Raw genomic sequence first — 71355 nt, forward strand, 5'->3', positions numbered from 1 at the left:
TAACGAAGACATATGGCGTGTGCTGAATGGTTGTGCAGTCGAACATCCTTATCTTCTTATCTTTAAATGTCGGCAAGAGGGACAGCTGGAAGGTGGCAAATAATGGGAATCTGCTTTATCAAAAGCTGGTGCGTCTGTTGAGTGGTCACCGAAAGTGATTTGGCCATTTGTGAAGCTGGAAAGTTGACGGTAGACAAAAGTTGGCTAAATCATGATGCTTTGCTTTTACCTTTACTTTTGTCATGGAGTAATTTGTCGGCAATTATTTCTGTAACCGAATCCCAAATATCTCCGTAATTCGGGTCGTCATCTGGATCCTGAGATTCATCCGCCAAAACAGTAAAAGTATTATCTTCATCATATGGATCTGGTGTAGTTCTGTCTTCTTCGCTTTGGGTGTTGGATGTGGATTTCATGCTGGAGTCTTTACTGAACATGGATTGAAGAAATTGTTGTTTCATATAATCCATGCTTTTGATGACAAGTTCTGTTTCTGATAAATCTGGATATTTTTCCCTAAGCTCTTGCTGGATTTGAACAAAAGGATTTACTGGAGGAGCTGGGATGGATTTAGGAGAAGCATCCCAGCAAGCTTGTGTATGTTCCTTGATTTTCTGGAGTAATTCCTGCTTGGGTTTTGGATCATCCATTTTTATCCACCATTTATACAGGAAAACACGTTTTAATCTGGAGACCTTATTCTGGAAGTCACATTCAAAATTCCATTTCCATATCCATGGAATGGTAAATCGGATAATAAAATGAACAAAGCATTTGAACATAGAAATTTCTTTATTTACTGGAATGTGACTGAAAGCAACCTGTCATTCATTAAAGGCAAGGCGAACATGGTCTAGAAGGGCATCAAGCTGGATACCAAATTTGTCCCACCAAATGAGAAACCAATTGGGGAGATCATTTTTGAGGATGTCGGGGAGAACACGAAAAAACCAAGAATGGCTGCGTGGAGGATTCATATAATAAAATGCTTGGGAAAAAGCATCGATATAATCCCAATAGCTATATCTGGATTCTTTGGAACGGATATCGAGAGTTCTGGTAACATGGGGATGCATACCCCAGGCCTGGATAGGGACAATATTCTGGATAGTAGCCTTACTGTAATTAATAGGACTAGCAGTCCTATTTGGATCGGCTAAATGATGCTGGAATTGTACAGAGGCAAGTTCGGTAAGAATTTGCTCGTACACATATCTGTATTGGTCAAAACGCAGGGGAGCGTTCTGAGTGGCGAGATAACGGCGTTTGATCTCCCACGGATCAACCATCCATTGGATATCGGAAGAATCAATATAGAGGACAGTTTCCTCGTGGATGGTGTTCTGGATATAAGCAGTTTCTGGAGTAAGAAGGACATCTTTAGCAGACTTGCTAGAAGATTCCCCTGGATTACTGGAATGGCCAAATAATGGCGGAAATTCTGTATTATAGGGATTAGAACCCCGTCCACGGCCCCGACGGGCGGAGCCTCGGCTTCTACCCTGCATGTGATTTCTGCAAATATTCACGGGTGAGAAAATCGGGAAGGGAATTAGTTTCACCTTTAATATATTCAATGTCAAAATCAAAGACAGAAAGAGTGGCTTGCCAAGTAGCAAAAATTTGTTTTTGGGCTAAATTGGCAACATCTTTTTGAAATATTTGTTTGGCAGCAGAACAATCAACTCTAATTAAAAAATGTTGATTTAATAAATCATCCTGAAATTTTAAAACACATTTAATGATGACTAAACATTCTTTTTTGATTGTAGGATATCGTTTAGCAGCATCATGCCAAATGCCTGAATGAAATCGTAAAAGTTCTTCTTTATGAGTATTTGGATTAAATTGTTTTCATAAACCACCAAATCCTAAATCCGAGGCATCAGTTTCAACAATCTTTTTCCATTCTGGATGGGGTAAACATAAACAAGGTAGAGTTTGAACTCTAGCTTTTATTTTCTTAACAGCAGCAGTATGTTCTGGACTCCAAACAGGAGGATTTTTACGAAGGCGATTGTATAAGACGGCTGCATCAGTAGCAAGATTAGGGTAATAATCATGTATATAATTTAAACTACCCAAAAATCGTTGTAGTTGTGTTTTATCTTTTATTTCATCTGGAAATTTAGAAGCAAATTCCATACTTCGATTAATAGGAATAATAGTACCATTATGGATATTATGTCCTAGAAATCTGACTGTTGTCTGAAAGAGTTGCATTTTGGGAGCAGATACAACAAGACCATTTTTGGAAATAACATGTTTAAAAATATTAAGATGTTTCATATGTTGATCAATAGAGGATGAAAAAATTAAAACATCATCTATATAACATATAGCAAATTCTGTATAAGGATTAAAAATATCATTCATAATATGCTGGAATTCAGATGGTGCATTTTTTAATCCAAATGGCATGCCATTCCATTCGTAATGCCCAAAGGGTACTGTAAAAGCAGTTTTATAACGATCATTTTCTATAATTTGAACTTGCCAATATCCTGACTTCATATCAAATTTAGAAAATATCACTACGTCCTGTAATCTATCCAACAAATCTTTTTTGTTTGGTACCGGATACCTAATCCACTGTAAAACTTCATTTAAAGGTTTGTAATTAATTACTAACCTAGGAACACCACGTTCAATTTCTGCATTTTTATTGACATAGAAAGCAGTACAACTCCAAGGAGATCTACTGGGTCTAATCAATTTTTTCTGGAGAAGAGTATTAATTTCGTTTTTGCAAAGTTCCATATACTCTTTTTTCATTTGACTGGGACGAGCCTTTGTAGGAATTTTCTTTTCATTAAAAGTGGGCTCATAAGGCAACGAAACCATGTGTTTCTTGCGATCCCAAAAAACATTTGGAACATCACTGCAAATTTCTTCCTGGAATTCCTTTTCAAGTAGTTTAATCTTTTGTTGAAAAGAGGATTGTTGTAATCTTTGTTCTGTAGTTAAAAAACTAACTTCTTTTTGAAGAAAATTTATTTGGTTTTGTTTTGAAGAAACTAAATCAGTAATTTGATCTAATTCTTTTGTACAAGGAGAGGTGATAAATTCAAAAACAATGTTTTGATTATCAAGAGTTGTATGAATACCTATTGTGTCGATTTTGGTAATAGGCATTAAAAGATTCAGGAAAGGAGTACCAAGAATTATATTTTGTGCCATATTTTTAATTAAAACAAAAGAGGTTTTTAAACATAATCCTTGATTACAAATTAGAACTTCTGGAAGTTTGTAATCAATATACAAACTATTACCACTGGCACTGGTTAGTGACTGGCTAGTTTTCTGAAAATACTTGGTGGGGACCATGCCTTCTTGTATGCAATTCATATCTGCACCACTATCAACCAAAGCAATTGCATCGCGAATAATATAATCTGGTTGAATCATGAAAGTGATACGAATATACCATTTCTGAAATGTTACTCTATTTAATAACATTAAATAATCTGGATCTTGTACTTCATTTTTTGTTTTATCCTGTAATTGGTTATTGATCTGTTTGATCTGTGACTGAACCATGAGATTTGAAGTCTGTAGATGTTTTATTTCTACTTTTAATGCATTAATTTCCATTTTTAGTTCTTGAACTGTAATGGATTTTTCTGTACTGGAAGTTATTAATTGACTACGGTTAAAAACTTCTTTCATGCTACAATGCTTAGGAGGAAGCACTTCTTCTTTCTTCTGATTATAGCACATTTCAAGAAATTTTAGTTTGGTGGCTGGATCTTTGATGCTATCAGCAATCTCTAAAAGATTTTGCTCTGAATCAGTGAGGACATTAATACTGGGACCAATATTAAGTCCATTCATTTCAACTATAGCTTTCCAATAATTGGCTTCATCAGAAACTTGGTTTACTGAAGATTTACAAGGACAGAGTCTATCTTCTGGATTGTCATCAGATTCTGGATCTGAACTATCTGTATAAATGGCGGCTAGTTCATTATCAGAAGGACCTGATGATGAACTGGAATCAGATATTAACTGTAATATTTTTTGTTGTACATCATCATCTAATGCTAATTCATTAAGTTTAGATTGAATCTTAACTCGACATTTATTAGCATAGTGACCTATCTGTCCGCATTTATAGCATTTAATACTGGATTTGTCCTTCTGAAAAGACTTTCTTTTAGACTTAGATTTATATCTAGGTTTAGAAGTCTGAGGTTGTGACTGGATTCTAGTTTTAGAATACTTTCTATGTTTTTTATAAGGTTTGGAATAATTTTTGTGTTTTCGTTGCTTATGGGGATATTGGATTGGAGGATCATAAGCAAATTGTTCACAAAATTCTCTTAATTCTTTTCTTCCTGTAATATGCTGGTGTTTAAGTTGTTGCTGGAGTTTGAGGTCATTACAAAGTGCAAGACCTTCAGAAGTGACCAAACTGATGAGTTGGCCATAAGTATACTGGTAATAAGGGATATTGATAGAGCGATGATGATCTCGTAATTTCTTACGGACTCGTTCAGCAAAGAGGGTTGGAAGTCCATCGAGGAATTTAGCTTTCCAATGGTCAGCACTACCATCAGCTCTTTGCATAACTTTCATCAGGAAAACATCTTTATACCATCGAAAATGGGATAAAGATGGGCATCTGAGTTTCATTAATAGTTCCCTATTACGATCAGATATACTGGAAGCTTGGCCAATAAAATGGGTGATAATTGTATTGATAAGAGTATAAACAGCATCTTGTTCTTCTCTTTCAATTCGTGCAGAACATCAAATCATTCCTGGTGAGACCCACTGCCACATCATTAGTGATAGCACTAATTAGTCCTCTCACTCATTTTCCTTCCACATTACACGATTAGCTTGAGAAGTGATTTTTTAATAATTTTTTAAAATTTTAATTAAAATATGAGATAAATAAAATTATTATTTCAAGATTAATTTTTTTGGTTTTTACATAAAAAAAAATGTATAAAATTTAGGAAAAATGAAAAAGAATTTTTACTTTTTTTTAATTATATTTTTAACATTTTAATAATTTTTTAAAACTTTTTTACTATATGGCCTACTACTAAACAGGTTCTCAAACTTTGTTACGCTCATTACACCAGCGCTCATGTGGCTTCTATAGGCTAAAACAATTAGTTTTGTTATTAAAAAACAAAAAAACAAAAACATCATTTGGCATACACATTTGTTGTAAAATGAACTAATTTTAATTACATTTCTTGTAAAAAAAACTAATTTTAATTGCAAAAGTTGTTAAACTAAAAATTATTTTAGAAATTGACTATTTTAGTTAAAATACGTACAAAATAATAGAGAGAATGAATGATTTCTCTGCAATGACTTTTTGGATATTTTAATCTATTACCAAAATAATCTGGAGCATGAACGATTTTATTGGGACTTATTTTCAATATGATTTGATGGGAATTAAGTCAAACTATTAGAGTCTATTGATAATTTACCCTTTAAATTATACATTATTTTAGCAGTAGTGTTTGAAATGTATAAATCAAATTTATTTTAAATGTGTATGTGATTAAGTCACAATCATCCTGGTTAGTTTCATTTTAAAGAATTTTTCTATTGAATTGTTTGAAAAAATAGAAATTAGTTGACAAAAATAAAACCAAAAAAATATTTTCAAATTTTAAAAATAATTCACACTAAATTTAGAGAACATTATATAAAAATGATGAGTATTTTTTAATATTTCAATTTTTTCACTAAATAGGTTTTAAATTAAAAATCAAATTCTTAAAAGGAAACCAAAAATGAAATAAATTTAAGAGTAAATTATACTGACCATCCTTTGTTGTTCAAATTGTGAGACGTATTATCTTTTCTTCAAACTTTTGAAAAATCAATTTAATTTACTTTAAATTTAAATTTACACTATACGTTAAACTTTTTTGAACAATTACCGGGGCCGGCTTTGGCTCAAAGCGGGCAAAACCATTGCTTTGGGCCCCTAACAATTGAGTGAAAAAAAACTCTGATTTTTTTTTTTTTTTGGCTATTATATTAGTTCACAATTTTTTTTTTTATCTAAATTTGAAAAGTCCCAACAAAGTTTGGTGAAAATTCAAAACTAATAATTGATTGTTGTGGTGAATTATTTAAAACAAATGGATGATTGTTTTTATTGACAAAAACAAAAAAGTCGATTAATATGGTGAATTATTTTAAATTAATGGATGGTTATTTCTCAAACGTATAGATTGTGTATAGAACACGATTCATTATTATATCAGCTACATTTGTTTTTGGGAAAACAAACTTTTCAAATTTAAAATTGATTCAATTTTATTTTCGATTAACTATGTCACAAAAAAGAAAGGATGTATTAGCAATTTAAACCATTGGAAAAACAAACTTTTCAAATTTAAAATTGATTCAATTTTATTTTTCGATTAACAATGTCACAAAAAAGAAAGGATGTATTAGCAATTTAAACCATTGAAAATGATTTAGGTTGTTTGGTAAATATTTTGGACTAAAAAATCACAAAAGGACAAAAAAAAAAGTCAAAAAAATACAAAAAGACAAAATAAGCAAAGAGACAAAAAAAAAAAAAAAAACACAATTCCAAAGCTAAAAAGTCCAAAAAGCCAAACAATAATACCAAACGACTAAAAAAGTCAAAAAATCAAAAAGCCAACTAAAAAAATCATTGCCAAATGAGCACTTAATAAGTTGAATTATGAAAATTAGATTAGCATTTTTGTACAGTTTGTTTACTTTTTATTTAGTATTTTAGCTTGAATTATTTTATTTTTTTTGTTTATTGTAAATTTTGTTATATATTTAAATAAATTAAAAAAATTATATATATGATCAAAATTTAAATACATGATCATTTGATCAATTTTTTTTATAAAAATATATGAAAGATCTCATATTAAAAATTCACTTTCACCTGCAAGATGTCAAAGCTAGCCCTGACAATTACATGTGTAATATTTTTGGTAGAAGCATTCTTTTGTTAAAACATTACGTTATAGTACAATAATAATTTTTTTTGTATTTTTAGTTATGCATCAAATTTTGACTTTTATTTTAACATTATTTTAATTTAATCTAATCAATTACGTGTGTAATATTTTTGGTAGATAGCATTATTTTGTTGAAACATTACCTTATAGTACAATAGGGGACAAGTGTAATAAATTTTTCTGTATTTTTTGTTATTATTTTTCCTGTTACTTGAATTAAATTTGGACTTTTATTTTAACATTATTTTAATTTAATCCAATCAATTACGTGTGTAATATTTTTGGTAGATAGCATTATTTTGTTGAAACATTACCTTATAGTACAAGAGGGGACAAGTGTAATAAATTTTTCTGTATTGTTGTTGTTATTTTTTCTGTTACTTGTATTAAATTTTGACTTTTATTTTTAACATTATTTTAATTTAATCTAATCAATTACGTGTGAAATATTTTGGTAGATAGCATTCTTTTGTTAAAACATTACGTTATAGTACAAAAGGGGACAGGTGTAATATTTTTTTTTGTATTTTTTGTTATTATTTTTTCTGTTACTTGTATTAAATTTTGACTTTTATTTTTAACATTATTTTAATTTAATCTAATCAATTACGCGTGTAATATTTTTGGTAGATAGCATTCTTTTGTTAAAACATTACATTATAGTACAATAGGGGACAAGTGTAATGAATTTTTTTGTATTTTTTGTTATTATTTTTTCTGTTACTTGTATTAAATTTTAACTTTTGTTTTTAACATTATTTTAATTCAATCTAATCAATTACTGTGTAATATTTTTGGAAGATAGCATTCTTTTGTTAAAACATTACATTATAGTACAATAGGGGACAAGTGTAATAATTTTTTTTTGTATTTTTGTTATTATTTTTTCTGTTACTTGTATTAAATTTTCACTTTTATTTTTAACAATATTTTAATTTAATCTAATTAATAATATTTATTAAAATTAAATAAAAAATAAAAATAAAATGATCTATGCAAAATATATCATTTCAAATTAAAAGCAAATCTCTCCATCATTTTAAGAAAAATTAATAAATTATTTTGGCACTTAATTTTCAATCTAGGTATTAAGCATTATCAATTAGATTAAATTAATATATATTACATAAAGTTTAAAATAAAATTGATAAAATTAAAACTATAAAGTCTAAATTTACATTATACATTTAATTTTGAACAGTTTTCTATAGCATATCAGTTTTTTTTTGTTAATATATATATTAATACTAGGGGACAAGTCTAATAATTATTTTTGGCACTTTTTGCTCCTATTATTTCTGCTACTTGCCAACCCATCTCTCTCCCCCTCCCCCCCCCCCCCCTCTCTCTCTCTCTCTCTCTCTCTCTCTCTTATCAAAACAACTCTCAAATGTGATGAACAAATGTGGCATAGCATTCAACCAAAAAAAAAACTTAAATACTGCTCTCTTTTTTTTTTCCCCAGTTTTGTTTTATGGGTTTTTATTATTTAATCTTTTTGAGTGCAAATATTCATTAATAATGTGGGGAGTGCTTGACTCATTAAAATAAGGTTGGAATGAAATCTTCATTTTTTAATAATATTCATTATTCTTTTGCATAGTTCAATAAATAAAAATTAAATAAACTTATATTGAAAATATAATTACCATTCACCAATTTAGAATCATACATGTGTAAAATCATTATATCGAACAAAACACTACTTAAAACTACAAAATTTTAGATTTCAAATGCTTACTGTAATGAAAAATATTTTAAAAATAAATGAGACGATTAAAAATATTTTTAAAAAATATTCTCATGATCTTTACCTTAGCATTGTTTATCATTCAAATTGAAGTGAAAAATATTTTAGAAATGAGTAAAAATATTTAAATAATTTTAAAATTAGTAAAAAAATTTGTTAAACAAGACTTTTAAATACACAACTATCCAAAATTTGATATCCTAATTTAATCATTCTATGAATATGAACTCACCTTTCACTAGAAAGTGATTTCTGTAGTTTTTAATGTAGGCCCTAGTGTTTCAGATTTATTGGCCAAAAAAGCCACAACTTTTTCCGCCCCCATAATTTAAAAGAAAATACAAAGTTTCATTTCATAAAATCTTCCATTGTTCATTTGACATGAATTTATGTTTCTTCACCTGCCAATCTTTCAGTTTGAAAAAATTGATTATTGAAAAGTTAAAAATATATATTTTTTTAGTTTGTGCTTCTTATTTTTTGATAATTAATTTTTAAAATCATAAAAAAAATTGATTAAATATTCTCAAAGTATGGGAAAGTATTGTTTACATAGTAAATGTAACTTAACATAAAAAAATTTGTTACATAATTAGCTTGAAGCACTAAATAGACAATATTGCATGGTGCACAAAAATTTTGAAAAATCTCAAATGAGTGAGATAGTGGGGGAAAAAAAATCATTTTCATGAGGTGCAAATTTCTCATGTATGATGCAAGTCCTTTTCTGTGCAATTATACTTTTACAGTCCAATTGAAATACAATTGGCCTTAAAAAATTACACTAAACTAGCCCTTATTGCACTTTTGAGAGATTAATCCCAATAAAAAGTTACAACATTAAATTCACATGAAAAAAGCTTACATCATATAATTTTTTCCCAAGAACTGAAATTTACTATTATTGTGAATTGTATATACATATATAGATGTTTCTTTTTCTTTTGAGTGATTGCTCTGATTCTATACACAACTAGAAATAATATATTTAAATCTTTATTGTCTTCTCTTGCTTTTCCTAGCTTCAACTAGCAGCCCAGAAACACCTACTTAAATTTGCCCCCACCTCCTAGCTTTGGCATTCTCAACTCCAAGCCAAAGAGCCCAACTACTGGTTATGAGCTCTGTTTGGTTGCTCAGAAAACCAATCAAACTTGAGCAAAATCAACACCACTCTTCTAAAAAATCAATGATATAACTCACGTCCAAGTTCCAACATATTCTGGGATCTGATTGATTGGTGGGATTTCTTTCATGATTCTACTCACACACACATATATGTAGAGGGAGAGAGAGAGAGAGAGGAGGAGGAGGAGGAGGAGAGAGAGAGAATGGCTTCTGGGCACCATAATCAGTGGGGAGTGCCAGAAAACCTGAGAAAACAGCTTGCTTTTGCTGTTAGAAATATTCAGTGGAGCTATGCAGTATTCTGGTCCATTTCATCAAGGCATCCAGGGTATTCAACTTTTCTTCTCTTCTCTTCTGTAAATTTATTTTCTTGTGTTTTCTTTAATGTTCATCATTTTCAGACAAATTTTCCTTCTCTTTGTTTCTAAATTTATCTGCAATGGGTGATTTAAAAAAGTTTTAGCATTTTTTTCCTTTTTCTTTTTAGCTAATATCCCTAACTACATATAGGCTTAATTCATAGCAACTCTGTTTGGCTGTTTCCAAAAAAGCAAAAAATAAAAAATTTAAAACCAACTCGGTGAAAAGAAATGAGAAAATAGAACACTCATATTTTCATACCATTTTCTCTTTGTTGGTATGAAAATAATTTTTGAAATTTTAAGAATATCTATTTTGGTATTTATTTTCTGTCAAACTAGCTTCTTTTTTTTTTATATATATATATATATATAAAACAAAAAAGTTAGGAAAACTCAATCAAACAGAGCCGCCCCTGTTTGGAAATTTTTTTTTTGGGTGTGTTTTTGGAAGAAAAAACAAAAAAAAAAGGGTACGAAATCACCCCTTTTTTTTATTTTTATTTTTAGTTTTTTTATTCTTGTGTGAGAACAGTTTTTGAAAATTTGAGAAAACATTAAAATCTTCCGTAAAATTTCAAGAAAATTTTTTCCTCTGCTTATAGAATTTGGTGTATTGTTCTCTTACTCTTAATCTGCTGAGAGAATGCAATTCACCGTCAGGAGATTTTTCATGTTTGCAATGTTCTCTTCTCATAACTTAATTTATTTAATTGCTTTTAAGGTAGAATTAAGATTATTTTTATTTGTCACCATTCTTTCAAGTTTTGAATTTTTGAATATAAGCACAATTGCAGTCTCTCATACCCATCTTATTAGTATATTCTAGTTTCTTCTTGTTATTGACTGTAAATTGTTTTTGTAGGGTATTGGAATGGGGTGATGGGTACTACAATGGAGATATTAAGACCCGAAGAACCGTTCAAGCCCTAGAATTTAACGCGGACCGAATGGGGTTGCTGAGGAGTGACCAATTGAGAGAACTTTATGAGTCGCTTGCAGCAGATGAAAACTGGCCACAGGCCAGAAGGCCTTCAGCTGCATTATCCCCCGAAGACCTCACCGATACAGAGTGGTATTACTTGGTTTGCATGTCATTCATGTTCAATATCGGCCAATGGTAATTTCCCTTTTCGCTCGTTTTTAAAATTTTCAAGACAGTCTAAAGCTTCTCTAGAAAAACCCCTCCTCGTGTCGGTGCTGCACTAAGTGATCATTGGATTGGATGGACATGATAGGAGTTAGTTTACCCTCTTCATTTGGATCTATTTTGTTTGTTTATTATCTGACGTAGCACCAGCGTCAGAGCAAATGCCACCAAGGGCATATATGTAATTTCCGGCCAACAAGCTCGGAATTGCGTTAAATTTGGGGTTTTGTGGATCCAACTGCTATAGGAACTCTTCTACCCACCTATTCTACATCATTGTCATCTAGGATTTGCGCATAAACCATCCATGTTGCAAACATACAGGCTATGTTTGTTTTCAGAAGTAGAATAAAAGAGATTTATAGTGAGGGTATCGATAATAAAGGAGTTAAGTAAAATTGTGCTTGTTTTGATGATAGTTATTAGTGTAAGAATTGTTAAATTATTTTTATTAAAATAATAAAACAAATAAAAAAATATAAAAAATTAAATATTAATGTTTAAAAAAAATTCCCAATATGTATAAAATAAAAAAATTTCTAATCCCTTCATTATTTTTTTAATACCACCTCCACCTCCACCTCTACCTCCACCTCCTCCATCCCAATCCCCCTACCAACCTCCATCCTACTCCCTTCCCTAACTCTACAAACAACCACAACACTAAATAACCCTACCTCCATCCTAATCCCTTTCCATTCATTACGCCCCAAAATAAACGGGGCCATGACTCCTTCCTGCTGTACCAATGCAATTGCATGATTGGGGCTTGAGACTTTTAGTAACAATTTGTAGTTTTTAACTTTTGCAAAGTCTCATTTGGTTATTCTTGTGTGTTCACCCGTCTTTCCCCAGTTTGCCAGGAAGAACTTTGGCGAACAATCAACCCATCTGGCTATGTAACGCTCCTTTTGCAGATAGCAAAGTATTCTGTCGCTCTCTTCTGGCGATGGTAACTTCGTGTTTCTTGGCAGCCTTCTTTTAGAAAATGTTTTCCGCTCAAACAAACAGAATGTTAATTAAAATCTGAGAAAAGTTCCTTTTTCCATGGAATATCTAATCTATATAATGCTCAAACTAACTGCATAAACTGAATTGTTCTGTGTGTGTTTTCTGGTTCAACTGCTGGATTTTTGCGGACTATCCTAAGCAGAGTGCATCTATTCAGGTACCTTTTTTTGTTTTAATTTAATCTTGGGCCCAAACACAGTCTATTACTATGTGAACATACTGAGAAGACTCCATATTAGCGAATGTTCTGATGTACAAACATGAAATCATTAAGCAATACACCAATTTTACTAAAACTAAATTTCCATTTTACTCGATTTACCAAATGCAGGACACAAAACCCATGTATATACGAACACGTCTTTATGAAAACTAAATTTAATATTTTTCGATATCCTGTTTTTGACTTGCAGACTGTGGTATGCTTCCCATATTTGGGAGGTGTCATCGAGCTGGGCGTAACCGAGCTGGTAAATTGATTTTGTAGACTTCTCTTTAGTACTTTTTGCATCTAATTCCGAGCCATATTCCTCTGATGTAAATTTTTGTTTATTTATTTTTTTGAAGATTGTGGAAGACCCCAGTCTCATTCAGCACGTTTTAACGTCCTTCTTGAAGATTCCGTTCTCAGTTGTTTCCAAAACATCTAGGTCTGTTTCAGGAAATGCACAGTACAACAAAGACTGTGTCTACGCCAAGCTTGACCAGGAAATTCTTGGAGTAATGGAAGTTTGTTCTCCCAATAGTAGCTCAAACAGGACCAGACTTCATCAACAGGCCGAGGAATTATTTATGATTGAAGGTCTAAATGATGAAATCAGCAACTGTGCCAACAATTCCACGAGTTCCAGTGACTGTATATCTCAAACCTTGATTAACCCTGAAAAGGTCAGCCCTATTTTGAAGGAAAATGGTGATTGTTTGATCGAACGACACGAAGACAATCCAATGAAAATGAGTTCATCAGATATTCAAATCGATGAAATCCACTACCAAAGCATTGTTTCGACACTTCTGAAGAGCTCCCACCAGCTGATATTGGGACCGCACTTTCAAAACTACAATCAAGAATCAAGCTTTGTTAGCTGGAAGAAAGGAGGTTTCGCAGGTATTCAGATGCCTAAAATTGGAACTCCACAAAGATTGGTAAAGAAAATACTCTTTGAAGTTGCTCGAATGCATGGTGATTGTTTGCTTGATTCTAGAGAAGATAATGGGAGAGGAGATGGACTATGGATACCGCAGGTTGATGACATTAATTCAAGCCACGTATTGGCAGAGAGGAGACGAAGGGAAAAAATAAAGGAAAGATTTTTGGTTCTTGGATCGTTGGTCCCTTCTACTAACAAGGTAGTTCAGTCTATAGCCCCATCCCAACTATAGTTTTAAATAACAGTAGCGATACTGTCACATATTGGCCGATATTGATAAATATCAGTATCAGAAGTTCAAAATTCAGATACATATCAGCTTATATTTAAAAACCTGGTCCCAACATGTATTTGATTCAAGAAACATACCACTAGAGGTTTTGACTTTGATTATGCAGGTTGATAAAGTGTCCATACTCGACCACACAATAGAACACCTAGAAGAGCTCAAGAGAAGGGTTGAAGAGTTGGAATCTTGCATGGTGGCTAAGCGCCAAGACAGTGCAGAGTGGACATCGGATAACAATGGAAACGACCACATTGGTAACAGAAAGAAGGCCTCGAAGAACAAGAGGAAAGCTAGTGACATCAATGAAATGGAAACTGAGATCAACCGGGTGCTACTGAAAGATAAATTGACAGATAATGTTACTGTCAGTACGATTGAGAAGGATGTCGTGATTGAGATTAGATGTCCTTGGAGGGAGTTCGTGCTGCTAGAAATTGTGGATGCAATAAGCCGCCTTCACTTGGATTCTCACTCAGTTCAATCAACCAACATCGATGGGATTCTCTCCTTAACTATCAAATCTAAGGTTTGACCTCGTGATCGACTTCTTATTTCAACTTTCTATTTTTCTCTAACGCGCTTTGCTAGTAAGATAGAAAGGACTTTTCTTGCTTGTTTAGTAAAGTCAAGCTTTGGCGGTTGCCTTATTTTTCTTCTTTTTTGTTGTTTGAGAATATTATTATTCTTTTTTGTTTCTAGAAACACTTTTTAACTGTGACTTGTGTTCAAATTGCAGTTCAAGGGATCCAAAATTGTATCAACAGGAATGATCAGACAAACACTTCAGAGATTGGTTCAAAAGAATTGAAGATCATATTCTCAGACTGACAATCATGGTTTGTTTTGAGTTCTTTGAAACTGCTGCAACCAACAGCTTCAGTTATTGTAACAAAGCATTGCTATTCAAGATTAAAAATTAGACTCAATTTTCAAACCCAATGATGTGGCAATCAATTAGGATATTAAAGGCAATACTCTTTCTCATATCTTCTCTATTTATCAACTAATCATATCATTTATACATCATTGGGTCTAGAAAATTGATCTATATTATGGGCTTGTATATTATTTTCCATTGTGTTTGTAGCATAAATTTGATCATCTCTAATTTGTAGCATTAAGTACTATTCTTGTAGAGATCTTGACCATTCACTCCATCAGGCAAAATTTTCTGATAAATGGTTAACTGAGCCCCGTTATCGATTAATTTTTGTGCCAAAAAAATGTGTTTGAAAATTTGAAAGCAATTTTTTGGAGGTTTTCTTAGAAAGTGGTTTGTTAAAAGAAATTTATTTTAAAAACAGTTCGCTAAACAAGTTTGTATTTTTTAAAAAACGAAAACAGAAAATGATGGAACTTCAATAGCAAATCTGATATACATAAAAGGGTAATCTTTTTAGTCATTGATCAATTCAAAAACTAAATTGTATAGTTGTATTCTATGCTCCGCGCTGTTTGTTTTAGTGGAAATGTCTTTGGTATTTTTTACATTTGGTATGATTGGAAAAAAAAAGTTTTTTTTGTTGTTAATAGAAATTAAGTTAATTTGGATATAAAGTATTTTTCAGCCCATTTTTCACCTTAAGGTGAAAATCAAATTTTTTATTTTTTATTTTTTAAATAAAAATAAAATCTTACAAATGTAACCACTAAATAAGAAAAGCCAAACAAATTGTAAATGTAAGCAATTAATTAAAATTTTAGTTATGGAGATGCGATTAGACTTTGAAAATATTTTCACTTATTTATTTTGTTTATTTATTTATTTATTTTGATGTTTAATATGACGATTTATTTATTTATTTTTTTGTAATCAATAAAAAATATAGGGTGAATTACACAAACGGTCCTTATAATTTGGGGTTTGTGTCATTTTGGTCATTGATTTTTCAATTGTGACACATTTAACCATGAATTTTGAATCTTATTCCAAATAAAGACAATTGATGATACCATTGGATTTTTCAAGGGCAAAAATGTCAATTTGATAAAATATAAATTAATTTGACAAAAATAAATGTCAAAAAATATTTTTGACTTTTTAAAAATTATTTTTACCCATTAAAGATAAAATTATATAAAATTGATAAATCTTTTAGACATTTATTTATTTATTTATCTACCAAATTAATTTTTATTATGTGTTTGAATGATAATCATGTAATGGGTGATTGTTTTTATTTTCATTAAATTAGTTTTTATTTATCCAAAAATCAAATATGACAACTTTGATATCATTATTAAACCAATCCATTAAATCAAAAAAACCTAAAGCTAAAAATATTTCATATATTAAATATATTGATTATACATTAAAAGTTTAACAACTACCCATTACACGGTCAGTATCCAAACATATAATAAAAATTAATTTGGTAAAATAAATAAATAAATAAATGTCTAAAAGATTTATCAATTTTACACAATTTTATCTTTGGTAAGTAGAAATAATTTTTAAAAATTTAAAAATATTTTTTGATATTTATTTTTATCAAATTAGTTTATAGTTATCAAATTTATGATTTTACCCTTGAAATTAAGTAATGGTATCTTCAATTGTCCTTATTTAGAAACAAGATTTAAAATTCAGAGTCAAATATGTCACAATTGAAAAATTAGGAACCAATGTAACATGAATCCCAAACTATATGGACTATTAGTATAATTCGCCCAAAAATATATTTATTTGGGTAAAAAATAATTTTCACTTTTAAATAACAAAAAACATATTGTCAAATGTAAGCAATTAATTAAAATTTTAGTTATAGAGATTCGATTAGACTTTGAAAATATTTTCACTTATATGTTCTGTTTGTTACGGTTTTTGTATTTTCTAACATTTAATACTATAAATTTTTTTTTTCTAGTCAATAAAAAATATATTTATTTTGATAAAAAATAATTCTCACGTTTAAAAAATAAAAAACATATCCTAAACTAAAATTTTACCAATATTATTACCACACGATCGTCACCTCCTCCATCGTCTCATCACCACTATTAGTATTTAAGTTTAAAAAATGCAACAAAATATAGAAAAACTATTTTTTTGTAAAAAATATTTTCTCTTGAAAAAAGAAGATGAGCCATTTGGAATTTTTGGATCCAGTGTGAGAAAGGTTACCTAGCCTCCGTTTGGGAAGTGGGTTGGCTTTTTGGCTTTTTAGCTTTTTTGGCTATTTTAGCCTGGGCTTAAAAGCTTGGTTTGGGAAGGGTTTTTTGGCTTTTTGGCTTTTTTGAGTTTTTTTGTGAGAGAAGAATGTAATGATTATAAGTTGGATGTGATGTTTTGTTTGTTATGGCTAAAATAGCCTATTTTGTCTTTTATGGCTAAAATAGCCAAAAAAGCCCAAGAACCAACTTGCCAAACAGAGGCCTAATTTTTTATTCAAAAGGCAAGAATTAACTTTAACATTTTGAATCAATAGTCTCTCTTATATATAGCTATCATGTGTCCTGTTATATTGTTGATTAATTGAAATGAAATAAAGCATTTTTGTTTTATCGCTGTTACTTAAGATTTTCTTAGGTGGATCTCTCTTAGTGCTTATAATTATGAATGGATTAGGCTAATTGGTGCCCATTAACCTAACTCTTTGAATTTGAATTCAATTTGTTATGTTTTTAGTTTCATGTTCAATCAAAGCTCAAATTTTCTGGGAAAACCATTCATTTTCTAAGACTCCCTTTGATTAGAAAGAAAATTTGATAGAAAGTGGAAGTGAAAGTGAAAGAAAATGAAGTGAAATAGAAAGAAAAAAAAAAAAATTCTGCAAATATTTGATTAATTTGAAAATTTTATAAGAAAAAGATAGAAAAATTTAAAAATTTAATTATAGATAACTCACACATTTAATTTTTCTTGTATTTTTTTGAAAGAAATTAAAAATAAGATACAATGCTAATATATGTTATATAAGAAAATTAATTTAATTCTACTTTCCACTACTTTCAAATTAAACAAACTCATAAAAATTATTATTTTTTCTTTTTCCTTCATTTTCTATCTATTTTATCCTAAACCTAAGAAAATTATTTTGGGGCAAACTTTACTTTACCCCTATGGTTTAGGCCATGCGCGGATTATCCCATGACGTTCGAATATTACCACACAACTCCCTTGTGGTTGATGGAGTAAAGTACATAGTTAACTTTTCCATCTATTCTAACAAGCTGTGTAGTACACGTGAGTAATGTGCAATTGGGCATGAAAAGATGATTTTTCATTCAAATTAAATGACTAAAATGCCCTCATCTTCATCACTAATTTCCAAAGCAGCCTTTCTTCTTTTATTTTTCAAGACCCAGATCTGAAAACCTCTACCCAAAAGGGGGAAAAAAAAGAGTAAAATTACAAACTCAAGAGATCTAATCGAACAGGTTTGTTAAATCCTTTCTGCCAATATTCCTGTGTCAAACAATTACCTAAAATGAAAAGATGATAGATGATTTTTTTTAAAAAATAAAGTTTTTCAAGTGGTAGCCTCCTCCATCAGAGAGATGAACAAAGCAAACAAAACGAAGAGAAAAATAGCTCCTTCAATGTTTTAATTTCAACACAAACATTTTTATGTCTGAAAAGAAATCAATCAATCTAGAAAAATGACTGTATGAAGAAGAACACAAGTTTAAGATGAGTTTACCATAGATCGAAATCTCAAATCCAGTTCTACCACATCCCAGATCCAAATCCCAAAAATTAAACAATAAAAAAAAAATCCCAACAACGATTCCACCAAGTTAGAAGTCCAAATGCAAGACACAAAACCTCATTACATTACAACCATATGAGAGAGAGAGAGAGAGAGAGAGAGAGTAGTGGTAAAGATGGCCTTGTATTTCTGGTGCCGACACGGTGATTCAGTGCCGTCGCAGCTTCGTCGTCGGTGGTGGTGGTGGTCAAATCGGTAGATCGGCAGCGATGGAGGTCACAAACAGCGGTGACGAACGACAATGAACGCAGATAATGATGAAGAATCAGTGTTCGAATTCAAATAGATGATGGTGAAGAAACAGTGTCCGAATTCACAAATTTGTATGTAATATTTGTGTGTTAATTTAATTGGTTTGTTTGATTGATGAATTGATTAATTAATTGGTTTGTTTCAAATTACACCACTACACATATATTTATATATATATACATATATATTGGCAGAAACAATTTCGCAATTTATTGTGTAATACTCACTAAATTCCAACTAAAAAAAAAAGGTAAATAATTGGTTTCAACTTTAAATTTGAAGGCAAATTGAACGTTAATTAATTTTTGATAAAAATTATGTTGTTTAAATTAATTTGTTAAATCAAAATCCTAATTTAAAAGATTGAGACCCTAAGTTTTCTATCTTACTCTTCTTAAATGCACAACTGTTAAATGAGAAATGCTAAACAAAGATTATATATACAAGGAAAAAATAGTTTTTTTACTTCTGATGTTAACAGTGTTAACTGTGCACTTTACTCCATCAACCAGAAAGAAGTTATGTGGTGATATTCGAACGTCAGGAGAGTAATCCGTACATGGCCTAAACCAGAGGGGGTAAAGTGAAGTTTGCCTATTATTTTGATCAGGCAGGTGAAGCAACCACAACTAGAGACATTTTATCTACATTTTTTTTTTAAATATAAGGTGTGACCCAATTAAAAGCGAAAATTATTTCTTTATATCCAAATTTCTCTATTTAATTGTGTTTTTTGTTTTTCTTATTGTCTTTATTTTCAGAAAAAAACACAACTTATTTGATGAACTATTTTATAAGGAAAAAAAATCATTCAATAAATATTATATGTAGAATAATTTTTTATCAATATTTTTTTGGATTAATTACCAAAAAGTTCTGTCTACATATTTGTTGGTATCTTAGGTCCTGTCAAAAAGTTTTTGAATCAATAAGTCCTATTTATAGGTAAAAAGACGTTTTGCCCTTTAATCCCAAAACTGAGAATGTTCTCAATTTCAAAACTGAGAATGTTCTCAATTTTCAAAATTAAGAAATTTCTCAATTTTTTTCCTAGTATGAACTAAGAGGTATGTATTCTCTTCTTGCTTGATCACAATCTGTTTAGTTTCTGAGAAAAGTATGGGATTGAAAAGAAAGATAATTCTATGAACTTGACACATTAGATTGCTGAATTGAATTTTTTTTTTTCATAATTAAAATTGAGAATATTATAAACTGAAAATATTCTCAATTCTCAATTCCAATTTTATAATTAACACAAAATTTATTGAACGTATAGCTCTGACGAGTTATGTTTTTAATTTGTATTGGCCTCAATATGATACGAGACAGAAAGGGATTAGATACTACAAACTAGCCTTGCCCCAGCCCGCCCATTAGCATAGGAGAATCTCATTCTCCATTCACGCTATTCTATGTAATTTTCTATGTAAAGAAAGACTCGAGAGAGTATCTTTCTCTTAAATTTTATTATTTTCTTTAATAATTCAACAAGTTTTCCTCACCAACCAAACAACCAACCGTCCAAAAAGGAGGTGAAGAGAAAGTGGATGACTCAGGAAGATATTCCCGTTGTTTTGTGAAAGAGACGCATCCCCACAAAGAACAGAGCATCCAATCAAAGTGAACCCAAATCGGTCGCCCTTTCTTTTCCTTTCTGTTAACCGTTAACTCTTTCTCCTTCCCAACCACTCTCTCTCTCTCTCTCTCTCTCTCTCCAACCCACTTTATATATATCTTTGTACTCTTTTGGGGAATACTTTGCTCATCATACTCGAAATTGAAATCGAGGACCATCTGATTCCCAAATTGGTTTGGAAAGATAAATTGGTCTATTAAAAATTAATGGGACTTGAAGGAACAAATAATTTTATTTAAGACTTAATGAATTATAAGTTCACAAAATGGGACTTGTATGTAAATGACTATTTTTTTTTATACTACTAATGCAAATAATAAGTTTCACACATATTTATTAATGTGAGTCAACTATCCTTACATATAAACACATCATATTAAAAAAAATAATTAATTACAATAACCATCCCTTAAGGTTCGAAGAAAATGTAACAAGTCTCACAATTTTAATATAATTATCCAAGTGACCAAAATTAGTGTCGATGTTTTGAAAAGAAATAAATAAGAAATACATTTCATCAATATAAAAGATATGTCGCAATTTCATTTTTTTTTAATCTATGTAATTAACCAATTATGGACGAAAAGGGAGCTGAATATTGTATAAATTAAAACATTAAGAAATACATTTCATCAATATAAGCACTTGTTTTTTAAGGTTCTAATCTAGCAATATCTTTCACAATACTAGTTTCTAAAACTTACCTCCATTGTTATCCTCTCTGAACTTCAAACAATCCAAGCAAACAAGTGCTCTTTGATCCCTCAGTTTCCCACTTCTATCAAGCTATCTGGTGCCAAAATCATTGCCAGAAAGCCAGAGTGAGGATACTAAAAGCTCAATATGTTTAACTTTTTCAATTTCATATCTTGGTTGGCATAAAAATGGAGGATGCTTCCAACTTTTGTGTCAAAAATAATCATTCTCACCAGTCCGCAATCATTCCATCTTGACTTGTAACAGTCCTAAGGGAAACAACATGAGAATGTGTTGTTTGATCTCCTTGAACTCCAATAGATGGCAAAAACACCGCAAAAGCTTGCCATATAGAATCATAAATGCCAACATCCTTGATTGACTGAATAAAGATCTCATCCACCTGGCAGATATCAAAAAGAAAATAGAGTACTCATTAAGAATACAAAAGGATGAACCAAGATAGCCAAGAGTCATATTCCATGCACAAAAATTCCATCCACCTGGCGGAGGATTTCCAAGGCATAGTGACGTCACCCAAAACTCGTACTGCAAGGTCGAGCCAAGTGAAAGGGTGGCGTTTAAGAAATGTCGTAGGAACATCCAAAATCCTCCCCATTTCACAAACCTTTGAGAGAAAACAAAATAAAAAAGGAATCGACACAACAGTGAATCATAGAAAAGTATATATAAAGTTTGCAAAGAAATGTAAGCAAAAACCTCATCCTTAAATAAGAGTTTAAGTGGTTCAATGAGCTTCAATTTCATGTCATTTGGAAGGCCTCCAACATTGTGATGGCTCTTGATTGTGTGGGAGTGTGTTCTTCCACTTCCAGGGGTTGGGCAAGATTCAATCACATCTGGACATAAAGTTCCTTGGACCAAGTAAGCAGGTTTTCTTCCTAATTTATGCTCCAAATCTTGAGCAAAAGCATCAAAGATGCAGATGAACTCCTTTCCAATAATTTTCCTTTTCATCTCTGGATCTACCACACCTTTCAGCTTAGTAAGAAATTGCTCTGTGCATCAACAGAAGTAACGAGTAACTAAAGGTCCTGCTCAAAAGTTTCCATCATGTGCTCTCTTTCCTCGCACCTAGGGAAAATAAAGACTACAACCAGAATTCAAATGACAGAAACACAATTATGCTAAGGAAGTCTCAAACATGCATTAATATTTGACGAAGCACTATCATTTTCATTAAAAAAAAAAAATTGTATTTTTCGAGATATTAATAAAAAAAATCTAGCTTTCTAGGTCTTGCAATAGGGAAGTGGTTCCACTCTTACCTTAATAAACGATTGTCAACAAAAACGCAATGAAGCCCATCTCCAATTGCCTTATGAACAAGGGAGGCTGCAACTGTGGAATCCACACCCCCAGATAATACACAAATCACATGATCTTAAAGCCCGACCATGCCTTTGATAACTTCAATTTCTTCATTGAGTATATCTTCCAGCTTCCAGCCTACAGTTACTCCACAAACATAAAAGAGGAAATACTGCAGTGTTTCCATTCTTTTAGGTGAATGTGTCACCTAAACAAAATGGTTTTGGTATGGAAGTGTAGATATCAATACCAATATGCAATAGCCATCAAACACACCATAACAAACACCACATACTTGTGCATACCTCATTGGACCAAAGACAGTTCTTATCTACACAATCATTTTTGGATTTACTTATACTAGCAATGATGTTGACCAATAAGATTATCAACGCATACATATGTCAAGCTATTCCTAAAATTGAAAGATAACCGTAATTCACCTAGTTTGGCCATGAAATCATATTACATGCCTTCTGCCCATAAAACCCACTTCCCATTTGAGTGGGATTAAAGCTTATTTCTGAACACGTTTCCTCCAGCTTAACCGTATTTCCCTTTAAGTGTACATTTGTTGAAACATCCTCATACAACTTGTGTGTGCTATTTTCTGACCACACGGCCAAACAGGTACTCAGCTAGAGAACACCGGCAGAATAGATTGCGCCCGAACGACCTGTCACAGAAAGATAAGACTTCGGCGGTGATTCGTCCACCCGGGAGTACTCCGAAGATTAAGTCAGTACTCAATTATCTCTCAAAGATAGCAAATAGTACTTAATTCATTTGTCAGAATACAAAAAGCGTACCTTAGACCTGTGAGGGTGCGTTAGTTTTATAATCAACACTAACCTGATCCCTGTAGAAGCCTAGCTTCTCTTGGACTTTGGCCCAATGCTTATCCTGGACTCTCTAATAGATAAAGATGAACTCCCTAAGAGCTTTATTCTTACCCTAGCTAAGGTCCTCCTCCATTCTTGGACTCTTATAGCTTATCTGTTTATCTCGGATTCCGGCATCTTCGCAGATAACCTTGGCCTAGCCGAGACCACCTCAGTGCCATGACCAGGACACGTGGCACCTCGACTGGCACTTCGGTGCCACCTTGGCCACGTGTTGTTATTAAAAAAAGCATGCCCCACAACTGCCCCCTAGGTTCTATTACCTCGGCATCCTGAGGTGATGGAACCTATATTATTTGAACCTATAGCACGTCGGCTGAGTTTGCTTTATCATTCACTACTGAGGTCATCATTCGTCGGCTCCATACGCCCAAGACCTGTAGTCTGTTTTCATCAATGCCTTAGAACCAAGACCCAAGTTTTTTCCAAGTTCTTTAGCCAAGATCATCCCCATAGCCGAGGTCCCTGCTTCATTAAATCAAGAACTCAAAGAGTTTCTACACGCGTTGAGTTGCCACGCACAGTAACTCAATCATTTTCACCACGTGTCTCTTCCCTATTGAACCGTACCTGACACGCGCCATTAGGTCGCGCCGCTTCTGCTCGCGCTGCTTGACAAACACGTCATCTTAAGCACACTAATTGCGATTTTGTCGTTTTTTCGTGTTTTGATAAAAAAATACTTCTCTCTCTACGCCTTTTCATTTTTATATCTTCGTCTTCTCTCAAGCTTTCTCTCTCTAACACTTATCTCCCAAATCCTCCAGTGTTGCCTTCTTCAAGCTTCTTGTAACCACTCCATTCACCTCCTCCGGCGAAGCATTTGTTGCTCTTCTCCGCTCACTGCCACCATCTGACTAAGGCATACTCCACATCGACCTCATTTTCCTTGGTAAGTTACTATTCCCTTCCTTTTAGTTCTTTGACTTATTTCAAATTTTGTTAGCTTTTGTACACTGCTATTGCGAATCTATTCATGTTCTCAAATCCTCATCTGCGTTGTAAATTTTATTTTGCTTGCAATTTTGCCTCTATCCAATCTGTTTCTGGGTATACATACATACTCACATACTGTTCATACGCTTGATGTTCTTTGTAAATTGCCACTATCTCCAATTTGTGCACGTTTACATTTTATGCAATGTTCTTGAACCCCTTCTGATTTTCTTGAGTCTGAATTACTATTCTTCTCTATTTTCTTGTTTGTGTTTTCCAGATTCCTGCCTTCAATTCTTGTTTTCATAGTCTTAGGTTTTGGGATTTGTTTTAGAACTCCTATCCTTAGGAAAAATGGAAACGAATTCCTCTTAGATCTTGAAAACCCTTGCCCCAGTTTCTGTTTTGAGTTAGGCCGAGGTCCACTCAAACCTAGGCAAAACACTTCCTTCTGAAATCTAACACCTTGTCCCTCTTAGCCGACATCATGGGTATGCTTAGGTGGAGGGTAGACACTCCTGCTAAGCTAGAGCACTTTAGGCAAGAGTTCTCTATCCCTGCCAACGTTTATCTTAGGTTGGTTGGGGAGAAGGACTCCATCATACCTAAAGACAACTCCATGCCCTTCCTAGTAGTAGCCTTCATTGAGTGCAGGCTTAGGTTCCCCCTTGACATCCTCTGCCGCCAAGTCCTTTACTACTATAAGCTTAACCCGATGTAATTAGCCATTAACTCTTACAGAGTCATCAACGGTATCATAGCCTTAGCTAGCTGAGAAAACGCTAGGATAACCCTAGTCAATATCTAATACTGTTATACAATGTGTGGCCTGAAGTCAGAAAAGGGCTACATCTATTACCTTAAGCCGAGATCCACAGAATACAAACTCATCGCCGACCTCCCAGTCTCCAACAAGGGTGCTAGAGACGATTATTTCATCGTCTCGGGCAACTGGGAGTTCCCACCAAATGATGACCTTCACCTCTACCCTTTAAGCCGAATAGTGTTCAGAGAGGGAAATGGTAAGAGCCAAGTGTCACTTTACTTGCTTTCAAGTCTTTTACTATTTCTGATACTTTTGTATGTTCTAATGTCTGTTTCTTTATTTGCAGTCCTTCCTCATCCTCCCAAGGAATTTCGCAAGACATTCTTCCCCAACAAGGACTTCAAGAGGCTGTTTGACTTGTCTGTTAATCAGCACAAAGCTCCTCTGCTTCTGAACTACATTCCAACGTACAAATCCATCATTTCGACGTCCCGAAGAAAAGCAAGTCCCCTCATTCTGCTACGACTTCTCTTACAACTTTATTACCTTGGCCAGATCAAGGCTCCACATCTGATCCAGCAGAGCAGCCATCAACTTCTGTTCTACAACTAATTCCACCCTTTCAGCGTCAACACCGACGTTGAGCTCCACTACTTGCCCTCATAGGAAGAACTCATAGCCGAAGACGCCGAAACACTGAAGCGTCGGCTTACGATCCAGCCAACCCACCGACTGCATTTCCAGTGATCCACTTCAGCACTAAGGTCACTGTCGCCGTCGCCGTCACCGTCGCGGACGAGATGGGTCGTAAAAAGGCTGTTGCAGATGACCTTTTAGCCGACATCCCCAATGTCGTTACAGTCTAGTCTTCGCCATCACAGTCCCAACCAAAACCAAAGCCAAAGAGGCTGAAGAAAGCCCAAGCAAAAACAACGGTGACTTAGATCAATTCTGAGGACACTTTGCCGATTTCAAAAATGACCGAGGTAGAAAAGAGTGCCTCTGCCGCCGAGAAGAGGACCGCCGAGGGTGACCCCTCCAAATCAACAAAGTCAAAGAAGCCAAGGTCGCACTCTGCAGCCGCCTTGGGTTCTCTCAAATCTGACGACCCCTGGGCCCCCTCTATCACAATCGAGGATAAGCTAGTTAGAGCCAGTGACAGCGCTATTAACATCAAGATCGGCGTTGCCCTCTCTACTGCCTTGCTCCTTCCCAACGACCTCAACCGCAACGCAGAAGTCAGCGAATACGAGAATTTCGCTTTAATGCTACAGTACTCTGTACTGGTAAATCCTTAACACTTGTTTCTCTGTATTCCCTGTTTTTACACTTAATGAAAATACTTAACTTTGTTCTCTACACTTATTCTAGGTGATCCAGCATGCCCACTCCTTTACGATGCAAGCAAAGGAAATAAAGAAGGAGCTGGTCCAAAAGACCAAGGAGGCTGCTGGTTTGCTCAGGTCACTGAACAGAGCCGAGGCCAAAATGAAATCTTTGATAGATCAGGCCAAAGTGGCTAAACAAGCCCAAGAGGAAGTCGAAGAAAAGGCCAGTGCTGCAGAGGCTATTGTTGCGGTTTTCAAGGCAGAGAAAAAAGAGACCGAAGCAAAAATCGCCGAAGCCTAGGCTGAGCTCCTAGCTGCTTTGGCCACAAAAGATGCCAAGATCAAAGCGGCAGACGAGAAGGCCTATGTCGAGGGGGCAGCTGACGTCTGCGAGGACTACAAAAAATAAGTCAGAGAAGCATGCAACAAGGATTACACCCTTGGTTGGATAGCTGTTTTGAAGGAGTTGGCTGTCCCCGAGGACTCTCCTCTCAGAGATGTAGGTTGACTTGTGCTGCCATTCCTTCCCGCTTCAAGCCAATCCGAGGCTAAGGCTGGAGAGGAAGAAGAAGAAGGAGAGGAAGCCGAAGACGAAGAGGCCAAGATGGTTGATGTTGAAGTTCCTGCTGGGGCCAAGTCCCCAACTCTGAATGAGCAAGTCCTGGACTTGGCTCAGGATGAGGAGGATGAGGTTTTAAAAGGTGCCACCCCCCAGAAGACAACATCCGAGGCGCCGATCGCCGAGAAGAGCATCGATCAGACTCTACAAGAGATCGACACCGAGCTCGAGGCTGAGAAGGCATCCGAGAAGATTCCCCGGTTGTCTTTTGTGGCCGAGACACAGCCCACCACCGATTCTGAGTAGTCTGATTACAAATTTTTCTTTGTACTTAGTACTTTTCTAAACAATGTTTTTTAGTTTTCATATTTGGCCGATGTGTCACTTTTATAATCTGAACAAGTAATCCCTTTGTAGGCCAAAGTGCCCTTTTTCTTCTTTGAATGCAAGTACAACTTCTTCTTTCAAGTGTTTGTATGTTTGTCTTCTTTATTGTCTTGTATGATTTCATACTTAGAATAATTTGCATGTCTTCAGAGTACCTCTTAACTATGCAATCTCCTCGGGGTAAGATACCTCAGATATACCCGGTGACTGTTTATCTCGGCCTTGTCTTAACTCTTGAAAACATCTTGTAAAAAATATTTTCACAAGTGTTTATTTAAAACTTGCCACTTTCTCATTGTCTTCTATTAAGACTTCAGTCTTCCATACTTCAAGTTTTGGAAACCTGGTAATCTCGGCAAGTACACAGATACTTCTTGCAATATAACCTCTACTTAATTTCAACTTGTAAATTTTTCTGAAAATTTCAACAAGTGTTAAGCCAATTTTTAGGTTGTAAATTCTAACTCCCAAGCATCATTCTCTAGCTTTCTGCCCCCTATTGTGAACTTAAGTTTCACTTAGGTTCTCATTAAGCATGTGGCTATGACCTTTTTGCCGAAGTTAGACTCAAACAGAGACTAGCTGAGGTTCTCAACCTTGATTTCTCTATTAATCTTACTCAAATGCTCTTAATTTCAATCTATGTTTGACTCTACCGATATGGGAAATCTAAGTTAATCCAACTTAGTTCAACTCCACCATATGCAAGTATAATTTCTTCTCTGCCATATAATGAGTCTAAGTTATTCATCATGTTTCAATTAGAAACATCGCTAACTTAGTTCAACTCTATTATATGCAAGTATAATTCAACTCTGCCATATAATAAGTCTAAGTTGTTCATCATGTTTCCATCAGAAATATCGTCAACTTAGTTCAACTCTATTAGGCCAAGTTTGGGTACTTCCAAAAAAGTCAAAAAGCCAAAAAGTTACTCAAAAAGTTAAAAAGTTAACACTATTCACCAAAAGTTAACAATTACGGCTGCACAACTCCCAATTCAAATTTTTCCCTACAAATCAATTTTTACAATTTTTTATTACACATTTTTCAATAAAAAGTCAAAAAGTTAACCCAAACATCCATATTTTCAACCTCAATTTTTTAGTCCAAAAAGACAAAAAGTACACTTTTTTAGTCTTCCCAAACTTGGCCTTAAAATGCAAGTATAATTCAACTCTGCCATATAATAAGTCTAAGTTATTCGTCATGTTTCAATCAGAAACATCACCAACTTAGTTCAACTCTATTATATGTAAGTATAATTCAACTCTATCATATAATAAGTCTAAGTTATTCGTCATGTTTCAATCAGAAATATCGCCAAAGGACTAGTCAATCATTTTGCACAAGTTTGAAATTAAAAATCGAGCTAAAATTTTATTATTACTTCGGCTAATAAAAAAAGCTTAAAAAAAAAAAGAATCTAATGATAGAAAAACTTCAGGTTGCAAGTATTCCAGGGTCTTGGCAACTCTTTGCCTTCACTATTTTCAAGCCGATATGCCCATTGCCCAGGACTGAGATGATTCTATAAGGTCCTTCCCAATTTGGGTCAAGCTTGCCCTCTCTGGGGTCTTTCTTGTTGCCGACGACCTTTCTCAGGACGAGGTCACTAACTTGAAACTCTCATGGGTTGACCTTCTTATTGTAAGCCCTAGCAAGCTGCTACTAGTATGCCCCTTGCTGAATTACTGTTTTCTCCTTTCTTTCTTCCAACAGATCCAGATCTCGGGCCAAGAATGCCTCATTGGTCCAATTTTCTACTCCCTAGGTTCTGATCCCTAGGATGCCGACCTCCAGTGGAATAACTGCTTCTGTGCCATAAGCCATGGCAAATGGGGACTCCCCAGTTGATCTTCTCGGCATAGTCCGATATGCCTAGAGTATATTGGGCAACTCATCTACCCACTTTCCCTTTGCTGCTTCCAGCCTCTTCTTGATCCCATCCAAGATAACCTTATTGGATGCTTCTGCTTAACCATTACTTTGAGGGAAGCTTAGAGTAGAGTAATAATTCATAATTTTGTACTTTGCACATAAATTTTTGATCAGCTTGCTGTCAAATTATGTTCCATTTTCTACTATTATTTCCCTTGGGATCCTAAACCTGGTGATGATGTTCTTCCATATGAAGCTCTTCACATCAATATCTCGAATCTTTGCAAGGGGTTCAGCTTCCACCCACTTGGTGAAGTAATCTGTTGCCACTAGCAGGAACTTCCTTTATCCAGTTGCTTGAGACAGTTGTCCAACAAGATCCATGCCCTATTGGGCAAATGGCCAAGGGCTGGACACCGGGTTCAAATCTGCTGCTGGTTGGTGTATCAAATGTGCAAACCTCTGACATTTCTCACACTTTCTGACATAAGCTTCTGCGTCTTTCTGCATATAGGGCCACTAGTACCCCTGAGTAATGGGCCTATGAGCAAGTGACTTGCCCCCAGTGTAGCTTCTACATACTCCTTCATGTATTTCATATAGGAAGTCTTCAACTTGTGAAGGATGCACATACCCCAAAAGGGGTCCAGTAAAAGATCTTCTGGAGAGTTGTACTTCTGATGTTAGACTGAACCTTGTTGACTTTAGTCTGATCTTGTGTGTTTCTGTGTGATCATCTGGCAATTTCCCATCTCTAAGGAATACTATTATCTCATCCATCCAACTTGGTTCCATCTCCACACACATTACTTCATACTCTGTGTTCAGTGGTTCTACACTTGGACCTGACAGATAGTTAACTATTATTGTCCTTACCTCTCCAGGTTTCATTGTATTAGCTAGGTTGGCCAAGGCATTAGGATAGCTGTTGCCATCTCGGCTAACTTGCTGTAGTCGGCAATTCTGGAATAAGGCCACTAGTCTGCTTACCTCCTTTACATAGGCCATCATCCTTTTATCTCGGGCTGTGTATTCGTCTGTTGCTTGGTTGATAATAAGCTGGAAGTCATAAACGACCATCACCTCGTCGGCTTCCATTGCTACTACTAACTTCAATCCTGCGATCAGCGCTTCATACTCTGCTTCATTGTTTGAGGCCTTAAACCCCAAATGAATGGATTGTTTCAGCATCTGTCTATCCGGTGATACTAACACTATTCATGCCCCCGCTCCTTGTCGGTTTGAACTTCCATCAATAAACAGGCGGAAGGAGTCGCCGAAGTAAATATTGCTGGGCCTGAGTTTCTTTTTTTTCCTTTGTTCTACTGTCCCTAGCTGGGTTTCTCCTTGTTCACCTGGACATCGTATACCCCGGTTCAACGGAGCCCAATGTATAATAGCGCCTGGTGTGAACTCGGCCACGAAGTCGGCCAAAACCTGGCCTTTGATTGCTGTTCTGGGTCTGAATTTCAGGTCGTATTGGCCCAACACCTCTGCCCATCTGGCTATCTTGCTTGTCAGATCCCCTTGCTGCAACAATGATTTCAAAGGATGCTCAGTTAACACCATAATCTTGTGGGCTTAAAAGTAATGACTTAGCTTCTTGGAGGCCATTACTAAAGCCAGTGTCAGTTTCTCCAAGGGTAAGTACTTGGTCTTTGCATCTGCCAGGGTTTTACTCACGTAGTAAACTACCCTTTGTTCTCTATTTTCTTCTCTAATTACCACTGCACTTACTGCATGCTCTAAAACTGCCAAGTATAAGAACAACTCCTCTCCAGGTACTGGATTTGAGAAAACTGGAGCGGTGGTCAAGTATTTCTTCAAGTCGGCCAGGGCGACTTCGTACTCCTCTGCCCATAAGAAGTCTGTGGCTTTCTTTACTAAACTAAAGAAAGGTTTGTATTTGTTAGAACTTCTACTTATGAATCTATTTAAGGCTGCAGCCCTTCTAGTCAACATCTGCACTTGTTTTGTCGATGTTGGGCTTTTCAACTCTAAGATGGCTTTAATCTGATCCGGGCTTGCCTGAATGCCCTTTCTGGTGACCAAATATCCCAAGAACTTTCCGAACCCAACTCCAAATACGTACTTCGACACATTGAGTCGAAGCCGAAATGTCCTTAGGATATCGAAAACTGTCTTCAGGTTGGCCAGATGATCCCTAGGCTCCTTGGTCTTTACGACCATGTCATCAATGCATACCTCCATTGTTTTGCCTATTAGATGTCTAAACATCTTAGTCACCAATCTCTGGTAAGTTGCTCCTGCATTTTTCAATCCGAAAGGCATCACTTTGTAGCAATACAGCCCTTTCGGGGTGATAAATGCAGTATTCTCCTCATCTGGGGGGTATATGACTATTTGATGATACCCCCTATAGGTGTCTAGGAAGCTCATCCTTCCATGTCCTGAGGTGGCATCCACCAATTGGTCAATTTTGGGGAGTGAGAAACTGTCTTTGGGACAAGCCTTGTTCAGGCTGGTGAAGTCCACACAGACCCTCCACTTTTCATTCTTTTTCTTCACAACAACCGTGTTTGATAGCCATATTGGGTAGTTTACTTCTCGAATGGCTCTGGCCTCCAGAAGTTTATTTACTTCCTCTTCTATTGCCTCAACATCCTTCAATGTAGGCCTTCTTGCTCGCTGGGTGACAAGTTTGCCCGACCTGTTGACATTTAGTCTATGGCAAGTGACCTCGAGGTCAATGCCAGGTATTTCGTATGGTGTCCAGGCAAACACCTCAAGGTTTGCTCTCAAGAATGCCTCTAATTCCTTTTTCTCTTCCTCGGCCAAGAAAGAAGAAATGCTCTTCATCCCTTTGGTGGACTAAGATCTTCTTCAGGATTTCTTCACTTTTCTTGGCTGGTTCTTTGTTGATGTCCTCAAGGACCTCGATGTCCTCATCCTCAATTTCTACTGTTTCTGCTTCTCGTATGTTACAGGTGGATTTCATTGCTGCTATGGAATAATTCTTTGCCTGCACCTAATCCCCTCTAACCTCCTCAATTCCATGTTTTGTTGGGAACTGCAATAGCTGGTGCAATGTTGAGGGAACAACCCTCATTGCATGCAGCCATGGCCTTCCCAGGATAGCATTTTAAGGGAATGGGGTGTCAATTACTTCTTGGTGCCAGCCTACACTTCCAAACTTATTGCTCCCAAAGGCCACGTCGGTACTCCGTTGAACCCAACCATTGGACCATTGGATTGTTCCAGATCATCTTGGTGAAGGCCAAGCTCCTTGTAACACCTGACATACATGATGTCATAAGAGCTGCCCTAGTCGACTAGAATTCGCTTTATCTAGCATTCTCCAACCTGGAGGGATATTACTAAGGCATCGTTGTATGGATGCTGCACCATCTCTAGGTCATCTTCAGTAAAGGACACCATTGGTCCCTGGCACTCGTCTGCCCTAGGTCTCTTCTGTCGGACCTGATACACATATTGCATGTGTTTTACCTTCTGAGTTTCCCCACGTATCTCATTCTTATTCACCTTTGAGTGAATCACATTGATCACTCGAGGTCTGCCTGCCTGCGGTTGTGGTGCTGGCGGGGGTGGTGCTGCTGGAGCCTGATGCAGTCTCACTTGTTCCTCCCTCGTCTTGGCCTCATCTACTAGGTCCCTTAAATGACCTTGTCTTACCAGGTCTTCCAGATGTGTTTTTAGGGCTCTGCACCCTTGAGTTAGATGCCCATCCTCTTTATGGTAGGTGTAGTGCTTCCCCAGACTTCTTTCTATAAATTCGCCAGGAATTTTCTCTGGTGCTCTATAATAGGGCTGACTCCGGATTCTTTCTAAGACTTTGTAAACCGGAATTCAGAATATGGTTGTGACTGCTTGTGCAGCCCTCAGTCCTGTCTCTTGCTTGTTGTATCCAATGTTACCCCGGCCTCGCTTCGGCGAGTTGTTTTTCTTCTCTTGTTTTGACGCCTTTGTCCCCGGCGTGTCTTCCTCAGCTCTTGCATACTTCTCTATCCTGACCATTAGTTTCTCTATACTTTTTGGCAGTGTCTTTGCCAGTGATTTTCGAAGCAGACAATCATCGTTCAGGCATTCTTAAAAGACACGACCGTTACCTCTTGGTTGCATCTTGGTATTCGGCTGAATACCTCATAATACCTCTTGGCATAAGCCTTGAGGCTTTCATCCTTGCCAATTCTCAGAGCCATCAAGGAGTCCACCCTCAATGGCTGTAGTTTGTTTGTCACAAACCTGGCCACGAACATCTCAGCCAGGCCCTCCTAGCTTTTCATAATTCCTTTTAGCAACTTGTGAAACCAGTTTGATGCGATTTCCCCAAAGGATGAGGGAAACACTTTGCAGAGTAATGACTCGTTCCCGGTGCACAGGGCTATTAAGTTTAGGTACAAGCCGACGTGAAAGTTAGGGTCAGACTTACTGTCATATATTTGAAATCTCGGCATATGGAACCTTTTTCGGGCCTCAAATTTGTCCAATTCTACCAAAAATAGTGTTCTCGGCTTGACTGGGGAGGTTACCTCGGCATCTTGTCATTTCCTTTAGAGGTAATCTCTTAGATCATCCTTGGTCCGTCCAGGAGCTCGGCTATCAACGGATTTCAACCTTTTTGGTGTGCTACTCTCGGTGTCGTTATGAGTTCTCTTGGACCTCTCTCCATTAGTTGTGTCGAAACAGAGTTCCTTCCCTTGAACATGCCGATGTTCTTTGGGGTTAGCTTCTTTGGTACGATGTGTCCTTCAAGAATCTCCCTTCATTGACTCTCCTCGCCCGACTTCCCTTGAAGGCCGGTGAGAGTGTTCATTGGTCCTGGTGTGCTGGAGGACTGCAGGGACTGTTCTCTGCCCTATTTTCTGGGCATCGTTCTTGGCCGCTGGAATCGGCGTGTCTTGTAATGGAAACGGTGGCTGCATGACGTTGTTCTGCATTATGAAATTGACGACTGATTGTAAGTCTACCAATTTATTCGCCATTCCCTTCATCTCTCTGTCCCTCCGCGGGCATCTATCTTTCCACACCTGGAGGTTGTTCTCGTTATAATACCCGCCTCGATCTGACTTCTTTGGTACGTCGCCCTCCTGGCCGATGTCTTTCTCTTCGGGATTCTGATCCCGAGTTTCTTCGTTGCAATTATCCTCCTCTCTGTTATGGTCAATGTGTTTACCACTTTCAGTAGGGATGTTGTCCCCAATCTTCTCTTTCTGTCCGTCGTTGGCCATTTATCCTCCTTTCATTCTCACAGATGGTGCCAAATTGTGTGTGCTATTTTCTGACCACACTGCCAAATAGGTACTCAACTGGAGAACACCGACAGAATAGATTGTGCCCGAACGACCTGTCACAGAAAGATAAGACTCTGGCGGTAGTTCGTCCACCCAAGGGCACTTCGACGATCAAGTCAGTACTCAATTATCTCTCAAAGATAACAAATAGTATTTAATTCACTAGCCAGAATACAAAAAGTGTACCTTAGACCCATAAGGGTGTCTTACTTTTATAGTCAGCACTAACCTGATCCCTGTAGAAGCCTAGCTTCCCTTGGACTCTGGCCCAATGCTTATCCTGGACTCTTTAATAGATAAAGATGAACTCCCTAACAGCTTTATCCTTACCCTGGCTGAGGGCCTCCCCCATTCTTGGACTCTTATAGCTTATTCATTTTTCTCGAATTCTGACATTTTCCCAGATAACCTCGGCCTAGCCGAGATCACCTCGGTGCCATGACCAGGACACGTGGCACCTCGGCTGGCACTTTGGTGCCACCTTGACCACGTGTTGTTATTCAAAAAAACATGCCCCCACACAATTGCTATTTAACGTAATTAAAGACAAACATAAATGATAGAAAACAGAACTAACCAATGTACTAATTAACTAAACAATCTAGCATCAAACAGAGAGTGCTATTTGACACATATTTGAACACCATCTTTATTTCTCAGTTCACACCATTTTGTCTATTCGGATATCGCCTAACTACCAAACAAAAATTCATTGTTCAGATATCAATAAACAATGAACTTTTGTTCCATAATTGGAATCTAAAAAAAAAAAAATTGGTGTGAACTAAGAACTTTTGTGGTGTGCCAATAGAGGTTCCCGCATTCATCAACTCTTCCATCCAATTTGAAACAAAATGACAACAAGCAACCTTAATTTGAGTAGTGCCCTTGCCATAATCAAATAAGAGTAATGATAGGGATTATGAAAAAAAATATTATGAAAATTATAAAAAAAAATTCTACTATTAGATTACATATATAATAAAACATCACATACTAAAAATCTTTATGAAACATTTTATGATATTTTTTTTCATGATCCCTAATATTATTCATCTGATAATGGTGGTAAAAAAGCCATGTAATGATTCACACAATTATTATCTCTTCCTATCATTTCAAAACTTGGCCCCGTTTGAGAAATAAATTTTTTAGCCTTTTTTTGATTAAAATAATTAATAAAAATAAAATAGAATAAAATAATTAATAAGATAAAATATTATACTTAAATCATAATTTTAAATCAACTAAAAGAATCTAACTATTAACTCAAACATAACCTTTTTAATTAAATTAAAATAATTAAAAAACTAACTAAAATAATTAAGATAGTATTTAGTAGAGTTTTAGAATTATGATTTGAGAATAGAGTTATATTTTGAGTTTTTGAGTTTTGGAATTATAATTTGAGTGTGAAAAATTTGTTTGGTTATGAGTTTTGAAAAGAGTTTTAAATTGAGTTTGAATTGAGTGATGTGACATATGATATTTGATACAAAAACTTACAACTCATAACTAAACACACAACTCAAAATTCTATTCAAAACTCATAAAATAATTTTAAAGAAATTTCACAAATATATTTTTTTTGTAATATAAAAATAACAGGCCCAAAAAAAAAATGAATACTGTTCCGATCAACCGGCCGGACAACCGGTGAGACGCCTGGTGAGACGACCGGTTAGCCTAAATTTTTTTCCCTTGAAAAGAGTTTTCAAAAGTGAGTGTGGAATTAATTTTTGAAAACGCTAAACAAACAGCACACTCAAGAATAAATGTGGAACTATATTTTGAAAGTTACACCAAACGGAACCCAAATTTCCAAACGGGCCAATGTCATCAATAATCCGACAAGAAAATCAAAACTGCCTTTGTCGTGTTGAATACTATCAAGGACACAGAATGCCCATGATAACATTCACAAAAACCAACTAAGTAAAGACCAATCTTTCAAAAGAGCAAAAACACAAACCCAAACAAGGCACAACAAGCCCTCTCAAACCTCAATTTCCATCTTCCCATACTCCTGATTTTTCCCAAACCTAACCTCCCCACCAAGCCTCTGCACAACACGACGGCGCGTGGGGTGCGTGGACCGAGCGGGGGCCACATGAGAGGATGATGAGACGTAGGTTACATTCGCGATGGATTTGAGCAAGGTTTTGAAACCCGGAACGGACCGGCCGGTTCAACCGGTTGAACCAGTGACCGGGTGAGGTTCTGGTCCTTTGGCCCTCTTAAACCGGTCAAATATAAATACCGGTGTATTTATATAGAACCGGTGAAACCGGTGGTTTAACCGGTGAATCGGTTGAATCGGTACCGGGTTAATTGAACTGGGGCGGTTCACTTATATATATATATATATATAATAATAAAAAAAAATTCAGATCTATTTTTCTTTTTTCGTTGCTTATCTTCAGAGCAGCCATTTAGGGCTTCTTCACACAGGTTTCTTCTCTCTGTTAGAGCATCCGATCTATCTCTCTCTGTTTTTTTTTTTGCCATTAACGAATCAAATCAAGTTCTCAACTCAACTTACACACTGATTCACCACCACTGCTGCCAAGAATCTCAGCTACCAACAGCCTCCAGGTATTATTTTGATGAATCTTTGATCTCCTTCTTTGTTTTTCAAAAAAATTGGGTCTACTTACAACGGCACTGTTTTCGATTTTCCATTTCCTCTATTTTTTTTCTACAAAATGAAAAATATATAGAGATTTTTTATTCTTCTATTTTCTGTTTTTTTCTTCAGAATTTTTTCCCCCCTTTATAGATAGATACATAGAAAACATATTTTGAATTGAAATGGCGCACTAATTTTCCAATGTCAAACGACTACTGCTTCAATACTAGTTTTGTTTATGACAACACCTGCTCACCTTTCGATTCGAATGTCAAAAAGAAATAAAATAATATATATACTGTATTTGGCTTGTCCAAAATTAGTAAGCTATTTTTGTGAATGGAGGAGGAAAATTTTACGTAGATCTCAATATGAAGTAGAGCCTGGAGGATCATCATTGGATTCTCACAGAAAATTACGAAGAAAAAAAAAATTCCTCTACTAATTTGGGTTTATTTGATCTCCTTCTTGTTTAGCATTATATGAAAAAATCATCTATTGTCACTTGATATACTAAATTAATTGTTGCTGTAGATAGAATGCAAAATTATTTGTCCTGCTACTGATGTTGTTGCTATAGATAGAATAGAATGAAAAATTTTGTCACATGATACACTAAATTAATTGTTTGATTTCCTTTTTCCTGCTTTGGATACCCATGAATAATTGTGATTATTTTCCTTTTCTTATGACATATTTTACTGCATGCATCTAATAGTTAGAAGAAAATTAACTTTCAAATTTTGAACTACACTTAATTTAATTATTGTATTGAATCTGTTTTTTTTTTTTTTTTTTTTTTTTAAAGTCTTTGGCCAGAATAGGAGTAGTTTTTTATTATGATTATTGTATTGTATTGTAATGAATCCTACTTTCTGGAATATTAATTTGAACAGGAGTACTTTTTTTCTTTTTTCTTTTTTTCATTTGTTCTTATTCTACCTTATAGTTGTGAGAGATGTCATCTGGCCAGAATTCAACAGCTAATTCCACTCAAGCCACAAAGGGAAAATCTGATATTGCATGGGCACATGTTATCGAGGGACAAGATGCCAATGGAAAGAAGACTTACTCATGTATGAATTGTGGGAAAACTATTAAAGGTAAAGGGATTAATAGAATGAAGCAACATCTTGCAAAGAAGTTAGGTGAGGTTGGGCCATGTAAAAAAGTTAACCCAAATATTCAATATCAAATGCATGAGTCTTTGAAAGCATTTGAAGAAAAGAAGAAGCAAAGTGAAGAAAATTATGATCAATTAAATCCTTATGGTCCAGGTGGCTTTCAATTTGAGGGTGATGATGTTTATGTTAATGTTGATGATGAGGCTGATGAGGTAGTAGGAACAATTCCTCGGAACAATAAGGGCATTTCAATCAATGAAGGAGCTGAAAGTGGGAATAAGAGTAGAGCACCAATGATACAGAAAGGGAAGGGGAAGAGACATGAACCAACAAAAATCGGTGATTATTTTGCACCAAGGACCACTCCGGGTTCTCAACCAACTATCAAAAGTGCCCTCCAAACTAAAGAAGGCATACATAGAGCACATATGATTGTTGGCAAACTCTTTTATGATACTTGTATTCCAATCAATGCTGTGAACTCCATTTATTTTCAGCCCATGTTTGATGCCGCAATTGCCATTGGTCCAGGATATAAGGTTCCTACGTACCATCAACTTCGAGTTTCTTTATTGAGAGACTCAAAAAAAGAGCTTCAATTGTATGTTGACACTTTGAAGAGTTCGTGGGCTACTTGTGGATGTACTATTATGGGTGATGGTTGGACTGATGATAGACAAAGAAATCTAATAAATTTTCTTGTCTATAGCCCTATGGGAATTGCTTTTGTGAAACCAATTGATACATCTAATGCTGTCAAAGATGCTACTCTTCTTTCTAAATTGTTTCTAGAGGTTATTGAGTGGGTAGGAGTGTCGAATGTTGTTCATATGGTGACAGATAATGGAGCAAATTATAAAGCTGCTGAAGGACTTGTAAATGTTACTTACAAATCTATAAATTGGTCTCCATGTGCAGCTCATTGCTTGAACTTAATCTTAAGTGAAATTTCCAAGATGAATCATGTGCATGAGCTTGCTATTAAGGCATCAACGGTGACAAGGTACATATACAACCGTTCATGGTTGTTAGCTTGATTGAGAAAGAAGAAGAATTGGACTGAAATTGTGTACCCAGAAGCAACGCGCTTTGCCACTACTTTCCTTGCATTGCATAGTATTCATGAGTATATGCATGATTTGCAAGCTTTGGTGACAAGTAAGGAGTTTGCAAGTTCAAGATTTGCCAAAGAGAAAAAAGGAAATGATGCCATTGATATCATTTTAGATGAACAATTTTGGAAGGATTGCTTTATCACTGTTAAGATTGTTGAGCCACTTATGCGTCTCTTGCGTATTGTTGATGGAAATGAGAAACCGTCCATGGGATATGTTTATGAAGGCATGTATAGGGCAATCAAAGGTATTAAAGATATTTTTAAGAGAAATAAGAGGTTGTATAGGCCTTACACAACAATCATTAAAACTCGCTGGGATAATCAATTGCGGAAGAATATACATGCGGCTGCTTATTGGTTGAACCCAGCTTTTCAATATGATCAAGCTTCATTTTGCAAAAAGCCAGAGGTTATGAATAGTATTCTTGATGTCATTGAAACTAAAGCCACATCAAGTAAAACAAAACTCATGAATGAACTTAGATTGTTTCGAGATCGACAAGACAGTTTTGGAAGAGAGCTTGTCATTACTACATCAAAGAAAACACAACGTTGTAATCTCTCTCTCTTTTTTTAATAGTAATTATCATTATTATATGCTTTTGATTGGAATATTTTATCTCATTTATCTATTTCTTGTTTCTTTTTATTTTTTATTTTTTATAATATCTTTCTTTCTTTCTTGATAATAAGATGAATGGTAGAAGATGTTTGGACACAGTGCTCCAAATTTGCAAAAGTTAGCCATTCGAATTCTTAGTCAAACTAGCAGCTCTTCTGGGTGTGAAAGGAATTGGAGCGTCTTTGAACGCATACATACAAAGAAGCGGAATAGACTAGAACATCATAGGCTTAATGATCTTGTGTATGTTCATTACAACTTGCGATTGAAGAATAAGTAAATTAATCTTTCTCATATAGTAACTAATGGATTCTTTATTTTGTTTGTTTATTTAGTCTTACAATTGAATCAATATAGGAAGTATTAAAAAACAAGGAATTATGATCCCATTGACATTGAAAGCATTGACAAGACCGAGTTTTGGATTATTGAAGAAGAAAGACTAGAACAAGAGGAGCCTCCATTGTTTGATTATGATGAGCTCGAAAAAATGCTTTATGAAGAAGATGAGCCTCCATGATATAAGAAGCAATGTCATGGTCTACAAGATGGTTAGAAAATAATGTTTCATCATTATGCAACAATTTTTTTTTTTTTTTTTTTTTTTATCTATCATTATCAAATTGATAGTTTAATGATTTTATTTTAACTATTGAAGATGATGTTGAGAATGATATGGAGGTAGAACTTTTTGGAGATAGGCAAAAATCAAATATTGTTTGTGGTGTTATGTTGTGTTGTGTTGTGTTGAATTTTTTTCTTTTCTATATATATATTTTTTATTTTTAAGAATGATGTCATGTAGTAAACATCTTTTCACATTTGTTGCTTGAGATTTATGTTTTATGTCAGTAAACTTTGGACTTAGTTTTGTCTTTTTTGTGGCTTATGTTTTATGGATTACTTTAGTTGGATGCTTTCATAATTTTTATTACTATGATTGTTGTTTTTAATACTAAATTTCCATCGTTAATTTTATTTGTTGTTAGTATGTGAAATGTTATGGCTTATATTCAGGAAATTTTTTTTTTAAGTATAGAAAAACATCACTAAAAATATTTTAGATTTTTTAAAAAAAAATTGAAAATTTAATATTTAAATTATTAATTTATATTTAAAAAAAATTATTTATGACATAATTATGATGTCACGGTTCGATCCGGTTCAATCCACCAGTTGAACCAGTAACCCATCCATCCGATCATTTTTCCGGTTTGTTCACTGGTCCGATTTTTAAAACCTTGGATTTGAGAGGACGGAGAGAGGCTTCGAATTCGGCTGATGAGGTGGGTGTACTGAGAACCGAAGTCTAAAGGGTTTGGCAGTTGAGGGCAAAGAGAGAAGAGAAGGGTTTTGGGGTTTGATTTGATGGAGAAGAGTCCACAACAGAAAACTGGTCTTGAGGGGTTTTGCGTAAACCTAACTTTACAACCAAAAATCTAATTGGATTTGAATTAGGGTAAACAATAAGGTTTTAAGTTTATAAGAAAATTCATTCTTACTGTTTGCAGTATAATTGGAAGTTAAAATCATGGTAAATTATACTTTGTTTTCTAAAATTTGATTCAATTCCCTTGTTTTTTTTTTCTTTTTCTTTTGCTCAATTTTGTCCATAAAAAATTTTTAAGTTGCCGTTTGGCAAAAATTCTTTTTAGTTAGCTTTTTAGAGTTGAAATTTTTTAGTTTGAGACTAAAAAGTTTATTTGGTATTTTTTTTTTGATTTTTTCTACTTTTGTGAAAAAAAATGAAATAATTATTATTTAAATATGATATTTGTTTTATTAACTGATTTAACTAATTGTATCTTTTGTATTTTTTAGTTCCAACTGAAATGTCCAAACGAAGCCTAAGGGTGTGTTTGGTAACGTTTACGTTTTCAGTTTATATTTACAAAAATTTTATAAACTGGTTTTTGTTTATTTTTTGTTTATTTTTAGAAAAACATAAGCAACAAACGCGTTTGGTAATTGACAAAATGTTTTAAAAATTTTAAAAATATAAAAAAGAGTGAGAAATGGCAAGTGGTGGCAAGTGGCAACGGAAGACGGTGGTGGAAAGTGGTGACGGTGGGTAGTGAGTAGCTGGTGGTGGTAGGTGGTGGCCTGTGGGTGGGTGGTGGTGGGTGGGTGGGTGACGGTGGCGAGTGGTGGGTGGTAGCGAGTGGGTGGTGGTGGTGGTGGTGGTGGTGGCGGGCGGGTGGGTGGGTGGGTGGGTGACAGTGGCGGGCGGTAGGTAGTAGTGAGTGGGTGGTGGGTGGTGGTGGGTGGTGGATGGCAGATGGCGGGTGGTGGCAGGTGGGTGGTGGGTGGTAATGATGGGTGGGTGGTAATGGTGGATGGGTGGATGACGGTGGTGGGTGGTAGCGAGTGGGTGGTCGTGGTGGTGGTGGGTGGTGGTGGCAGGTGGGTGGCGGATGGCAGGTGGTGGCGGGTAGGTAGCGGGTGGTGGTGGGTGGGTGGGTGGGTGACGGTGGCTGGTGGTAGGTGGTAGTAAGTGGGTGGTGGTGGTGGTGGTGGGTGGTGGTGGCAGGTGGGTGGCGGGTGGGTGATGGGTGGTGGTGGTGGTGGTGGTGGTGGCGGTGGCGGGTGGCTGGTGGTAGCAGTTGGTAGATGGTGGTGGCAGGTGGGTGGTGAGCAGTGGTGGCAAGTAGGTGGTGGGTGGTGGTGGTGGCGGCGGTGGGCGGTGGATGGTAGTGGCGAGTAGTGGGTGGTAGCGGGTGGATGGCAGGTGGGTGGTGGTGGTAGTGGTGGCGAGGGGTAAATGGTGGTGGCGAGTGGGTGGCAGGTGGGTGGTGGCTGGTGGTGGCTGGTGGCGGTGGCGGGTGGTGGCAGGTGGTGGTGGGGGATGGGTGGTAGGTGGTGGTGGCGGAAGACGGTGGTGGAAAATGGTGGCGGGTGATGGCTAGTGTTGGGTGGTAAAAAAAAAAAAATTAAAAACTCAAAATAGAAACACATTTTTTGTGTTTTTATTTTTTGGCCAAATTTATAAACTGAGACCACTGATTTATAAATCAAAAATTTTACTAAACAAATTTTTATTTAAAATTTTAAGATTTTTATAAATATAAATAGAAAACTGAAAACGTAAGTGTTGCCAAACGACGCCTAAATGTTTCAAAATTTGATTACATTGAGGTAAACTTTAAACTGCTAGCACGCATGGACTTTCAAGGGAACAAGTCAAAAAAGAGTTTCCTTTGGAGGACAACTGCGTTGTTTATGGAATTTTGAATAACAAAACTTATATTGACTTTTATGAAACACACCAATTTAATTTATTTATGCGTAACTTACATTGATTTTTTTTGAAGTTTGAAAAAAAAAAATCAAATTTTATAAATTTATTATAATTATATTAAAATTTTAAATCACATAACACGCAAGGTAATTTTTACCAATAATTTACTACTTGTATAAATAAAAAAAAATATTTTATTATTTTTATATTAAAAGATATATTTAATTTTAGTTATCTCAATATCTACACAACACTTGCATTATTAATGCCTCGTTTGGGAACAAGTTACTTTATTAATCTCTTAACTTTTTATGACTATATGTGTAGAAAAGTAAAGAGAGTGATGTGACAATTTATAGTAATTTTTTGGCTAGAATATATAGTTAAAAATGATGCCTAATTATTTTAAACTTAAAAGACTTAGGGGTTGTTTGGGATAAACTATATAAGTGTATTTTTTGACTAAAAAAGTAGAGGAAAAAAATATATATATTTGTGATAACTTTTTGATTTTTTATAAAAAAATGTATATTAAAATATTATATCAACTAACAAAATAGTCCCATTACAGAGCCCGAATTGCTCGAGCTCGTTTTTGGATTCTTTATTTTTTTTTTCTTTCCCTTTTTCCTTCGTAGTAACTCACAGAAGAAGAAAGAAGGAAGAAGAAAGAAGGAAGAGGGGAGCAGAGAAGAAAGAAGAAGAAAGAGAAAGAGAGATCAACCAACATCATCAACAATCCAAGAGGCATCAAACCAAGATTTTGGTTTTGATTCAAACCCAGATGTGTATATATCATCATCATTATCAGATCGGTACACATCATCATCAAAATAAAAAAAAAATTGGATTCAAACCCAGATTTTGATTATCATCATCAACACGCCTCTGTGCCCGTTGGTGATAACAGCTCCGGTGTGGCGTCGGAGATCTACACAAATCTCTTCCCCCTCCCTCTCTCTCTCTCTTTGTCTCTCTCTTCCTCCCTCTTCTCTCTTCTTTTTCTCTTCTCTTCTCTTCTCCTCTCCTCTCTCTGGTCTCTGTCAAAAACAAGAAAATGAAGAAAAAGAAAACAAAAGCAAGAGAAGGAAGAAAAAGAAAAAGAAAAAAAAATGAAACCCAAAACGACGTCATTTTGGGTTTCGAGCCAACCATTTCGGGCCCTCAAACAATTTTCACTAACAAAATTACTAAAAGACCCTTATGTGCACTGACGGTTGACATGCTTTCCGCCGTGCATGTCAGTGAACTAGTCAATGCACTGTTGACCATTGCTGCATTGCTCTTCTCTTTTTTTTTTTCTTTTTTTTTCTTTTCCCTTCGCATGTGAGCTGCAGGGGACAAACAAGGGCAAAAGTGTCTTTTTGCCCTCTAACAAATCAGCCCAGTTTTCCACCAAAAAATGGTGAATAGTATAAACTTTTTTGATTTTGTAGTGACTTTTTTGACTTTTCTAGGTTAATTCAAACCGGCAATGATTGGTGGCCACAAATTTTGTGTCTCAAATGGCCCGAAAATGCCAAAACGACGTCGTTTCGGCATTTTCGGAGTTGTTTTGTATCCAAAACGACGTCGTTTTGATATTTTCAGACCATTTGAGCTACATAATTTGTGGCCACCAAACATTTTCCAATTCAAACACCTACTTAATGTATATATTTTTTTCTAAGAGGGTATTGAGAATGATTTAGGGCTAGTTTGGCATGTTTGGAAAAATTCAAAAAGTTAAAAAGTCACTATCCTATTTAAATCACATCATCTTATTTAAGTCACATCACCTCTCTAACACATCACTTCAAACCCAACCCACATTTCATAAAAAGTCAAAAAGTGTACTTATTTAGATCATCCCAAACAACCCCTTAAGTAAGTATATTTTTTGACTTTTATAAAAAGATGTACAAAAAAATAAAAAAGTATTATAACTTAAATAAGTGTACTTATTTAAATAATTACACTTCTATAAGTTATGCCAAACACCTCTAAATTTGAGAAATGGTGAATGTTAAGATAAAGGAAATACAATTATTATATATTATACTAAAAACAAAATATTTGATAGGTTATGTGATAATAAGAGGCAACTCATTGAGAAAAACTATCCCATGACCCCCTTCTCCCTGGCAACACTATCCCACTCCATTCACAGAAAGATATTGCATAGATAGAAACTTTACACAAACTCATAAAAATCGTATCTTTCGCTTCCTTGTAGAGAGACAAAAGACAAGGATAAATGCATAAAGAAAGTGAAGGAAAAGCATTGTTTGTTTGGTATTCTATTACATAGAGAGAGGAACAGAGTTGGGGATGTGGAGAAGAAGCTTGTGATTGAATCTTGATTTCAACTGTTTCATCAATGGCTCTATGGTAAGCATACTCTACCACCATAGAGAGAATGAAAAAAAAAAAAAAGGAGAAGTGAAAAACTGTGTTTGTTTGGTATTATTCTATTGTTGTTTTCCCTTTTTTTGTGCCCCCTTTTTCTGATTGTCTTTCTAGATTGTTTGATTTGATATTAGATAGTTATCGTTTTGGGTTTCTTTTCTTGTGTTTGTGACCTTTGTACTGTTATTAATTTGTAAAATACAAGTTTCTGGTTTTCTTTTTGTATTTTTTGATTAGAAGTTTGAGGGTTGGTGATTTGGATGTTTGTCTTGGTGGATTGGATTGTATTCTAGGCTAGTATGTGAATTGAGCTTCTCTATATTGTTGTAGTACTTTAGTTCATTTGCATTGAACAATGTTATTCCCTTGCATTTTCATCTGGGTTTTCTTGTTTGTTGCCATCAATTTTTTTTTTCCCTCATTGTTAATATTGGTAATTAGAAAAGAGCGACCTAGGCTAAAGTGGAATTTAGGGAGGGCATAGATAGATTGTTTCCGTGACGGGAAAGTCTATAGTACATTTTGTTTAAAAAATGTATGGTACATAGAAAATCAATGGTTCAGATTGAGCCACATCATTAAAAGTGACATGGTAAGCAGGTCACTTTTTATAATTATGAGCCATAATCATATTTGTTCATAACTAGAATCAAATTAATCATAACTTAGTTATGAGCTCTCATCACATATCTCATAACCACATCTCATAACCAGCATCATTTTGTTGATAACCAATATCATATATTTCATAACTACAATCACATATCTCATAACTACATCTCATAACCAATATCCTTTAGCTCATAATCACACCACTTTGATCATAACCAATATCACATATCTCATAACATTAATCACATATCTCATAACTACTACCCATATAACTCATAACCACATCTTATAACCAATCCCCCTTTGACTCATAACCAACATTACATATCTCATAATCAACACCCTTTTGCTCATAGCTACATCACTTTGATCATAACCAATATCACATATCTTATAACTAATAATCACATATCTCATAACCAAACACTCTTTTGACTCATAACTACACCACTTTGCTCATAACCAAAATCACATATCTCATAAACAACAATCATATATCTCATAATCATTACCCACATATCTCATAACCAACACTCTTTGGCTCATAACTAACATCACATATATCATAATTACTAATCAAATATCTCATAACACCCTTTGGCTCATAGTCACACCACTTTGATCATAATTAACATCACATATCTCATAACCACATCTCATAACCAGCACCATTTTGTTGATAACCAATATCATATATTTCATAACTACAATCACATATGTCATAACTACATCTCATAACCAATATCCTTTAGCTCATAATCACACCACTTTGATCATAACCAATATCACATATCTCATAACATTAATCACATATCTCATAACTACTACCCATACAACTCATAACCACATCTTGTAACCAATCCCCCTTTGACTCATAACCAACATTACATATCTCATAATCAACACCCTTTTGCTTATAACCACATCACTTTGATCATAACCAATATCACATATCTTATAACTAATAATCACATATCTCATAACCAAACACTCTTTTGACTCGTAACTACACCACTTTGCTCATAACCAAAATCACATATCTCATAAACAACAATAATATATCTCATAACCATTATTAACATATCTCATAACCAACACTCTTTGGCTCATAACTAACATTACATATATCATAACCACTAATCACATATCTCATAACACCCTTTGGCTCATAGCCACACCACTTTGATCATAATTAACATCACATATCTCATAACCATTAGTGATATATCTCATAATCAATACTCTTTGGCTCATAACCATACCACTTTACTTATAACCATTAATCACATATCTCATAACCAACATTCTTTGGCTCATAACCACACCACTTTACTCATAACCACTAATCACATATCTCATAACCACACCACACTACAAGAAAAGTGGGCTTATGAGGCGGAACTTTTTGCAACGTCACATTTGCCGTCGCAAAAAATGACTTTTTGCGACGGCACAACTTGCTGTCGCAAAAAATATGACTTTTAGAGACGGCACAACTTGCCATCTCAAAAAATGTGACTTTTTGAGACGGCAAATCTTGCCGTCGCTAAAAAATGTGACTTTTTGAGACGGCACAACTTGTCGTCGCAAACAAATGTGACTTTTGGAGACGTCAGAACTTACCGTCTCAAAAAAATGTGACTTTTTGAGACGGCACAACTTGCCGTCGCCAAAAAAATGTGACTTTTTGAAACGACACAACTTGGCGTCGCAAAAAAATAGAGTATTTGCGATGATAGAAATTGCTGTCGCAAAAAAAAAAGAGTATTTGCGACGGTACCAGCAGCAGTCGAAAAAAAAAAGAAAAAGTTTTTTGCGATCGTAATACGTACTGTTGGAAAAAAAAAGAGTTAAATATATATATATATATGGCTTTGAGACGGCTTCATATATATATAGTCATAAAATGGATTAAATAAATGCAACGGTATTTTTCTGTTACAAAAAAAAATAAAAAATAAAATAAAAACGACGTCGTCTTACTCTTTTGAACATTTCTCCTTTCACCTATTTTTTCATCTTTCTATCTCTCTGTCTCTGTCTCTCTTCTCTGTCTCTCTTCTTTTTCTCTCTCTCACTCATAACTCTTCTCTGTCTGTCTGTCTGTCTATCTGTCTCTCTCTTTCTCTATGTGGCTCTGTCTCTCTTATCTCTCTTTCTCTCACTCATCACTCTTCTTTGTCTGTCTGTCTCTTTCTTTCTCTCTATGTCTCTGTCTCTCTTCTCTTTCTCTCTCTCACTCATCATTCATTACTCTTCTCTGTCTGTCTGTCTCTCTCTCTTTATCTCTGTGTCTCTCGTCCATGTTTCTTCTCTTTATCCCTCTCATCTCTCTTCTCTCTCTGTCTGTCTTCTCTTTATCTCTCTCGCTCTCTCGCTCATCTCTCTCTGTCTTTTGTCTCTTGTTTATCTCTTTTCACTCTTTCTCTCTCTCTCTCTTTGTCTATATCTTTTCATCCATTTTTTTATCTTCCTTCCTTTCTCTCTTCTCTTTCTCTCTCTCACTCATCACTCTTCTCTGTCTGTCTATCTGTCTCTCTCTGTGTCTCTCACTCATCTATCTCTTCTCTCATCTCTTTTCTCATCTCTTTTCTCTCTCTATCTCTTTCGCTCATCTCTCTTCTCTTTATCTCTCTCGCTCATCTCTCTTCTCTCTATCTTTCTCGTTCATCTCTCTTCTCTTTATGTCTCTCTCGCTCATCTCTCATCTCTCTATATCTCTCTATCTCTCTCGTTCATCTCTTTTCTCTCTATGTCTCTTTTTTGTCTCTCACTCTCTATCCCTTTCTCTCTCTCTTTCTCTCTCTCTCTCTCTCCCACTGTGTTTGCGTTGTTCACTCTCTCACTCCCGTTTTCTCTGTTTGCGTTGTTCTTTCTCTCTCCCACCATGTTTGCGTTATTTCTCTCTCTCTCTCTCTCTCTCTCTCTCTCTCGCTCATCACTCTATCTCTCTCTCTCTTCTATCTGTCTCTCACTCATTTATCTCTCTCACCACCCATCTCCTCTACCACCTTCACCATTACTACAAACGCTATTCCACCACCACCACTACTTCTACTGTCGCCACTTCATCTCTACGACTACCATTACTACTGTCATCACCACCACTTCATTACCACCACTACCACTACTGCCACTATTACTACCATTACCTCTTCTTCACCCCTGTCACTCCATTTACACTACCACTACCACAACTTCACTACTAATCTCTTTCACCATCACCATTACCATCACCATCACCATCATCTCTTATCCACCATCTTCACCACTATTGCCGCTCCCTTTCCTCTACCACAAAAAATTAGTTCATGATTTTTAGTAACAAAAAAAAAAAAATTAGGCCGCAGAAAAATATTTTTCATTGACTACAAAAAATTAACTTTTATTTTAGTGAAAAATATTTTTCATTAAAATATTACCCCTACTTCTACCAAATAAATAATAATAATATTTTTTTAAAAAAATTCATTAACTACAAAAAAATATATATTTTAACAAAAAATAAATTTTTTTGATGACGACAACCCCCGCCGCAAAAAAAAAAAAAAAATAAACGATGTTAGTTTATTATTTAAATTTCATTTGTGACTAAAAAAAATATATATATTTTTATTTTTTATTTCCGCCCCTTTTTTTTCCATTCCCGCTCCTCCCTTTTTTTTTTCCATCCCCCCCACCCCCCCCAGAAAAAACAAAAAAATCTCCAATCTCAAACCCAAAAATCCCTAATCTCTTCTTACCCCTCTCTCTCTCTCTCTCTCTCTCTCTCTCTCTCTCTCGATCGATCGACATCGAGCGGCGGAGGAGTAGCGTCGGAGCAGCAGCAGCGTCGGCCTCCTCAACTTTATGCCTGCATTTTTAATTCCTAATAGGCAGTTACAACATGCCCATGCAACTTTTGTGAGGGGATTCTTGAATCCAGTGAGTATTCTAACAGTTGTAGCATTCAAAAATTCATTACTCATATGCTTAGTTACACTGTTTTCACTATAACAAAAATAACCTATGGTGATGAAAAGTAGTGAAGAAAATAAATTTCGTCACTAAATAAGAACAATTTGTGACGAATTATAAAATTTTGTCACATATAATAAAAAAATAAAAATAATAGGTGACGAAATTTATTTGCGTCAATAAATACTTCTTTTTAGGTGAGAAAAAATTAAGTTTCGTCATTGAAGGCTTTTCCGCCAAATTTTTTTGGTGGTGCCAAAATTTTGAGACTTTTGGTGAGAAAAAAATTTGTCACTAATTATAAAATTATTAGTGAGGAATATATTTTCGTCACCAATAATTTTACATTTTGTTTTTAAAAAAAAAAACTTGATTTTAAATATTTTAAAATTATTTGGTGAGAAATATATTTTCGTTACTAACAATTTTTAATATTTTGAGACCTTTTACTGAGGAAATTATTTTGTCACTAATTTTGGATGGAAAATTTTGACAAATTGGGCAGTAATGAAAAAAAAATACTCTACTAATTTTTTCTCTTTTTTTTTTTTTTTTTTTTTTTGTGTTTATCAGTTTCCTCTCATATCTCTCTCTCTCACTACAACAAATTATAATTTTAACGATTAAAAAATTTCATAAAACACACAAATTTATTTTTTAGTAGGAATACTTTCACATTACCCGTCCAATTTATGAATTATGATTTATTTTTATTTTTTTTCATATTTTTCCATGTCTTTACATAAACCCAAAATTAAAGCACTAAAAAAATTCTGATTTACCCGTCCAATTTATGAATTATGATTTATTTTTATTTTTTTTCATATTTTTCCATGTCTTTACATAAACCCAAAATTAAAGCACTCAAAAAATTCTGATTTACTCGTCCAATTTATGAATTATGATTTATTTTTATTTTTTTTTCATATTTTTCCATGGCTTTACATAAACCCAAAATTAAAGCACTAAAAAAATTCTGATTTAGCGCCTAAATTGTTTTCAACTCCTTGGTTAGAACTTTGTGCCCTAATAATCTATCCGTAGTTCTTTCACAAAGCTGTAGCAGAGAACAACGTGAGCTCATCCTCCACCGTGAGGACGGTTCATCCTCCACACCGTGAGTTCATCCTACACCGACATCAAGCTACAGCACCACCGTGAGTTCTAGGTCAGTTTGTTGTCTCTGTTTCTCTCTCTACCCCTCTCTCTCTCTCTTCTGGTCTTTGGGTTTCTCATTCTCTACCCTCACTCTGTTTTCGGACGTGTTTCTGTAAATGGAATTCATTGTTAAGATGAGATTAAAGTCATTCCATTCGTTAGTTCTAACATCTCCAAAACTTCTCTACTTTAAAGGGTTCCATGAACAACTTGAGTGATTTTAATTTGGGAAAAAAAATATAGAAAACAGAATGATTAACATGTTATGTATTTTGATTATGATATTCATATTCTACCCAATATAATCATTGAAGTGAATGAATTGTTGGTGATTCTACACACACACAGAGTAAAGTCTCATGCTTCTGATTATGGGTCTGCTAGGTGTTTGATAAAATGCCACAATGGTTAGTTTTTTCTTTATTGTTTTGTTCGCGTTTTTTTTTTTTTTTTTTTTTTTTTGTTTAAAGGAGCAGCAGGATTGGATAATTATAAAATCATATTAATCTTCCCCACTTTCTCCAATCACAAAGTTATTGTAAGGATAATAACTAACAAATGACAATGATGCCCTTGTTTTGCATTTCACATCCTTGGTTCTTGTAATGAATGATAAATGATAATGATGTCCCTACTAGACATGGTCTAAATTCATGCCAGAATTGCTCATTTGCTAAGTAATAGAAATTCCCTTTCTTTTGTTAGATGTCCTGTATTTTAATGCATTATCTTGCATCTCCCACATGCAAGAAAATTTAAGCAACATTGTAGGTAATTCTGTGATGAGTTTTGTTAATTTGTAGGTTTTGAATTATTTGAAATTATTGATGCCCTTCTTTTTTCAATTGACAACAAGTCACATAACTATTTTAGTAATCCACAGTAATGTTTCTCTTTATATGCACTATTCATTAGGCAAACCTTTCTTTGGTCTCTAATGCACAAGTCAGTAGAAATATTCCTTCGTCAATGCTTGTGCTCATAGAATCCCTGTCCGTTTCAGTCTAGTAAAAAGTGATGGTTTTTGCAAACTAGTTATTCCTAGTATCTTCAACCATAAAGCTATTTTCTCCTATGTTTAATGAACCCCTAAATACCACTTCATTTTTTGCGTAACTTTGTGGTAGAGAAAAAAATTCAAGATCGTGTTCACTTTGTTAACAAAACCCTTAATGTAGCTCCTTATCTTGTGTCCATTGATGTTCTTGTTTAGAACTCCCAGGTACTTTCGCTGAATTACGGTGTCAGTTCACATTGCAAGCATTACTTTATTTATTCATTTTTCCATTTTTTTCTAGGAGTCATAGTTTATAAAAGTAAATTCAGTAAAGGAGTGTCACATGTATACACTTATCTTTTCTTTCAGTTTGACATTCTACTTCTTCGTTTTAGTAGGATTCATTTGCCTTTTAACTAATATCACTCCTTTGCCTTTTTTACTTCAGTCATCTTTATTCATGCTTACTAGTAGCATGACAAGTGATCTATGAGTTGATAGTAGAAAGAACTATTTGGGTCATTTAATTCAAATTCTGACCTTCTCGAATTTTTTTCATGATCTTGGAAAATGATGAGAGGTTCATAAAGCTGGTTCATTCATTTGCAAAACAAGAAGTATATAATAATTGACAAGTCAGAAGGGAAAAATGTGAAAATGAGAAAACAAAAAATAATAAAATAAAAATCCATGAACATCTTTCCATAACCGAATTCACATTGACCATGTTCGGTTTATTACCTGTAATTCTTTAGGAGACGAAGCTTCTGATAGAATTCGATAAATTCAAGTTTCAACCTTTCTTCAACTTTTCTTAGCTCCTATTTATTAAAACTCAAGTCCTTTTCCTTGGAATCCTTTAGAACACCTTTTATAGTTGATATTGGACTTTCAAGTGTATTGTTAATCTTCACATGATCAAGGATTTCTAGAGGATCTGGTTTGTAATCACTGGCATTCACCTCCTCTCTGCAAACATTAGTAGAATCCAGAGTGACTATGGTATTGACCTTTAGAGAAGTATACTCATCTTGTTGACAATTAGCATCCATGTTCATTCCATGTGTAAAATCCATATTCTCCCTTCCTGTATATGTGGCATGTAATAATGAAATTTAAGGATAAAGTGATCCTTTGAGTGGAAGAAGTTTATTATGATATGAATCAAAACTGCATCACCACTTTCTAGCCGACATTTATCATTCTTCTGAACTTCTCGTCTCACATCCATATGACCTATTCCTGCACATTTGGCATGGAAATATGAATTGAGACTTCAAAGGGAAGCCAACAGTGGCTAAATCTCATAAAGTATAGGTAAATTACCAATAGATCTTACTTTTGGAACGTATATGATACAGGGAAAAAAGCATAACGTTGGCACCAGTAAATTGAAGAAACACGGATTTTGACTTGAGGGCAGTAGCATATGTTCTGGATGGTAGTGTAAAGGCTTAGGGTTTTGCGAGATGTCATGTTGTGGTAACAAAAGCTTAGAGACTTTCGTATGTGTGTAGTGTTCATTTGGTGATATAATTTAGATTAAAGGAATGACCTTTAGAGAGGCCATTTTGATGCTAAATATTTAAAACAAAGAAAAAGCCAAATAAATTATACGAGTTAGAGTAAGTGGGGGAAAAAAAGTGAAACTAGAAGCCCGTCCCACTACATAAATTTGTTGTCTAGTGTCTAAAGGGATTAGGATACCTCTTTGCTGGTGTTAGGGAACTTGGGTTTGCATGAGTTCCAAATGAAACTAATTGTTATCATTTAGGAAAGGAAAACAGTAGCTGAAATTAATAGTGGTTTTCTGTACTGTTCTTACTTCACCAAGATTTGATCTTTGTTATTGGTGACTAAGTGAAATTGAAGCTATCTAAATACCTATAGGCTGTAACTATAAGTAGCTCTCTTGTAATTGTTTCACAAAAATGTGATATAAAACCTCCATGTGATAGGAAATATATTTGTTGCCTTTAGATGCACTTAAATGGAAGAAATATTTTCTGTTAAACAACCTAATGGAATGGAACTTTTATTGATCGTGGTACCAAGTAATGTTTCGGCTGGGATTTAATGTTGATGACGCTTAACTTTTTTTTTTTTTGGTTATGTGTTTTTATTAATAAGAGATAGATTTACAAAAGGTGCTAAAAGTGGATACAACTCATGTAGAAAGTCCAAGGGAAGCACATGCTATCATCCCATACAAGTACAAGAATCTAGCTAAATCTAAGAAGCATGGATTCTTCTAAAAAGGTTCCATGTCCATGTTGGACATGTGTTGGGCACCCATTCAGACATGCCCTATTATATTTTTAGACGTTTTTAGGTGGACTTTGGACATTTAGAATACATGTCTATCTCGTAGACACACATAAACACATTGTTAGTTTGGATTTGATATCCCTTTACAAGGAAAAAATACTTATAATCTCCAATCAATTGTGTGTGCTAGTACTTGACCTCAAAACCTCCAAACTTGGAGGTTACCCCTTGTAGAATTCTGAGTTTGAACAAGTTCTCTCTCAAGAGCAACCCATGCCCCCTCTCTTCTGGCAGCCTACGTTCATTCCAAAATCTAACCCCATATGTCCTCTGACAATTACATATGTTCAAGGAACTTCTTCATAAGTATTCCTGCTCTGGGTGTTGTGTCTGGTTGTTGTCTCAGTAATGTGAGATGTCTGCTCTGGGTGTTGTGTCTGGTTGTTGGTTGGTCTGTTTTTTTCTTTTTTTCTTTTTTCTCGACTTCCTCATCAAAGATCAAATAGAAATCAAACAAACCTGTGAATTGTGCAGCCACAGTACCAAGACTCAACTTTTAAAACTTGAGAGATGATAAGATAACTGATCTATATTGTTCAAGAATTGGCTTAGCAAAACTTCGAATTAGCTCTGTTTCAAGCTAATAAACTACCATAACTACATTTAATCCCAAACAATTGCTCAATTTTGAGTAGTAGTCCCCCCATTCACAAATATAAATAAAAATCTTATAAACAAGGTAAGTTGTTCCAACTTATTGAACTTAACTTACAAGGAAGTGTAGTGTTAAGAGCTATATCATTTCAAAAAATGTGGTATGGACATCATTCATGATCCTTTTGGCTATTATGGAGTTTCAGTGTTTCATTTGTTTTTGGAATTTCAGAATGATGTAGTGAAGAACCTAGTGACTAAGTTACACTCTGCTAAAGCTAAGTTTCATTTGGTGACACAAACAAAATGCAAATTTGTTTTGGAGAATAGAAAGATTCATGTATTAAATTCTGATTTCTGTAGCTTGAGTGGATGTACATAGATACTAAGGGTGGAGTGTTTTTTTATTTTATTTTTTATGTCATTGTTGTTACTGTTTATATTTTTACTAGCCTTTAAGTGTTTTGAATTGTTTAAAGAGTTAATGTTGTTGTTCAGAGAGAACTTCACAAACCCGAGTCTGATCGTTCTTGCATACATCTGGAGTTCGATGTATTTTTTCCTTTTATTTTTTGGTTGTGTTTGTTGTTTGATTTTGGTTTAGAAATAATCATGCAATGTTTGCCTAAATTTAGTCAATATATTCAAATAGCAGTAAAGTTTTATCCATATTATTGCAATTTTTCAGCTTTATTACAAGTCCATTTGAGTGTAACTTATTTAAGTACTAAACTGGGTGTATCAATTTGAGTGTAAAGTCCATGTTTTTCTGTGGTAGAATCATAGGGGGAATTGTACTATCAAAAATCAAGTGCCTAGTAATTTTTCAAAATTTTATATAATTCTGTTTATGATGACATGATAAATATATGAATATTTGCACAAATTTGCGTGATTTATCATGAAGATAACCTAAATAGTATCAAAAATCAAGTGCCTAGTAATTTTTCAAAAAAATCCATTAATTGATGTTCTTCTAATAAGCACAGATATCCTAGTATAATATGTGATAACCTAAACTTTCTGTGACATGCAGCTTGTCAGTCCTAGATTCCCAAAGTTGGTGGCTGACATGTTACCCCTTGATTAAGTCACATGAATATTAGGAGACCTTGTAATAATTGTTTATTACCAAAGATAAAGAAAAAGTCAATGTTGTTTTGCATTTGTGGCTCAATCTTATTGGTATTCAACATAGATTTTGCTGATAGTAAACAATTATTTCTGGAAAATACTATTCTCACAGCCTTCTTGGTAGCATATACAGCCTTCTAATAAAGAAGGGACAATTTTCTCATTTGAGAAAGCAACCAAAGAAGCTGTGGTAATTAAGCATCACATCTTTTTTCCTTCACTTGTACTGGTGGTGAGGAAAGTCTTATATGATATATGAATTATCTTCTACTTACATTCTCCATGAAAACAAATTTCATCACTCCAGTTAACTTTCCCATTGAGGTTGTCCATACATTGCCGAGGGTCAAGTTTTCAGAGGAGAGCAATCAATACATACCAAAGAGACATAAAGATTTCTACCCATAACACAGTATTAAAGATTTGAATCAACAAACATAATTTTCCGTCCATGTATGATTCAGATTTTTGCTTTCAGATTAATATGTCAACCTTAACTAAATTCTGCACAAGAAAATCAAAAGACATTAAAAATCCATTAGTCAGTGTTGGTGGCTAGGAAGGATGAATTGGGTATAGGGTATAGACTTTTAACTTCTGGCATTACTTGCACAAAGTGGGGGTCCTTAGACTTGAACCCACATTCTTAGGCTTGATGTTCCAACAAACAATGTTCCTGCAAAGCAAAACAGTGTCAGAGAAACATTTTATCCAATATGAATCATGCACAAAGAATGTTCATCATGTTCTAAAAGCCCAAATAATCCTCAAAAAACTTACCAGAAATTCCACCTGAATAAGGCACTGTGGCTAGTGGAAATTTAAAGCTATCTGCCTCCTCACTCATCAGAGAACAGCCAAGATCAATTTGTCTTGTGGATTGATTTAAATTGACATGGGTACCACTTCCTCGCACTTGCCAACAGTGGCCAAGTTTGAATATATTTGAAGCACATGAACACCAGGTTTAGAGTTGTGTGAGTCAGAATTTGATGGGTATAAATCACTTATTTATAAGAATAGATCTTAACTTATACAAGGAGGATAAGTCAAAAAAATTCTATGAAGTTTGATTAATTAAAAAGTTATAAAGTTATAAGTTTGATTAATTATTTGCTATAAGTTGGACAGTGCATAAAGTTATACTTGCGGGTGTGTTTTAGAGTAATCCAAATACCTAAAAATAACCCAAGTCGATTAAGAAAAATACCAAAGAACCCAAATGAATTGCCTTAATGAGTCTCCATATATTTATTCATATTTTTTTTATTTGTTACGATTTCATTCTTCTTTTAGAATCTCTGCTATAAATGGGGTGCAAAATTGACTCCATCAGAGGTGGCTAATAAAGTGAAGCACTATGACAAGATAAGTAGAAGAAGTTGAGGGTTTGGCTTCGTGATGAGGAGGTTGTTTTTTTGTCATTTTATTTTTTTTTTAAATAATCTTTAGCATGATGTTTACATTTTGATTTGGGTTTAATTTGATTTGATTGTAGAAGTAAGCAAAGCAGGGCCTCTGGTTGAGTATGAGCGTAGAATTGCCACGAGTGATCTTGTGGATGGGGATAGTAGTCAGGTAATATTGCAATCAATTCACTCTTCATGTTTGATTATAAGTTTCAAAGGAAAATCTAGTAGTTTGTATGTCTCTTCCGAATTGTCTCCAACCTAGAAGGTTAGGTTTGTCATATTCGATCGGAATTTTAGGTGAAGTAGCTGTGTATCAGTTAGTTATCATGAGCATACTACTAACTTTTGGTGTACCATTCTGGATTTATAATTTATAAACATTAATTTGTCAATTGTTGTGGATTTATATATAGGAGTCTTTAATACAATTAAAAAAAAAAACAATAGTTAAACATTTTATCAATTTATACAATATATTCTTTAAGAAAATTAAAAAAAAAAAATCAATGTTAAATAGTTTCTTCTAGAATGTATGCTAAATTTCGTTTCTTCTTGTTTGTGATGTGTAATTTTAAATTTTTGAATGAGGCAAGTTGAAGTGAATGTATGTGGATGCATGTGGCTGTTATTACCAAAAATATAAGGAAAATGTTTTGTGCCTCGACTAGCAGGAAAAAAGGTACCACAACCAAAAACTAGGGTTTGTGTTTCTGTTTGATTTCTAAGAAAAAAAAAATTTTGAAATTTGTGTTAGGGTTTTGGTTTTGGCTTGAATTTGTAGAACATGTATTTCAGATTCCTCAATTATTGATTATAAGGGTTATGATTGTTTGTTAGGGTTTGGGCATTGTGGGTTTTGCCTTGAATTTCTATAATGGCCTTGATTATGGACTTCATTATACTTGATTTTGAATTTGATTTTGAATTTCTTGAATGGACTTCTACGGGTTGAATGGAATTTGATTCAAAACAAGTTTCTATAATGATTTTTGTTCATTGGTTCCACTATACAGAATCTGAATCTATTCAAAAGCTGTTCTAAATCAGATTCTGAATCTATCCATTTATCAGAACAGATTTTTGTTCATTTGGAACAGGTTTCTATAATGGAACAGGTTTTGAACAGATTCAGAGCAGGTTATGGACTTCTATGGGTTCTGGACTTGTTCATAGTTTAATACCAGAAATGTTGAATTTCTTGAATTTCTATAATGGTCTTGATTCTGGACTTGATTATACTTGATTTAGAATTTGATTTTGAATTTCTTGTTGAATTTGGGCATTATAGGATAGCAGTTAAGGTCTTGATTATGCTGATTTTTGTTTTTTATTTATTGTTCTTGTCAAAATAACAAGTTTAGCTAAGCACAAGTTCAATGTTGTCTTGAGTTAAAATATATGGCTTAATCTAATATGTTTACTAATGTATGTATATATATATATATATATATGTATCTTGTATTGTAGCAAATGTTTTGGCCCTTGAACCCTAATCTCATTCTCAACCCAGATATTCATCTAAAAGCTTATCTCTAAGTTATTAATTCATAGTAGCTATGTTTACTAATGTATGTATATATATATTTATCTTCTATTTTGTATGCAAATTACAAAATGGCTTCTTCCTCTAGTAACAATAGCTACTTAAGATTGATACCAAGATTTTGTGATTGTGGGAGAACAACTGCCATACACATTGTGCGAACCAATTAGAATGAAAATAAAGGGCGTGCGTACTTTGTGTGTCCATCAAAATATGTAAGTACTATGGAAATTGTTAGAATTTCCCATCTTTACCTTCACCTACTCCACTACACACTCCACTTCACCTACCTCTACTCCACTACACACTCCACTTCACCTAACCCACTATCACCTCACCTACTCCACTACACACTCCACTTCACCTACCTCTACTCCACTACACACTCCACTTCACCTAACCCACTATCACCTCCACTACACCTACTACCACATTTTCTTCTATATATAGATTGTATAGGAATTGTAATTAATGCATCTTGTAATCTATCAATCAAGACATCAATCAATAATACATAAATTCTTACATGGTATCAGAGCAAGGTTAAGAATTTAATATTTTTTCGCTTCACCGGCGGGCGGCAACCTCGCCTTGGCCGCCCGCCGGACCTCAACCTAGTCCGCTAGAATTGTCTACTACATACCTACCTCCTCATCATATCTTCATAACATCTCATTCTCTCTCGGCATCATAGTAGCCGTGATACTGCTCATACTTCTGGACAGCGGAGAGAACATCGTCTTTCTCGATCTTTCCACCGACGCCGGTGGCGAGATCCAAGGCTCCGGCTTTCGACATCACTCTCCCCAAATAGTCCATAGCAGCTTCTCCACCGGAAAGATACTCCTAACAGCAGCGGAAAAAAGGTGTTTCCCTCAGCCAAACAAGGCTCAATAGTTGTGGTCCTCATCAAAATACGTGTAATTGCTACTCCTGAACTTGGTTTCCCTATCCTTGCTAACAAGCTTCTCAAATGCTTCCGGGCCATGTTCTTCTATGTACTTCTCAGCAGCAGTTAGAATGTCATCTGGCTTACTGAAGATGTCCTTCTTCCTTGGGACATACTAGACGTTAACAGTCTGCTGTGGGTTAAGAAAGAAAGGCCTCAAATAATGCTCATAAACATATGCAGCACCACTGATACTCTTTATGATGGTGGATATTTCAATGCCATTACAACACAGCACCTTGAAATTTATTTTATTTTATTTTCTTATCTCTCTTTCTGACCATTACAACACAGCACCAGCACACTTGTTCCCACCTTTCATCATGGTCTCCACTTTCTTTTTCTTTTTTTATATTTATTTTAATCCATCTTTTTTGAAAACAAAACCAATATCACTTTTTTTAATTCCTTAATTTATTTTAATAACATGAGTGGCCTCTCTTTTCCACCATCTCCCTCTTTTTCTACACAATATTTTTGTACCACCGCCCACTCCATGATTTCCATATTAATATTATTATTATTATTATTATTATTATTTTCACACAAAAAAAAAAAAAAAAAAAAATTCATTCCAGTTGATTTTTCTGCCTTACCACACCTACCATTCGAGTTTGCCAAACACACTTATTTTATTCATGTCAGGATCAACCCCGATCATAATTTTACACGAGAAAAAAAAAAAAAAAAAAAAACCACCATAACACACCCAACACCCACAGTGGGATTTTTCTTCTCTACTCTGCTGCAGATCTCTTCTTCTTTCCTCCGTCCTGGGCGGCCCTTGACGGTGCTGCCTCCGTGTTTCCTACGCCGCCGAGCACGTTCACTCCTCCATACTCCTCCACTGCAGCATACGGCGGACCTCCAAATCGGAACATCACAGTGGCCTTCCGCTTCAGCTCCTTATTTTCTGCTTTCAGCACACTTATCTCTGTTCGCGCATCCTTATACATGCGTTGGAGCAGAGCCAGCTGGGAATTTAAATGCTGCACCTCATTTGTCCTACTCTGCAGCCGGTTCGACAAATTTGTGACCGCCGTCATGGTTTCCACGCATGACTTCAGAGTATACTGATTAGCCTCAATATCAGTTTGCACCGCCATTTTTTGCTCCACCGACCGCATCGGAAAGTTCAATGGAGCAAAACCAGAGGTGTTTGGTTGAGGTTCACTGGCCTCCGCACCAGTTATTTCTCTTGTGGGCTCGTTCAGTTCTGGAAAGAGCGTGAGCAGGTTCTGGGTAGCTGGACGGGAAGAAGAGGCCATGTTTTTGGGTTGCTAAGTGTTTCAGCGAAATAGCAATTTCAGACTGGTAATGTTCGGAAGGGTTGGTGACAGAATGGCAACAAAGTGTTCCACAGTTTCTCTCTCCGCAGAGGCAGAGTTTTTTCAGCGAAGGGTTGGTTTCAGAGGTTTCAGAATGGTATGCCTCAGCCTCAGCCTTCGTCTTGGTTAAATAGCCGAGGCAGCCACGCGTATCGCGCGCCTCTTGCCGCCCGACAAACTGGCACGCCTTTTCATGGCACATCTTTTGACAAAGTGGACACGCCTTTTGATGGCACGCCTTTTGATGAATTGGGCACGCCTTTTGATGGCACGCCTTTTGACAAAATTGGGCACACCTTTTGAGGGTGCAACTTTTTAAGAGTCCGACAAGACTCTGTAAACTGTCCCGACATTGATTCCGGTTAGTTTTTACAAGTGTCCGACAAGACTCTGTAAACTGTCCCGACATTGATTCCGGTTAGCTCCTTTATGGGTCCGACAAGACTCTGTAAACTGTCCCGACATTGATTCCGGTTAGCTCCTTTATGGGTCCGACAAGACTCTGTAAACTGTCCCGACATTGATTCCGGTTAGTTTCTACAAGGGTCCAGCAAGACTCCGTAAACTGTCACAACATTGTCTTCTACAACGGTCCGACATGACCCCATAAACTGTCTTCTACAACGGTCTGACACGACCATACAGTGTCTCCTATCCTTTTTTATTTTTATGTATTTTCTTGTTTTGTTACTCTCTCCAAACTCAAGTTGGTTAGTTTCTCTCCTCCTTGAGTTTGCGGGGGGCTGTTAGAATTTCCCATCTTTACCTTCACCTACTCCACTACACACTCCACTTCACCTACCTCTACTCCACTACACACTCCACTTCACCTAACCCACTATCACCTCCACTACACCTACTACCACATTTTCTTCTATATATAGATTGTATAGGAATTGTAATTAATGCAGCTTGTAATCTATCAATCAAGACATCAATCAATAATACATAAATTCTTACAGAAATTTGTTTGGAAATTTGTTTGCAAATTTATTCGCCTGATTTGATTAACTGATTGTCATGCATTGTAGATTAGTGAGGAACACTGCAATTACTTCAAGTTCGTAGATGATGATGACTACGACGTGATCTCCAATGTTGCACCTCGTACATCTATAAGAAGCGAAGAATTTAACGATCCAAGCACAAGGGTTTATGAGATGGATAATGAATTTCAGAAGCATAGTAGAAGGCTTCGAAAGATGGAGAAGAAATTGAATGTCGTGCTTTATGTCATTGTATTTTGTATTGTTTTATATTTTATAATGTAAACTACTGAGTTCATAGCTTTTAGGGAATTTGATGGATGTACTTATGGATTGAATGGACTTGATGTATGTCCTTATGGATTGAATGAAGTTTATAACTTCAATGGACTTCTATTTTCAATTACTATTGATAGGTTGAAATTATTGTTGAATTTGTTGTTGCATTATGATGTCAGACATATATGGATTGAATTATGAATTTCTTATATGGATTGAATGGACTTGTTGAATTATGATGTCAGACATGTTGAATTTATACCAGACATGTTGATTGAATGGACTGAATGGACTTGAATGAACTTGTTGGATTATGGATTATGGATTGAATGGACATGTTGAATTTATGGATTATGATGGACATGATGATTATGAATGGACATGTTAAATTGAATGGATTATGGATTATGATGTCAGACATGTTGAATTTATACCAGACATGTATTATTATGGATTGAATGGACTTGTTGGACTTGTTGACTTTATACCAGACATTTTGAATTTCTTGAATTTCTATAATGGACATGTTGAATTATGAAATAATTATTCACCATTGTAATTGAATGGTCATCCTATAAGGAGACTAAAGAAACTTTTACTTTAGTAAATCAAACATGGCATTAAAGAAATCTACTTATCTGTGCATAGATAACATAGCACAACTGATAGTTCCTTCACTTGGCTTCTTTTAAGGTTTTGTTTCAGGTGTTATTATTAGAGCTTGTTGGCTGCTTTCTAACATTACTTTTTTAAGGAAAAGTGGTGTGGTGACAAGGTTTGGCAGTAAAGTGGAAAGGTGGGGAGGTTCATGAGTGTTATGTTTGTCATATCCTGTAAAAGAATTTATTAGAAAAAAGGCACGAGAATCACCATGTTAGTACCCAAACTATCATTTTTTCCCCAAGAATGTCCATATTATTAATTGATCTAATAAATAACTGCTAACAATTGTTAAATTCAACTCACCATCATCTTCATTCATGAAATCATTAAAACATTTAAACAGAAAACAGAAGGATATATGTACTTGAAACACAAAATAAAATTTATTTCTTAAACTTCAGCTTCGATGGACAACACTGCAAAACTCAATTCCATTAAATTTATTTCTATAACCTCTATTCAACAATCATCATATTGACCTCAATTTAACTCTTACCATGCTACTTAGACATTCATAATCTATGCTACTTACAGCCAAATGTTACTAATAATATGTAATCTCTTACCATGCTACTTAGACATTCATAATCTATAACAACTCCAAAAAATTACATATTATCCAGCAAAAGATTACATATATCCAGCAACAGATTACATATTATTGCCAAATGCTTCATTTTGGACTGCTCAATGCTGCTTCAATAGTGCATAGCCATGCTGCTTCATTCTGGACTGCATCTTTCTGAAATTCTGGACTGCATCATTCTAAACTTCATGTAATTCTGGACTGCATCATTCTTAAATTCTGGACTGCATCATTCTGAGCTTCAATTCTGGAGTGCTTTATTTTGGACTGCATCATTCTGAACTTCATTCTGCTGAACCTGTCATTCTGCTTCAAACAATCAACCTATGATTTTGCTTCTGAACTTGTCATTCTACACAAATTGACTGAATCTGAAATTCAGATTAACCTCTTCAGAATCTGAATCTGAAAATCAAATTAACCTGTTCACAATCTGAAATTCAAAATCTGAAATTAACCTGTTCAGAATCTGTTCAAAATCTGAAATTAACCACTTCAGAACTTGTTCAAAACCTGTTCAAAACCACATTAACCTGTTCAGAACCTGTTCAAAACCAGATTAACATGTTCATAATATGAAATACAAAATCTGAAATTAACCTGTTCAGAATCTGTTCAAAATCTGAAATTAACCTCTTCAGAACCTGTTCAAAATCTATTCAAAACCGCATTAACCTGTTCAGAACCTGTTCAAAACCAGATTAACATGTTCAGAATCTGAAATATAAAATCTAAAATTAACCTGTTCAGAATCTGTTCAAAATCTGAAATTAACCTCTTCAGAACCTGTTCAAAACCTGTTCAAAACCAAATATAATCTGTTCCGAATCTATTCAAAACCTATTCAAAATCAAATATAACCTGTTCCGAATTTGTTCAAAACCTATTCGCCATTCCTGATTCACTGAAAGATGAGCTTCCAATTTTCTCCACCATTTGCAATGCGCTCTCCTGTGTCCCATCCATACACGGAAGATAATAGGATTGACCTTGCGGCACCTAAAAATACCATAAGAACAAAATATCATTAATAAGTTCAAACATAATGTAATGAACACCATACAAAAAATTGTACTGGACCATGAAACACATACCCGCTCGTACGTATTGTCTTCCATCCCATCCGTACAACTGAAATTCAACTTATGAGGTTCACATTGACCCATCTTACGACCCTATAGTAACACACATTGGTGAAAAAGTTTGACAAAAATAAATTCAAGTCTTTTACATACAAGCAGAAAATGAAATTTATACCTGGACTAAAAATTTATACTTTCCATAAACCTCTTGCTTGCTTGGTGATTATCAACACGTTGGCATCTAAGATGGGGAAACCATGCCATTGAAAGAAGCTTTAAACTGATAAAACCTCCTTCAAACCTTCTCTTTCAGAGTCACATTGATGATTCCTATTGGAGATTTAGGTCGATAATGTTCATCCGTATCCACCTCTTCAATTTCCTGGTAAGCACATTGCAGGACATGCGTTCAAACATCAATAAAGAATATGATTTAATGACTTGAAAACTAAAAGCATGGCATATCTTTTAGTTATTGGCTTTTCGCTTGCAAAGATGTGTAGTGTTTTCCATAAATTAGATTCAATAATTAACCATTGGGTGTTAGCTTGAATAGTCCAAATTTCAGCTGTATTGTTACTTGTACCAATAGGATATTCGAAAGCTTAAATGCAGTGACCAGTATTATCTCTGAAGATGCCACCAATGCTTGCTCGACCAGGGTTACCTTAACAAGCACCATCCGTGTCGAGTTTGTTAACCGAGAGTGTGTACTTTAAAAGTGTTCATCAGAATAGAGAGTGCAAACTTAGCAGCATATGATATCTTGTGAAGGTGTAAAGGTTGATTTTCAAGAAGCATTTTATTCCTAGTTGTCCACATTTGCCAAGAGTAAGAAAAGTTTAAGTGAAACATGATTGGTAAAGTTTAGATTTAGCCGAAATGATAGTGCCATTAGGGAAATAATTGGATTTAAACATCAAAGCCTATAAAGATTCAGAATGTCTCAATAAGTGCCATCCCAACTTCATCATGTAGGGCTGGTTAAGCATCGTTAGGTTTTAATGCCTAATCCTCCATAATTAATAGGGCGACAAACCGTGGACCAAGCTAATGTACTTCGTCGATAATATCCCAAAATGTTGATTTAGAAACTAGTGACCAGTTTCTAGCAATTGATAAATTGAATACATGCATCTACCTAGTTGAAGACAACAATCTAATTCTGCATAATATGATATAGTTATTCATAGTTAATCTCATGAGCCACTGCCAGAGAGAGAGAGAGAGAGAGATTATGCACAATTTATGTATTAATTAAAAACTTAAATCAAGTATAGTTATGCACAATTTATATATTAATTGTAAACTTCAGTCAATGAATCGAATGTACAAATATTTGTTTGACTAGAAGGGATTAGAAAAGCTTAATAGGAACCTGTCCAATTAGGGAATATAATACATGGGATTTGGGAGCTTGAACGAGCGGATGGAAACTGATGAACCCAAAAGATCGCTCCATTGGTCTCCAGAGTTGCCCAAAATCCAGTAGCCCTCTTCCACCATCTCATTCCTCTTCTTCGACTTGTATATTGTCGCTAGCTTCCCATGGTCCTCAGTTGCTCTGCACGGCTTAAGACACTTGAAATTTAGTAAAAATATGCAACAAAGGAGACCATCTCTAATTTAATATTAAAAATAAAAACCATATTTAAATTGGAGGTTTTATTCCCCATCAAAGAAGGCCCATAAAATTTTATTTATTTTATTTTATTTTATTTTTTTGATAAATCAGAAGGCTCATCATGTTCACCCTTTCATCATTGAAAATTAATCTGTGGCCCAAAAAACACATTAGACAAGATCATAAGGAAATTGAATTCATCCTATGAGAGGGACAAGTTAGTCACTCTTTAAAAAAATTGGCAAAAGTTGCCTTTTAGCATTGAGTAAAATTGAAATAACTTTCTTTATAAAACTAATGCTATTAAAGCAGATGAATATATTCTATAGACCATCACATCAGTGTAACATTTGAGGTACAAATTTCATAATATGAGTAGTGACAATTAACTAGCTCCTAATATCAAATCTTCTAGGAAAAAATTATTACTGTTTGATCACACAAGGTAGGACTGTAAAGGAATTGGCTATGGGCTAGCTTTAGTTGAGCCAAATTCAATTGAAGAAGAAACAAATCAGATTGGAATTTAATTTACATCATTAATTTGGCCGTTAATTCAACAATTGCTGCCACATTCATAAGTCTAGATTTGGTTTGCAATATATTTTCAACAGGACTTGACAGAATTATCAAGTCACAAGAACCAAAGAACGAAAACAAGGATGTTTGTGTGTAAAAAAAAAAAATCAAGTATGCATTTTCCCATTTGTACAGTGCATGCATGCACAAGCGGCGATAGATGCACAACTAGATTGAGGTTTTATTCACTGAATTAAAAAAATATCCAATTTGATTCTTTTGTCAATGGACATATTACATCACATATGCCACTGGAAGGAAATACTGCCATGTTCCTCAATTTCTAGTTATTTGTCAGAATATCTAATATGTATCATAAAATACATATCAAAAGTGTATATGATATACACTATTTAAAATGTATATGTCATAACATGAAAATAAAGATGTGTATTATAGCATAACCCTTCCCTTTGTTTTGTGTTATCATTAGAAACACTACAAGAAATTTGAGTTTTAGTGGTGTTTTTTAAAATGTCGCTAAAAGCCTGAAAATGCTGTAAAATATTACAACAATGTTTAAAATTTTCGTCGTTGATATGACCGCCGCAATAGCTTTACAACGTTTGAAAACCGTCATTAAAATTATTAGACGGTGTTTTTTAAAATGCCGCAAAATCTTTTACATCCGCTTCCATTTCCATCACAAACTAACGCATGACGTCATTTAGTGGTGTTCTAAATGACGTTTTTTGAAAAAACGCCACTTTTTTTTCTCCTTGATTCTGAAATATGAGAAAAATTACAATCAATATTTTGTCCAAAGCGTAGCATTTCAGAAGATATGCACTGAAAGATTCAACACAATTATGAGGCCCCGTTTGCCAAGATTCTAAAATATAGTACAAGCCAAAGAATTTAACTAAAGAAGGCAGCTTGATGTAATAACAAACAAATCTAAGCCAAATAAGTGCAAAAAAATATTTAAACTAAATAAGTCCAAAAAAACAACAAAAATTTAATGCCTTTTTCACAATTTTGGTAAAGGATTATAAGCAAATGTCTTTCTTTGCCTCAAAGAACTCGCCTTCTCCCTTCTTTTTCTTCTTCTCGACTTGCTTTGCAAAATACTTGTCATCAAACTTTTCAACGTTGTCCAGTTCCAAAAAAAAAAAAAAAAAAAACTTTTCAACATTGACGCCAGAGATGTCCACCTTGGTCGAAGTATCAATCAAATAAGATTGATTTACATGTCTAAGAGGAACACCATTAAGCTTGAAAGGTCCCGTAGAAGCAATGGAGAAAATGAGATAGTAATTCAAAAGCTACTCAACAATATCTTACCAAACCAAGTGAAAAAAACACGCCTAATGGAAATCGTAGGGCTGCCCTTGGGAGTGCACAATTCCACAATGGTATTCTTTACCAAACGAGCTCGTACTACTAACAAAATCAAGCAATGGTAATGCTATCTATCAAGACCAGATCAAGAATTGCAATCCTTCCAAATAATATATTGCATGAACAAGTAAATTTTCCAAGGACCAACCACGGATCTCATGAGAATATGGCAATCAATACAACCAAGTCATGTCAAACTAATATTTATGCAACAAAGCAACAGTAATCATACTCTATGATTCCACATACACAATTTTATGTGACTAAGCAACACCATTCATAGGATATCCAACATTAAACTATGCAGCATCATATAAACTAACAGGTATTTGCCATCATCAAACCCAAGAACATAAGAGAGAATAAAAATAAAATAAAAACCCACCTTGCAAAAATTAAAAATTAAAAGATACAAATTTAGTACCTTAGGTAGTGATGACGCAGCTCTTGCTTGGAGAAGACATTTTTTAATCTAAAAGTACTATGTATTTACCAACTTGCCAAGTTTAGAACAAAAGAAAAAAGATGCAAGCCCTTAAATATTCAATTCCCTATAGGTCTTAAAAAAATTCAGAATTCAAACATAAGAACCCAAAACAAACATTTGAACAAGTGGAATCAGCTATGGCAAAATCAAAAGATGGTAGGCACACTACAACATATAAAAGTTTTAGAGACCAAATGTTTTGGTCTCTAAAAATGAAAATTTTGTTGTAAAAGACATTTAAAGACCAATTTCCATCTTCATGAGGATAGTTGCTAAAAGGTCGTCCCGAAAAGTAAAAAATAAGACATTTAGCAACAAAATTTTGAAAATGTCACTAATAAATAGACTTTTAGGGACAAAATAATTTGGTCTCAAAATGATTTATTTTTTGAGACAAAAAATTTGATCCCAAAAGGATAATAATTCATCACTAATGTCCAATTTTTGTTACTAAAATTATAATGACGACACTTATCCAACAAAATTATTTGGTCTCTAAAAAATAATTTTGTTCCTAAATTTTGGTTTCTAAAACCTTAATTTTTTGTAGTGACAATAACTTGAGAGAAGAAATCAACAGAAGTATCACAAATTTAAAACTAATGAGAAGGTGCATTATGTTCTTGTATACAGCTTGTTATTGAGGTGGTTGTTTGTAAGCAGCACGTCACCTTTTTCTTAGTGCGATGGTTGCATGTATTACACATGTTAATAGGTGGCTACATGCAAAACCATGTCACTTGCCATTGAATGTTTGCATGAACATCATGTGTCACTAGCTTGTTATGGAGTGGTTACATTGTATGTCTACCACTAGTCCACTTCTTGTTATTTTGTAGTTTTTCTATTCCAAAGTACTTCATAAGGAAGTAACTTCCTTGGCTACTTATATATAGGGTTGTAATTACTCTTTTTAAGGATGTCTTTGAAGAACTAAAACTTAAGATTTTGAGATTTTATTTTAGCCTTACTTTGTTATTTCTTGTGGCTTGGTTTTGAGACCCACAGCTCGTGGAATTTGACCCTTGCTAGATTTTGCATAAATCAATCCTAAAATTTGATTTTACAAAGTTTGAGAAAACTGCCCCCCACTCCCCAAAAGAGGAGTTTTTTCCAAGTTTGACCCTAGTCAAAGAAGTCAAAACACGCAGCACCAAAAGGGCCATACTTTTGGAGATCATAACTCAGAAATGTGGTTCTAAAAAAGCCTTTTCCATCCCCAACTCAGTTTCTTGGTAACTATGATTGAGACCACCACCATTTATATAAACATGTTTATTGTAATAACTCAACTAACCAATTGTCAAATAAGCCTTGAAATAAAATAGTCTACATAGATATTTTATATTTATTATATACATACCCCATGTATTCTAAGGATATTTTTTTCTGTCAAAAAACTACAAAAATAACATCTTTCTCCAAGAAAGACAGTCCTGATATTGCATCCTTTGCCAGCAGTGGTAACCATAATGATCACATATTATCCTCAAGAGTTCAAGAATGCCTCCAGCAAAAAAACAAAAACAAAAACAAAAAAATTTGGTGGCATTGGATCAAATATACATTCACAATCCACATTACAAACTTCAACACTTTGAATGATACTGCAGTTCAAGAAAAAAGCAAATATCGCAATCACAAAATTAAAAAGCTACATAAAAATATTGTTGTACTAAATGCCCATTATTAGCAAATATGGTGCTATTAACTTTATTTTATTGGCTGCAAATACGGTGCTATTGTTAACAGGCAACAATCTTGTCAGATTTGCTTTTCCTATTTCTAATTAGATAACCAATCAATGTTTCAAATTAGATTTCAAATATAATTCTAAAAAGCTCATCTTTGAGAAAAAAAACTAACGTCGATCATTTTTTATTTTTTACTTTTTTAAAAAGGTAAGGAAACAACAACTGTCATGCCATTTGAACTGCTCGTAGGTAGTAATTCAAAGCTGGGACAATGGAGTACATACACTAGTATGATCCCTAAAACAATGGAGTACCTACTGCACTACAATGCAGTCAAAATGAGTCATGACAATAACCAATTAGTGATCCCCAAGACAAAGGTAGCCTTTCTATAGTCACTGCAAAGACCCTTTCTCTAGT

At 34.8% G+C, this 71355-nt stretch overlaps 2 protein-coding genes, 2 long non-coding RNA genes and 1 pseudogene across 6 annotated transcripts; 3 read left to right on the forward strand and 2 right to left on the reverse strand.

Moving 5' to 3' along the window:
• Nucleotides 1-9572: 9572 nt before the first annotated feature.
• LOC114257367 (transcription factor EGL1) lies at nucleotides 9573-15028 on the forward strand. The gene is made up of 8 exons (XM_028197131.2): nucleotides 9573-10189; nucleotides 11086-11340; nucleotides 12226-12322; nucleotides 12524-12538; nucleotides 12795-12851; nucleotides 12949-13731; nucleotides 13931-14347; nucleotides 14558-15028. The coding sequence occupies exons 1-8, from the start codon at nucleotides 10065-10067 to the stop codon at nucleotides 14627-14629; spliced, it is 1821 nt and encodes a 606-aa protein (XP_028052932.2). The 5' UTR covers nucleotides 9573-10064; the 3' UTR covers nucleotides 14630-15028.
• Nucleotides 15029-18432: 3404 nt separating this feature from the next.
• LOC114257405 (uncharacterized) lies at nucleotides 18433-22853 on the reverse strand (annotated as a pseudogene). The gene is made up of 6 exons (XR_014344654.1): nucleotides 22758-22853; nucleotides 22410-22660; nucleotides 21841-22215; nucleotides 21624-21748; nucleotides 21354-21523; nucleotides 18433-21210 (listed from the first exon to the last, which is right to left on the reverse strand). The product of XR_014344654.1 is annotated as an uncharacterized LOC114257405 (transcript).
• Nucleotides 22854-38071: 15218 nt separating this feature from the next.
• Nucleotides 38072-39274, forward strand: LOC114257406 (uncharacterized). The gene has a single exon (XM_028197160.2). The coding sequence runs from the start codon at nucleotides 38072-38074 to the stop codon at nucleotides 39272-39274; it is 1203 nt and encodes a 400-aa protein (XP_028052961.2).
• A 20843-nt stretch (nucleotides 39275-60117) lies between these two features.
• On the forward strand, nucleotides 60118-60676 carry LOC145803009 (uncharacterized). Its single transcript, XR_014344949.1, has 2 exons — nucleotides 60118-60257; nucleotides 60350-60676. It is a non-coding gene; the product is annotated as an uncharacterized LOC145803009 (long non-coding RNA).
• Nucleotides 60677-63962: 3286 nt separating this feature from the next.
• LOC114257394 (uncharacterized) lies at nucleotides 63963-65046 on the reverse strand. Of its 2 annotated transcripts, none has more exons than XR_014344951.1 (3): nucleotides 64871-65046; nucleotides 64729-64783; nucleotides 63963-64426 (listed from the first exon to the last, which is right to left on the reverse strand). It is a non-coding gene; the product is annotated as an uncharacterized LOC114257394 (long non-coding RNA). The 2 variants fall into 2 exon arrangements; XR_014344950.1 differs by having other exon boundaries at nucleotides 63963-64434.
• Between the last annotated feature and the right edge of the window lie 6309 nt (nucleotides 65047-71355).

Source organism: Camellia sinensis, chromosome 11, assembly GCF_055761805.1.
Source record: "Camellia sinensis isolate YWXY chromosome 11, ASM5576180v1, whole genome shotgun sequence".
Classification (NCBI taxonomy): Eukaryota; Viridiplantae; Streptophyta; class Magnoliopsida; order Ericales; family Theaceae; genus Camellia; species Camellia sinensis.

Excerpts from the sequence above, each read along its gene's own strand:
- LOC114257367 (XM_028197131.2), top strand. The coding sequence starts at position 10,065 with ATGGCTTCTGGGCACCATAATCAGTGGGGAGTGCCAGAAAACCTGAGA. Across the intron at positions 13,732-13,930 it reads TGGTCCCTTCTACTAACAAG|GTTGATAAAGTGTCCATACT; the intron begins GTAGTTCAGTCT and ends TTGATTATGCAG. Across the intron at positions 14,348-14,557 it reads CCTTAACTATCAAATCTAAG|TTCAAGGGATCCAAAATTGT; the intron begins GTTTGACCTCGT and ends TTCAAATTGCAG.
- LOC114257406 (XM_028197160.2), top strand. The coding sequence starts at position 38,072 with ATGTCATCTGGCCAGAATTCAACAGCTAATTCCACTCAAGCCACAAAG.